This window comes from Pseudophryne corroboree, chromosome 8 (assembly GCF_028390025.1).
Source record: "Pseudophryne corroboree isolate aPseCor3 chromosome 8, aPseCor3.hap2, whole genome shotgun sequence".
NCBI classification, from domain to species: Eukaryota; Metazoa; Chordata; class Amphibia; order Anura; family Myobatrachidae; genus Pseudophryne; species Pseudophryne corroboree.
Window position 1 is genome coordinate 368,029,913 of NC_086451.1, and position 72,089 is coordinate 368,102,001.

Below are 72,089 nucleotides of genomic sequence, written 5' to 3' on the forward strand. Positions count from 1 at the left end.
TCCTTCAGACTGGGACACTCAGGAGAAAAATATCATGCCTGAAGAGCACATGGCATTTACTGAGGAACCTGAAACATACAGGAGCGAGTTAGATCCAGCTCCATCAGACTGGGACACTCAGGAGAAAAATATCATGCCTGAAGAGCACATGGCTTTTACTGAGGAACCTGAAACATACAGGAGCGAGATAGATCCAGCTCCATCAGACTGGGACACTCAGGAGAAAAATATCATGCGTGAAAGGCACATGGCATTTACTGAGGAGCCTGAAACATACAGGAGCGAGTTAGATCCAGCTCCATCAGACTGGGAACCTCAGGAGAAAGAGCCCATGTCTAAAGGCAGCCTGAGGGAAAAATTTGAGGATCTGAAAGAAGAAATGAAAGAACAGCGTTTCCAATGCACTGTCATCATCTGCATTGCTGTCATCATCTTCCTGTTCTTATTTACCGCAGTGGTCCTGGCCGCTACCTGTTTCAACAATTATTTGAAAATCAAATTATTGACCAGACTGGGAATTACAACTTCCAGGCAAGGTCTAAATGATGTTGATATAGAAGCTGGCAATGCTACCAACCCGGGTCACTGAACTGAAATGTATATCTGTTCAGCACAAACATCTGGATTTGACACCATGCTCTTAAGAAACATCTGAAAAGTCGGCTCTTTTCCTCCAATCTCCGTCTGAACCCTATTGCTACCCCTACACACTGCTTACGGTCAGTGCTTAACCATCAGCCTCAAAAATCTGGGGATTAGGTTTACTGGCGACACCCCATGTAAAAAAAAAACGACACTGGGCAGCCACCTCACGGGTGTGTTGGAAGAGCTGCTAAGCTGGTAAGTATTTTTAAAATGTTAACAGTTACATCCAACGCATTGATAATAACTTAATAACTTGAAAATTTAAACCTGAGCAACGCCAGGTACTTCAGCTAGTAAATGTATATAATGGGCGGTATTCAATTCTTTTCACCCCTTTCCACACCCGTTCTGTTTCTGCCCTCAGGGGCGTGTTATCATTATTTCAGCTTGATACCCCCGGAGTAGGGAGGCACCCAGCCCTTTACACAGCTAAACCTGATCACTATGGGTGCAATATGCGCAATAACGGAGATCATTTTAAAAAGGAAATTGGGCGTGATATGACATTTGAATCTCACCCAATGTGTCAGTATTAGGGACTGTAGGCAGTAACCATTATATGCTATGTTGTATTTGTGCAGATGGAGACATAGAAACATATACACCTACAGTTGAAAAGAGAGCATTATTTATGGGTGGTCAGGGGCAGGTGCAGATAACGGCAATAAAGAAACCTTGCAGCACCTTATAAATATATAATAATAATGATAATAATAATAATAATAATAACAGATGATAATGGTCGCTGGTAATAGTGTGCCGCTTGTGATTAGCTGTGTGTGAATACCCCACTGTCACTGATGGTGCTTTTGTGTTCTAAACAATTTAATTTATTTGTTTGGTGTATGGGATACAGGCAGTTATGTCTGCTGTACTCTAGAGGTTTTTGAAGTTTAATTAATGACAAATAGCGAATACGTTAGTTAGACACAGAGGTGTAGCTAGGCTCCATGGTGCCTGGAGCAAGGTTATGTCTTGGTGCCCCCCTACCCAGTACTATGTGACCTTATGACATCATAAAGCAGTGATGTCAAAATAGGCCTAACAGCAAGCAGGAATGTCATAAAAGGGCCCAACAGCAAGGATTCTTTCATTTCTCTGCATAGAGAGCGATAATGATGATCGGATTTATTTTCCTCCTGCTAGTTTTAGCAGGAACACTTATGAAAATCTCAGATGGACGGGAAACATCAGTTAGTCCACTAAGTGACGAGGCTGAAAGGCGTATAGAAGACATCTTGAACCTGACCGACAGGGGGAAAGCCACCAAGAAGACTAACATGGAGATGAGAGAATTATTTCCAGCGCAAACTCACAGAAACATACTGGAGAAAGAGGTAATGCCTGAAAGCCGCATGCCTGACACTGAGGAGCCCGACATAGACGTGGTAAAGTCAGATTCAGCTACTTCACAATTGGACAATTGGAAGTCAGATCTTTTGCCTAGGATGGGCATGGCTGGTACTTCGGAGTCCAACACAGATATGATTGAGTCAGATGCAGTTCCTTCAGACTGGGACACTCAGGAGAAAAATATCATGCCTGAAGAGCACATGGCATTTACTGAGGAACCTGAAACATACAGGAGCGAGTTAGATCCAGCTCCATCAGACTGGGACACTCAGGAGAAAAATATCATGCCTGAAGAGCACATGGCTTTTACTGAGGAACCTGAAACATACAGGAGCGAGATAGATCCAGCTCCATCAGACTGGGACACTCAGGAGAAAAATATCATGCGTGAAAGGCACATGGCATTTACTGAGGAGCCTGAAACATACAGGAGCGAGTTAGATCCAGCTCCATCAGACTGGGAACCTCAGGAGAAAGAGCCCATGTCTAAAGGCAGCCTGAGGGAAAAATTTGAGGATCTGAAAGAAGAAATGAAAGAACAGCGTTTCCAATGCACTGTCATCATCTGCATTGCTGTCATCATCTTCCTGTTCTTATTTACCGCAGTGGTCCTGGCCGCTACCTGTTTCAACAATTATTTGAAAATCAAATTATTGACCAGACTGGGAATTACAACTTCCAGGCAAGGTCTAAATGATGTTGATATAGAAGCTGGCAATGCTACCAACCCGGGTCACTGAACTGAAATGTATATCTGTTCAGCACAAACATCTGGATTTGACACCATGCTCTTAAGAAACATCTGAAAAGTCGTCTCTTTTCCTCCAATCTCCGTCTGAACCCTATTGCTACCCCTACACACTGCTTACGGTCAGTGCTTAACCATCAGCCTCAAAAATCTGGGGATTAGGTTTACTGGCGACACCCCATGTAAAAAAAAAACGACACTGGGCAGCCACCTCACGGGTGTGTTGGAAGAGCTGCTAAGCTGGTAAGTATTTTTTAAATGTTAACAGTTACATCCAACGCATTGATAACTTAATAACTTGAAAATTTAAACCTGAGCAACGCCAGGTACTTCAGCTAGTAAATGTATATAATGGGCGGTATTCAATTCTTTTCACCCCTTTCCACACCCGTTCTGTTTCTGCCCTCAGGGGCGTGTTATCATTATTTCAGCTTGCTACCCCCGGAGTAGGGAGGCACCCAGCCCTTTACACAGCTAAACCTGATCACTTTGGGTGCAATATGCGCAATAACGGAGATCATTTTAAAAAGGAAATTGGGCGTGATATGACATTTGAATCTCACCCAATGTGTCAGTATTAGGGACTGTAGGCAGTAACCATTATATGCTATGTTGTATTTGTGCAGATGGAGACATAGAAACATATACACCTACAGTTGAAAAGAGAGCATTATTTATGGGTGGTCAGGGGCAGGTGCAGATAACGGCAATAAAGAAACCTTGCAGCACCTTATAAATATATAATAATAATGATAATAATAATAATAATAATAACAGATGATAATGGTCGCTGGTAATAGCGTGCCGCTTGTGATTAGCTGTGTGTGAATACCCCACTGTCACTGATGGTGCTTTTGTGTTCTAAACAATTTCATTTATTTGTTTGGTGTATGGGATACAGGCAGTTATGTCTGCTGTACTCTAGAGGTTTTTGAAGTTTAATTAATGACAAATAGCGAATACGTTAGTTAGACACAGAGGTGTAGCTAGGCTCCATGGTGCCTGGAGCAAGGTTATGTCTTGGTGCCCCCCTACCCAGTACTATGTGACCTTATGACATCATAAAGCAGTGATGTCAAAATAGGCCTAACAGCAAGCAGGAATGTCATAAAAGGGCCCAACAGCAAGGATTCTTTCATTTCTCTGCATAGAGAGCGATAATGATGATCGGATTTATTTTCCTCCTGCTAGTTTTAGCAGGAACACTTATGAAAATCTCAGATGGACGGGAAACATCAGTTAGTCCACTGAGTGACGAGGCTGAAAGGCGTATAGAAGACATCTTGAACCTGACCGACAGGGGGAAAGCTACCAAGAAGACTAACATGGAGATGAGAGAATTATTTCCAGCGCAAACTCACAGAAACATACTGGAGAAAGAGGTAATGCCTGAAAGCCGCATGCCTGACACTGAGGAGCCCGACATAGACGTGGTAAAGTCAGATTCAGCTACTTCACAATTGGACAATTGGAAGTCAGATCTTTTGCCTAGGATGGGCATGGCTGGTACTTCGGAGTCCAACACAGATATGATTGAGTCAGATGCAGTTCTTTCAGACTGGGACACTCAGGAGAAAAATATCATGCCTGAAGAGCACATGGCATTTACTGAGGAACCTGAAACATACAGGAGCGAGTTAGATCCAGCTCCATCAGACTGGGACACTCAGGAGAAAAATATCATGCCTGAAGAGCACATGGCTTTTACTGAGGAACCTGAAACATACAGGAGCGAGATAGATCCAGCTCCATCAGACTGGGACACTCAGGAGAAAAATATCATGCGTGAAAGGCACATGGCATTTACTGAGGAGCCTGAAACATACAGGAGCGAGTTAGATCCAGCTCCATCAGACTGGGAACCTCAGGAGAAAGAGCCCATGTCTAAAGGCAGCCTGAGGGAAAAATTTGAGGATCTGAAAGAAGAAATGAAAGAACAGCGTTTCCAATGCACTGTCATCATCTGCATTGCTGTCATCATCTTCCTGTTCTTATTTACCGCAGTGGTCCTGGCCGCTACCTGTTTCAACAATTATTTGAAAATCAAATTATTGACCAGACTGGGAATTACAACTTCCAGGCAAGGTCTAAATGATGTTGATATAGAAGCTGGCAATGCTAGCAACCCGGGTCACTGAACTGAAATGTATATCTGTTCAGCACAAACATCTGGATTTGACACCATGCTCTTAAGAAACATCTGAAAAGTCGGCTCTTTTCCTCCAATCTCCGTCTGAACCCTATTGCTACCCCTACACACTGCTTAAGGTCAGTGCTTAACCATCAGCCTCAAAAATCTGGGGATTAGGTTTACTGGCGACACCCCATGTAAAAAAAAACGACACTGGGCAGCCACCTCACGGGTGTGTTGGAAGAGCTGCTAAGCTGGTAAGTATTTTTAAAATGTTAACAGTTACATCCAACGCATTGATAACTTAATAACTTGAAAATTTAACCCTGAGCAACGCCAGGTACTTCAGCTAGTAAATGTATATAATGGGCGGTATTCAATTCTTTTCACCCCTTTCCACACCCGTTCTGTTTCTGCCCTCAGGGGCGTGTTATCATTATTTCAGCTTGCTACCCCCTGAGTAGGGAGGCACCCAGCCCTTTACACAGCTAAACCTGATCACTATGGGTGCAATATGCGCAATAACGGAGATCATTTTAAAAAGGAAATTGGGCGTGATATGACATTTGAATCTCACCCAATGTGTCAGTATTAGGGACTGTAGGCAGTAACCATTATATGCTATGTTGTATTTGTGCAGATGGAGACATAGAAACATATACACCTACAGTTGAAAAGAGAGCATTATTTATGGGTGGTCAGGGGCAGGTGCAGATAACGGCAATAAAGAAACCTTGCAGCACCTTATAAATATATAATAATAATAATGATAATAATAATAATAATAATAACAGATGATAATGGTCGCTGGTAATAGCGTGCCGCTTGTGATTAGCTGTGTGTGAATACCCCACTGTCACTGATGGTGCTTTTGTGTTCTAAACAATTTAATTTATTTGTTTGGTGTATGGGATACAGGCAGTTATGTCTGCTGTACTCTAGAGGTTTTTGAAGTTTAATTAATGACAAATAGCGAATACGTTAGTTAGACACAGAGGTGTAGCTAGGCTCCATGGTGCCTGGAGCAAGGTTATGTCTTGGTGCCCCCCTACCCAGTACTATGTGACCTTATGACATCATAAAGCAGTGATGTCAAAATAGGCCTAACAGCAAGCAGGAATGTCATAAAAGGGCCCAACAGCAAGGATTCTTTCATTTCTCTGCATAGAGAGCGATAATGATGATCGGATTTATTTTCCTCCTGCTAGTTTTAGCAGGAACACTTATGAAAATCTCAGATGGACGGGAAACATCAGTTAGTCCACTGAGTGACGAGGCTGAAAGGCGTATAGAAGACATCTTGAACCTGACCGACAGGGGGAAAGCTACCAAGAAGACTAACATGGAGATGAGAGAATTATTTCCAGCGCAAACTCACAGAAACATACTGGAGAAAGAGGTAATGCCTGAAAGCCGCATGCCTGACACTGAGGAGCCCGACATAGACGTGGTAAAGTCAGATTCAGCTACTTCACAATTGGACAATTGGAAGTCAGATCTTTTGCCTAGGATGGGCATGGCTGGTACTTCGGAGTCCAACACAGATATGATTGAGTCAGATGCAGTTCCTTCAGACTGGGACACTCAGGAGAAAAATATCATGCCTGAAGAGCACATGGCATTTACTGAGGAACCTGAAACATACAGGAGCGAGTTAGATCCAGCTCCATCAGACTGGGACACTCAGGAGAAAAATATCATGCCTGAAGAGCACATGGCTTTTACTGAGGAACCTGAAACATACAGGAGCGAGATAGATCCAGCTCCATCAGACTGGGACACTCAGGAGAAAAATATCATGCGTGAAAGGCACATGGCATTTACTGAGGAGCCTGAAACATACAGGAGCGAGTTAGATCCAGCTCCATCAGACTGGGAACCTCAGGAGAAAGAGCCCATGTCTAAAGGCAGCCTGAGGGAAAAATTTGAGGATCTGAAAGAAGAAATGATAGAACAGCGTTTCCAATGCACTGTCATCATCTGCATTGCTGTCATCATCTTCCTGTTCTTATTTACCGCAGTGGTCCTGGCCGCTACCTGTTTCAACAATTATTTGAAAATCAAATTATTGACCAGACTGGGAATTACAACTTCCAGGCAAGGTCTAAATGATGTTGATATAGAAGCTGGCAATGCTACCAACCCGGGTCACTGAACTGAAATGTATATCTGTTCAGCACAAACATCTGGATTTGACACCATGCTCTTAAGAAACATCTGAAAAGTCGGCTCTTTTCCTCCAATCTCCGTCTGAACCCTATTGCTACCCCTACACACTGCTTACGGTCAGTGCTTAACCATCAGCCTCAAAAATCTGGGGATTAGGTTTACTGGCGACACCCCATGTAAAAAAAAAACGACACTGGGCAGCCACCTCACGGGTGTGTTGGAAGAGCTGCTAAGCTGGTAAGTATTTTTAAAATGTTAACAGTTACATCCAACGCATTGATAATAACTTAATAACTTGAAAATTTAAACCTGAGCAACGCCAGGTACTTCAGCTAGTAAATGTATATAATGGGCGGTATTCAATTCTTTTCACCCCTTTCCACACCCGTTCTGTTTCTGCCCTCAGGGGCGTGTTATCATTATTTCAGCTTGATACCCCCGGAGTAGGGAGGCACCCAGCCCTTTACACAGCTAAACCTGATCACTATGGGTGCAATATGCGCAATAACGGAGATCATTTTAAAAAGGAAATTGGGCGTGATATGACATTTGAATCTCACCCAATGTGTCAGTATTAGGGACTGTAGGCAGTAACCATTATATGCTATGTTGTATTTGTGCAGATGGAGACATAGAAACATATACACCTACAGTTGAAAAGAGAGCATTATTTATGGGTGGTCAGGGGCAGGTGCAGATAACGGCAATAAAGAAACCTTGCAGCACCTTATAAATATATAATAATAATGATAATAATAATAATAATAATAACAGATGATAATGGTCGCTGGTAATAGCGTGCCGCTTGTGATTAGCTGTGTGTGAATACCCCACTGTCACTGATGGTGCTTTTGTGTTCTAAACAATTTAATTTATTTGTTTGGTGTATGGGATACAGGCAGTTATGTCTGCTGTACTCTAGAGGTTTTTGAAGTTTAATTAATGACAAATAGCGAATACGTTAGTTAGACACAGAGGTGTAGCTAGGCTCCATGGTGCCTGGAGCAAGGTTATGTCTTGGTGCCCCCCTACCCAGTACTATGTGACCTTATGACATCATAAAGCAGTGATGTCAAAATAGGCCTAACAGCAAGCAGGAATGTCATAAAAGGGCCCAACAGCAAGGATTCTTTCATTTCTCTGCATAGAGAGCGATAATGATGATCGGATTTATTTTCCTCCTGCTAGTTTTAGCAGGAACACTTATGAAAATCTCAGATGGACGGGAAACATCAGTTAGTCCACTAAGTGACGAGGCTGAAAGGCGTATAGAAGACATCTTGAACCTGACCGACAGGGGGAAAGCCACCAAGAAGACTAACATGGAGATGAGAGAATTATTTCCAGCGCAAACTCACAGAAACATACTGGAGAAAGAGGTAATGCCTGAAAGCCGCATGCCTGACACTGAGGAGCCCGACATAGACGTGGTAAAGTCAGATTCAGCTACTTCACAATTGGACAATTGGAAGTCAGATCTTTTGCCTAGGATGGGCATGGCTGGTACTTCGGAGTCCAACACAGATATGATTGAGTCAGATGCAGTTCCTTCAGACTGGGACACTCAGGAGAAAAATATCATGCCTGAAGAGCACATGGCATTTACTGAGGAACCTGAAACATACAGGAGCGAGTTAGATCCAGCTCCATCAGACTGGGACACTCAGGAGAAAAATATCATGCCTGAAGAGCACATGGCTTTTACTGAGGAACCTGAAACATACAGGAGCGAGTTAGATCCAGCTCCATCAGACTGGGACACTCAGGAGAAAAATATCATGCGTGAAAGGCACATGGCATTTACTGAGGAGCCTGAAACATACAGGAGCGAGTTAGATCCAGCTCCATCAGACTGGGAACCTCAGGAGAAAGAGCCCATGTCTAAAGGCAGCCTGAGGGAAAAATTTGAGGATCTGAAAGAAGAAATGAAAGAACAGCGTTTCCAATGCACTGTCATCATCTGCATTGCTGTCATCATCTTCCTGTTCTTATTTACCGCAGTGGTCCTGGCCGCTAGCTGTTTCAACAATTATTTGAAAATCAAATTATTGACCAGACTGGGAATTACAACTTCCAGGCAAGGTCTAAATGATGTTGATATAGAAGCTGGCAATGCTACCAACCCGGGTCACTGAACTGAAATGTATATCTGTTCAGCACAAACATCTGGATTTGACACCATGCTCTTAAGAAACATCTGAAAAGTCGTCTCTTTTCCTCCAATCTCCGTCTGAACCCTATTGCTACCCCTACACACTGCTTACGGTCAGTGCTTAACCATCAGCCTCAAAAATCTGGGGATTAGGTTTACTGGCGACACCCCATGTAAAAAAAAAACGACACTGGGCAGCCACCTCACGGGTGTGTTGGAAGAGCTGCTAAGCTGGTAAGTATTTTTTAAATGTTAACAGTTACATCCAACGCATTGATAACTTAATAACTTGAAAATTTAAACCTGAGCAACGCCAGGTACTTCAGCTAGTAAATGTATATAATGGGCGGTATTCAATTCTTTTCACCCCTTTCCACACCCGTTCTGTTTCTGCCCTCAGGGGCGTGTTATCATTATTTCAGCTTGCTACCCCCGGAGTAGGGAGGCACCCAGCCCTTTACACAGCTAAACCTGATCACTTTGGGTGCAATATGCGCAATAACGGAGATCATTTTAAAAAGGAAATTGGGCGTGATATGACATTTGAATCTCACCCAATGTGTCAGTATTAGGGACTGTAGGCAGTAACCATTATATGCTATGTTGTATTTGTGCAGATGGAGACATAGAAACATATACACCTACAGTTGAAAAGAGAGCATTATTTATGGGTGGTCAGGGGCAGGTGCAGATAACGGCAATAAAGAAACCTTGCAGCACCTTATAAATATATAATAATAATAATGATAATAATAATAATAATAATAACAGATGATAATGGTCGCTGGTAATAGCGTGCCGCTTGTGATTAGCTGTGTGTGAATACCCCACTGTCACTGATGGTGCTTTTGTGTTCTAAACAATTTCATTTATTTGTTTGGTGTATGGGATACAGGCAGTTATGTCTGCTGTACTCTAGAGGTTTTTGAAGTTTAATTAATGACAAATAGCGAATACGTTAGTTAGACACAGAGGTGTAGCTAGGCTCCATGGTGCCTGGAGCAAGGTTATGTCTTGGTGCCCCCCTACCCAGTACTATGTGACCTTATGACATCATAAAGCAGTGATGTCAAAATAGGCCTAACAGCAAGCAGGAATGTCATAAAAGGGCCCAACAGCAAGGATTCTTTCATTTCTCTGCATAGAGAGCGATAATGATGATCGGATTTATTTTCCTCCTGCTAGTTTTAGCAGGAACACTTATGAAAATCTCAGATGGACGGGAAACATCAGTTAGTCCACTGAGTGACGAGGCTGAAAGGCGTATAGAAGACATCTTGAACCTGACCGACAGGGGAAAAGCTACCAAGAAGACTAACATGGAGATGAGAGAATTATTTCCAGCGCAAACTCACAGAAACATACTGGAGAAAGAGGTAATGCCTGAAAGCCGCATGCCTGACACTGAGGAGCCCGACATAGACGTGGTAAAGTCAGATTCAGCTACTTCACAATTGGACAATTGGAAGTCAGATCTTTTGCCTAGGATGGGCATGGCTGGTACTTCGGAGTCCAACACAGATATGATTGAGTCAGATGCAGTTCCTTCAGACTGGGACACTCAGGAGAAAAATATCATGCCTGAAGAGCACATGGCATTTACTGAGGAACCTGAAACATACAGGAGCGAGTTAGATCCAGCTCCATCAGACTGGGACACTCAGGAGAAAAATATCATGCCTGAAGAGCACATGGCTTTTACTGAGGAACCTGAAACATACAGGAGCGAGTTAGATCCAGCTCCATCAGACTGGGACACTCAGGAGAAAAATATCATGCGTGAAAGGCACATGGCATTTACTGAGGAGCCTGAAACATACAGGAGCGAGTTAGATCCAGCTCCATCAGACTGGGAACCTCAGGAGAAAGAGCCCATGTCTAAAGGCAGCCTGAGGGAAAAATTTGAGGATCTGAAAGAAGAAATGAAAGAACAGCATTTCCAATGCACTGTCATCATCTGCATTGCTGTCATCATCTTCCTGTTCTTATTTACCGCAGTGGTCCTGGCCGCTACCTGTTTCAACAATTATTTGAAAATCAAATTATTGACCAGACTGGGAATTACAACTTCCAGGCAAGGTCTAAATGATGTTGATATAGAAGCTGGCAATGCTACCAACCCGGGTCACTGAACTGAAATGTATATCTGTTCAGCACAAACATCTGGATTTGACACCATGCTCTTAAGAAACATCTGAAAAGTCGGCTCTTTTCCTCCAATCTCCGTCTGAACCCTATTGCTACCCCTACACACTGCTTACGGTCAGTGCTTAACCATCAGCCTCAAAAATCTGGGGATTAGGTTTACTGGCGATACCCCATGTAAAAAAAAAACGACACTGGGCAGCCACCTCACGGGTGTGTTGGAAGAGCTGCTAAGCTGGTAAGTATTTTTAAAATGTTAACAGTTACATCCAACGCATTGATAACTTAATAACTTGAAAATTTAAACCTGAGCAACGCCAGGTACTTCAGCTAGTAAATGTATATAATGGGCGGTATTCAATTCTTTTCACCCCTTTCCACACCCGTTCTGTTTCTGCCCTCAGGGGCGTGTTATCATTATTTCAGCTTGCTACCCCCGGAGTAGGGAGGCACCCAGCCCTTTACACAGCTAAACCTTATCACTATGGGTGCAATATGCGCAATAACGGAGATCATTTTAAAAAGGAAATTGGGCGTGATATGACATTTGAATCTCACCCAATGTGTCAGTATTAGGGACTGTAGGCAGTAACCATTATATGCTATGTTGTATTTGTGCAGATGGAGACATAGAAACATATACACCTACAGTTGAAAAGAGAGCATTATTTATGGGTGGTCAGGGGCAGGTGCAGATAACGGCAATAAAGAAACCTTGCAGCACCTTATAAATATACAATAATAATGATAATAATAATAATAACAGATGATAATGGTCGCTGGTAATAGCGTGCCGCTTGTGATTAGCTGTGTGTGAATACCCCACTGTCACTGATGGTGCTTTTGTGTTCTAAACAATTTAATTTATTTGTTTGGTGTATGGGATACAGGCAGTTATGTCTGCTGTACTCTAGAGGTTTTTGAAGTTTAATTAATGACAAATAGCGAATACGTTAGTTAGACACAGAGGTGTAGCTAGGCTCCATGGTGCCTGGAGCAAGGTTATGTCTTGGTGCCCCCCTACCCAGTACTATGTGACCTTATGACATCATAAAGCAGTGATGTCAAAATAGGCCTAACAGCAAGCAGGAATGTCATAAAAGGGCCCAACAGCAAGGATTCTTTCATTTCTCTGCATAGAGAGCGATAATGATGATCGGATTTATTTTCCTCCTGCTAGTTTTAGCAGGAACACTTATGAAAATCTCAGATGGACGGGAAACGTCAGTTAGTCCACTGAGTGACGAGGCTGAAAGGCGTATAGAAGACATCTTGAACCTGACCGACAGGGGGAAAGCTACCAAGAAGACTAACATGGAGATGAGAGAATTATTTCCAGCGCAAACTCACAGAAACATACTGGAGAAAGAGGTAATGCCTGAAAGCCGCATGCCTGACACTGAGGAGCCCGACATAGACGTGGTAAAGTCATATTCAGCTACTTCACAATTGGACAATTGGAAGTCAGATCTTTTGCCTAGGATGGGCATGGCTGGTACTTCGGAGTCCAACACAGATATGATTGAGTCAGATGCAGTTCCTTCAGACTGGGACACTCAGGAGAAAAATATCATGCCTGAAGAGCACATGGCATTTAATGAGGAACCTGAAACATACAGGAGCGAGTTAGATCCAGCTCCATCAGACTGGGACACTCAGGAGAAAAATATCATGCCTGAAGAGCACATGGCTTTTACTGAGGAACCTGAAACATACAGGAGCGAGTTAGATCCAGCTCCATCAGACTGGGACACTTAGGAGAAAAATATCATGCGTGAAAGGCACATGGCATTTACTGAGGAGCCTGTGTTAGCTTAATGTTTTATTACTATATTGTGTTATAATAATCAAATGGATAAATACACATATAGGAGATGTTTTTATGTTAAATAAAGAAGTGAGTTCCAAGTAAGGGCTGAATATGTTATAAGCCTCACTATATGAAGCAGATTTAATGAACTGTATTGAGCTTAGAGACAGTCAGCAAACTTGTCTGTACTATATTTATCTATATGAAGTAAGGGACAGGTGGATGCAGCTTATAAGTACAGAGTTAAGAATATACACTGTTGGTAGGGAGAAACATCTATAGAAAGTGTGTGATGTAACTTGTTGTAAAATGAACTGTACACTGCACATTTGCTGATTACCAAAGATGGAAAGAACATATGTTATACTGAGTGTTCCCCCACCTTCGGGGACAGTAATGTGAGCTGACCACCATGACTGATATGTACAATGTGCCTTATATATGCTCTGAAGAAACTACAGTAAACAGATTACCTATGAGACATACGGCTGTGTGTCTTTTTGGGTTCTCTCAGCAATACATTATGACCTGATATCCAGAAGTGACATGATACTTGAAGGAAACTGGACAACATGCTACCTAGACAGCATTAGCGATATCATTAAATGGGGGCTCGTCCGGGATGACTAACACAAGGAAAAGCATCTAATGAGAAGTTTCTGTGTTGGAAGAAAATTGTTCTCACGGACTCTGATTTCACATTGGGTGAGTAAAACGATTGTAAAACAGTCATATTTTACTCAAAATCAGAAACCATGAGTGTAATTTTTAGTACATTATAGAAAACAATGTGCATTTATGTTTTTCCTTGAACTGTCATTAGAAAGAAACCCAAGTATCTTGTCACAGCCTAGATTACTTAAATTATGTTGTTTTGCGCAGCTAAAAAAGTATTGCTTGTTGTAATCTAAGGCAGATACAGGTGTATTGCTTGTGCAGCTAAAGTTTATTGCTTATTGTAATCTAAGGCATATACAGGTATATTGCTTAAGCTAAGGTGCATTGCTTGTTGCAGCTACAGTATAAAGATAAGGCATAAGGCGTAGGGCATATTGCAGTTGTTGTCATATGTTTGTATGTCATATGTTTGTATGAAAGTTGGGTCAGCCATTTACGGGACCTGAATGCTAGCTAGAATTTGTGGTATGCTGACCAACAGTTGACGCCACAAATGAACAGCTTACTGTCCTGTCTGTGTCATGTAAACTGTCTGTTTTAAAATAACAAGAAACGGTGTAAAGTGTATAAAGGAGGTTGGTCCATAAGGTCATCAAAGACGGCCCTTGGCACGCGCAACCATAGGCTTGTCCTGTCACCTGTCAATGGAAGCACCTGGGTGGTCATATGAGACACAACTTACCTCGCCTGCACCATTGATAAAAACATTATTACATGTTGTACAAAGTCTAAAGTGACTGAATGACTGAATCTTTGTTTATGTCTTATTAGCGCAGGCGCCCACAGAACAATTGAAATTGTGTACAAAGGCGTACCAAGTTTGCAATTGTGTGCAGTACAAAGGTGTACCAAGGTTAATTATTTTGCAGTATTTACCCAGTGTTTTTTGCAACATAGATAGCAAATCAGAATAGGAAAGGCGTTTTAACAGAATTTGCTAGTATAATGGGATATCATTTGAATGCTCAATTGCTGTCAGTGCATAGAAATGAATAATTGACTCACTGATCATTGTAGCAGACTGACAGTGTGCACAGCAAGTTCTCAGACATTAGTAAATGGTAAATATGGTGTTTTAAATTACATGCATTGTAGATGTGGTAGGTTAAAACCAGACAAGTGAAGTTAATTTTCAGTAGAAACAAAAATAGGCTGAGAAAGGTTTGTGTCCAAACAAAACTTATAGCCAGTGATACACAGATACTTCTCGTTCAAGGACATATCCCTCTTCACCGCAGGTGGATTCGGCCACACCCAGAGGGCTTAATTACCCCAATGGGAGGGAAAGGGAGTAGAATGAAGCGCTCACCTATAAAAACACCTATAGGCATTGTAGTAGAACGTGAGGGAAGGAGAGGAATTAACCGAATAAACGCTATCCTTAAAAGAGCTAATTTTCCAAAGGAAGGAATATTAGATACTCAGGCTTGGAAAAGGTTCCAGGCCACAGATGGTCACTGGTTACAAAAGAAAGGTTATTTGGACACTGTAAATATATGGCTTATTGTTTCACAAGAACTGGAAGATGAGAGAAGAATTAGACAGGATGATTGTATGTCTAATGTAATACCACCACCCTATGTTCCAATAACATGTAATGCTATTTATAATGATGGGAATGTAGAAGGGGGGTCAGCCCCCTCAGCAGTATCAATGCACACAGAGCTAAAGTCACCAGCTGTTACAGGGAGCTTATATCCCTCACTGATATCAATGCATGCAGAATCAAAGACACATGATAAAGCAGGAGTTTTAACTCCTTCAGCAACATATGCAGAACAAATGACACCTGAAAAACGTTATGTAAATACTTTAAGTTATGAAAAGAATCCAGAAGGTACACTGGTTCTTAGGGATGTTATCCACTACCCTGAAAGAAAGTGTCTTTATTGTGGAAGATGTGTTCCTGAGGGAAGTGAAAAATGTTTCTTTTGTGGTAACTGGGTAGAGCCAAATTCAGGACCATGTGTTAATGATGGGGGAAATGTTAAACAAAAAACTCCAGGGATATTTAGGAGGTTGTGGAACTTTGCTAGTAGTCCTAACAGAGATCCAAGAGGAATATCTCGTAAAAGTTACAATGTAATGCCTGTTAGAGTTAGTAGTCATGCTAATCCCAGACATACAACTAATTTGTTACCTAATGATGACGGGTACATTGCAGAATATGTGGAACAGGAACAGTACATACCATGGTTCCCCTCAGACATTATGCAAATTGTAAATGAGTTACCAAATATCAGAAAAAGCCCAGCAGAATTTGAAAAAAAGATTAAACAAGTGTATCTTGTGTATAGACCATGTTGGGTTGATTTAGAACAGATTCTTAGAGCTTCTATAGGAATAGGTGAATATAATATGCTTCTTGCCATAGCTGCTCAGGAGGCAGATGGTGATAGAGGGAAAATTGAGAATGCTCCCCTTGAAGCCAACCGCTATACTATGGCTTCAGGCTCACAACTGTTGTATAGAGTACAAGTCAGATGTCAGCAAATCAGAGACACTGCACCAGCTGAGCCTGATCTGATACAGAAAAACCTCAGCATAAGGGAATATTATGACAGACTGTCTGTCAAGCAAGAAAATGAAGGTTTTCCCATTGCAGAGCCTAATAATGCCAGACTGTTCAAGACTAGATTCCTTAATGGACTTAGACCTGAATACAGGCAGCAGTTGTATGCTGTCAGACCAGAAGCAAATTTGATGAACATTACCTCATTAGTAGAAGTCCTAGAAGGAATTCAGGACAATGAGAGAGGAAAACAGGATAAAAAAACATCCAAAACACCAGCTGTTACTATACATGTGGTACAGGCTGCCCAGTCTAACACCAAGACACATAAGGTCCAAAACCAAGGTAGAGGTGTTAATAACTCCAGGCCCTACACTACAAGGGATGTACAAGGTGAAGACATGACTGGTAAATGTTTTTGGTGCAAGGTTACAGGTCATCAGAAGAAAGAATGCAGAAAATACCTTGCGTGGCTGAAGTCTAAGGATGGTGTTCCAGCTTTCACGGTAGAACGGGAATGACAGATTCCTGCTCCGGGGTCCACCTGCTCAAGCAACACCTACACTGACCCCATTAAAGGTACTGTTATGCTTACTCTACCTACAGGAAACACCCTGGAATGCCTTTTGGACACTGGAGCAGCAGTCACTGTACTCAAGAAAACTGATGTCCCAAAAGAACTTTTAACCAATCACTATGTTAATGGGACAGGACTGGGAGGACGGCCCCTCCCTCTTCAAAGAAGTAAGCCAACTTCTCTCCTTATAAATGATGAACTTACACCTGTACCCATTGAATTTCTGACTTCACCTACATGCCCAGTGAATTTGTTGGGAGCTGATATCCTTAGCATCATGCAAGCTACTATTCAGTATACTCCACAAGGAATCAAGTACACCAGCAATATTCCAGCTATCATGAAGCCTAACATTGAAGCAGCAATTGAAGTTTACCTACTGCAAGAAACTGCCAAGTCCAGCTCAGAACTAACCCTCCCAGAATGGGTTACTTCTCAAGTTCCAGACAGACTATGGTCAAAAGGAAAGATGGATACTGGACTACTACGAGTTCAACCTGTCCACCTACAGCTCAAGCCTGGAACCATACCTGTCTCAATCAGGCAGTATCCTCTCACCCCAGCACAAACTGAAGCTATTACAAAGCAAATCCAAGCCTTTCAAGAGAATGGGATCATTGTCCAGTGTAGATCCCCATGGAATACTCCATTGTTTCCTGTGAAAAAGAAAGGTGGTCAAGGTCAAGGTCAAAGTCAAGGTCAAAGTCAAGGTCAAGATGAAGCACAAGAAGTACAATATAGACTTGTTCATGATCTAAGAGAAGTCAACAAGAGACTGGTGATCAATTCTCCTATTGTGCCAAATCCTCATACCTTGCTGAACCAGATCCCACCTTCAGGGGCCTGGTTTACGGTAATTGATTTGACCAACGCATATTTTTCCGTACCGATCACTGAAGAATCACAGGCAATGCTAGCCTTCACCCATGATGGAAGACAGTACTGTTGGACCAGACTTCCACAAGGAGGAGCAACTAGTCCATCAGACTACACTGAAGCAATGTCACTCATCTTACAAGCTTGGAGACCAGTGTTTCCAGAAAACACCCAGCTCATACAGTATGTAGATGATCTACTGCTATCCACAAGCACAGAAGACCAATGTAAACAAGAGACTGTATCACTGTTGAAATTTTTGGAAGAACAAAACTGCAGAGCTTCCAAAGCAAAGCTTCAACTATGCCAGAAGAAGGTCATCTTCCTTGGTCACTGTATCTCACAAGGAGCCAGACACCTTACTGAAGAAAGGAAACGGCTTATTCTACAAACCAAAGTACCAAAGACTATTAAACAGACCAGATCATTCCTAGGTCTTGTCGGCTACTGCAGAGAGTGGATACCACATGCTTCTATCTACATGCAAGTTTTGTATGACAGTACAAAGAAAGATGCTCCAATCTACACCACAGAACAAGTTGAAGAAGCAGTTCAGAACCTTAAGGCTGCCATAGCATCTCCACCGGCTTTGGGTCTGCCAGACTACACCAAGCCATTTACTCTTTATTGCCATGAGGAAAGAGGTCATGCACTTGGAGTCATTACACAGACGCATGGAAGCAAGCAACGCCCAGTGGCTTATCTTTCAAGCAAACTAGACAACATTATCCAAGGAGCACCCACCTGCATCAGAGCAGTTGCAGCAACAGCAGTCCTCAAACAGAAATGCATAGACATTGTGCTTAATCATGAACTGATCATTCAGGTACCACATGCGGTGACTGAAATACTACAGCAAGCCAGAACTAAGCACTTATCAGCTGCAAGACTCACCAAGTATGAAGTAGCTCTACTAAGTGCCACAAATGTCACCATTAAAAGATGCACCACCCTCAACCCAGCAACTCTACTACCAGCCCTATTGCAGGAAGAAGGAGCAGAGTATGAATCTCTAGATTCAAAAGGAGGGAGAAGAGAGACATATAATATCTCTAGCAATGGTACCCAGAATAACCAGGATGATGAGGACCACATGAACTATGGGAATGCAGAAAGTGATGAAAATATTTTTCCCATGACTGCATGGCTCTAATGGAACAAGAGACTCAACTGTTACCTCATGTCACAGACACAGCCCTTCCTGATGCCCAGCACAACCTCTATGTGGATGGATCAAGATACTATGATAATGGAACCCCATATACAGGGTACGCTGTTACAACAGAGACTGATATCATTGACTCAGGAAGCTTACCAGCACAGCTATCAGCACAAGCTGCAGAGCTAATAGCTCTCACTAAAGCTCTGGAGTATGCAGAAAACACAACAGCTAATATATACACAGACTCCAGATATGCTTGGGGAATTACGCAAGATTATGGCCAGATTTGGAAAAGCAGAGACTTCAAGACAGTTACAGGAAAACAGATACAGCATGCAGATCTGATAAAGAAACTATTTGAAGCTCTGGACAAACCAACCAAAGTAGCCATCATAAAAATCCAAGCACACACCAAGAACCAAACTAAAGAAACAAGAGGAAATAACTTGGCGGATGCCGAAGCAAAGAGAGCAGCCAAAAGCTCTGACAAATCAGCAGTACAAATAATGCTAGCTGAAGATGAAACTCAGAACCCAGCACACATGGCTGATCTACAGCAACTCATCATTTTCCAGAATCAAGCAGGTCCCTTAGAAAAAGCCACATGGCTAAAGAAGGGAGCCATACAAGACCAAGATACAGGACTCTGGAAAACAGAAGATAAGACATGTTTGCCAAGAGTGCTATATTCAGCTATGTGCCAAGTAAGCCATGGAATTACCCATGCAGGAAAAGATCAAATGATGAGACAAGTCAACCAAAAATGGATAGCCCCAGGATTCCAAGGTGCAGCAGAGTAGCACACACAAGCATGTTGGATATGTGGAATTTCAAATCCAGGAAGTAGAACCAAGACTCCAGCAGGAGCCATTCCAAAAGCCAATATGCCATTTCAGAGACTACAGATAGACTATATTCAGATGCCAACTCAAGGCCCGTTCCAGTTTGTACTGGTTTGTGTCGATACCTTCTCCAAATGGGTAGAGGCCTTCCCAGTAGCCAAAGCCACAGCAAAGAATACAGCAAAGAAAATATTGACTGAAATAGTATGCAGGTATGGAGTACCGGAAGTGATTGAATCAGATAGAGGAAGTCACTTCACAGGAGCAGTCATGACTCATATCATGGAGGACATGGGCATACAACAGGCCTTCCACACGGCCTACCGTCCACAGGCAAGTGGACCAGAAAAGAATATGAACTATAGCATCAAGGCAAAGCTCATGAAGGCTATGCAAGACACAGGGAAGGGATGGGTTGACTGTTTGCCTTTGGCACTATTTAGTCTTAGAACTGCACCTAACAAAAAGTCAGGTTATTCACCATATGAAATCTTGTTTGGTAGTATACCTAAGATAGGATGTTATTATCCACAGGAATTGCAGCATAAACATGGTGATTTAACTGCTTATGTGAAAAGTCTAACTGAGAGACTAACCCATCTTCATGTTGTAGCACATGATTCCCTTCCAGATTCTACAGCAGATCAGAATCCACATCATCTCCAGCCAGGAGATTGGGTGTACCTGAAGAGACACGTGAGGAAATCTCTAGAGCCCAGATATGATGGTCCATTCCAGGTGTTACTAACTACACCAACATCTGTGAAATTGAAGGACAGAGCGGCTTGGGTACATGCATCACACTGCAAACTTTTGAAAGTTAAGTTTGGATAAAAAAGAAAAGAAAAAAAAATGTACATTCTTTTGCATTAAATTTAGAAAAAGGTCAATTGAAAAAGAAATAGTGGAAAAACATATACAAGAGATAGAAGATGCAAAGCTGACTTATGCCAACAAACATAATATCCCTGATACACTAGAGGGTGAATGGGGTTGGCTGTCATGGCTGAATCCAGTTTCATGGTTCAGTGGAATTAAAGGATGGATTGTAGGAATCCTAATGTTTTTGTTAAAAGCAGTTGGAATTGCAATTATATTATATTTGTGTTTTAAGATGCTGCTTTATTGTTTTTCAGTTTGCCAGAAACGAGTAAAAGATGCTTTGGACACCTCCAAATATAGGTCAATACAGAAGCGTCTAGCGAAGCAGGTCCAACAACAGTCTGCCCTAATGGATATGAATCAAAGGTCTACCAACCAAAGCCAAGACAAAGACACCAATTTTGTGACAAATAGGGTGTAGCTTCCTACCTGTAGGGAGATAGGTAGCCATCAGTATCATTAGAGTAGACTGTTATTGCATAGACTTGTTAGGAATGTGCTAGATAAACCTGTAATCTTTGATTTATTATAAAAAGGAGGGAAAATGTTAGCTTAATGTTTTATTACTATATTGTGTTATAATAATCAAATGGATAAATACACATATAGGAGATGTTTTTACGTTAAATAAAGAAGTGAGTTCCAAGTAAGGGCTGAATATGTTATAAGCCTCACTATATGAAGCAGATTTAATGAACTGTATTGAGCTTAGAGACAGTCAGCAAACTTGTCTGTACTATATTTATCTATATGAAGTAAGGGACAGGTGGATGCAGCTTATAAGTACAGAGTTAAGAATATACACTGTTGGTAGGGAGAAACATCTATAGAAAGTGTGTGATGTAACTTGTTGTAAAATGAACTGTACACTGCACATTTGCTGATTACCAAAGATGGAAAGAACATATGTTATACTGAGTGTGCCCCCACCTTCGGGGACAGTAATGTGAGCTGACCACCATGACTGATATGTACAATGTGCCTTATATATGCTCTGAAGAAACTACAGTAAACAGATTACCTATGAGACATACGGCTGTGTGTCTTTTTGGGTTCTCTCAGCAATACATTATGACCTGATATCCAGAAGTGACATGATACTTGAAGGAAACTGGACAACATGCTACCTAGACAGCATTAGCGATATCACCTGAAACATACAGGAGCGAGTTAGATCCAGCTCCATCAGACTGGGAACCTCAGGAGAAAGAGCCTATGTCTAAAGGCAGCCTGAGGGAAAAATTTGAGGATCTGAAAGAAGAAATGAAAGAACAGCATTTCCAATGCACTGTCATCATCTGCATTGCTGTCATCATCTTCCTGTTCTTATTTACCGCAGTGGTCCTGGCCGCTACCTGTTTCAACAATTATTTGAAAATCAAATTATTGACCAGACTGGGTATTACAACTTCCAGGCAAGGTCTAAATGATGTTGATATAGAAGCTGGCAATGCTACCAACCCGGGTCACTGAACTGAAATGTATATCTGTTCAGCACAAACATCTGGATTTGACACCATGCTCTTAAGAAACATCTGAAAAGTCGGCTCTTTTCCTCCAATCTCCGTCTGAACCCTATTGCTACCCCTACACACTGCTTACGGTCAGTGCTTAACCATCAGCCTCAAAAATCTGGGGATTAGGTTTACTGGCGACACCCCATGTAAAAAAAAAAACGACACTGGGCAGCCACCTCACGGGTGTGTTGGAAGAGCTGCTAAGCTGGTAAGTATTTTTAAAATGTTAATAGTTACATCCAACGCATTGATAATAACTTAATAACTTGAAAATTTAAACCTGAGCAACGCCAGGTACTTCAGCTAGTAAATGTATATAATGGGCGGTATTCAATTCTTTTCACCCCTTTCCACACCCGTTCTGTTTCTGCCCTCAGGGGCGTGTTATCATTATTTCAGCTTGCTACCCCCGGAGTAGGGAGGCACCCAGCCCTTTACACAGCTAAACCTGATCACTATGGGTGCAATATGCGCAATAACGGAGATCATTTTAAAAAGGAAATTGGGCGTGATATGACATTTGAATCTCACCCAATGTGTCAGTATTAGGGACTGTAGGCAGTAACCATTATATGCTATGTTGTATTTGTGCAGATGGAGACATAGAAACATATACACCTACAGTTGAAAAGAGAGCATTATTTATGGGTGATCAGGGGCAGGTGCAGATAACGGCAATAAAGAAACCTTGCAGCACCTTATAAATATATAATAATAATGATAATAATAATAATAATAACAGATGATAATGGTCGCTGGTAATAGCGTGCCGCTTGTGATTAGCTGTGTGTGAATACCCCACTGTCACTGATGGTGCTTTTGTGTTCTAAACAATTTAATTTATTTGTTTGGTGTATGGGATACAGGCAGTTATGTCTGCTGTACTCTAGAGGTTTTTGAAGTTTAATTAATGACAAATAGCGAATACGTTAGTTAGACACAGAGGTGTAGCTAGGCTCCATGGTGCCTGGAGCAAGGTTATGTCTTGGTGCCCCCCTACCCAGTACTATGTGACCTTATGACATCATAAAGCAGTGATGTCAAAATAGGCCTAACAGCAAGCAGGAATGTCATAAAAGGGCCCAACAGCAAGGATTCTTTCATTTCTCTGCATAGAGAGCGATAATGATTATCGGATTTATTTTCCTCCTGCTAGTTTTAGCAGGAACACTTATGAAAATCTCAGATGGACGGGAAACATCAGTTAGTCCACTGAGTGACGAGGCTGAAAGGCGTATAGAAGACATCTTGAACCTGACCGACAGGGGGAAAGCTACCAAGAAGACTAACATGGAGATGAGAGAATTATTTCCAGCGCAAACTCACAGAAACATACTGGAGAAAGAGGTAATGCCTGAAAGCCGCATGCCTGACACTGAGGAGCCCGACATAGACGTGGTAAAGTCAGATTCAGCTACTTCACAATTGGACAATTGGAAGTCAGATCTTTTGCCTAGGATGGGCATGGCTGGTACTTCGGAGTCCAACACAGATATGATTGAGTCAGATGCAGTTCCTTCAGACTGGGACACTCAGGAGAAAAATATCATGCCTGAAGAGCACATGGCATTTACTGAGGAACCTGAAACATACAGGAGCGAGTTAGATCCAGCTCCATCAGACTGGGACACTCAGGAGAAAAATATCATGCCTGAAGAGCACATGGCTTTTACTGAGGAACCTGAAACATACAGGAGCGAGTTAGATCCAGCTCCATCAGACTGGGACACTCAGGAGAAAAATATCATGCGTGAAAGGCACATGGCATTTACTGAGGAGCCTGAAACATACAGTAGCGAGTTAGATCCAGCTCCATCAGACTGGGAACCTCAGGAGAAAGAGCCCATGTCTAAAGGCAGCCTGAGGGAAAAATTTGAGGATCTGAAAGAAGAAATGAAAGAACAGCGTTTCCAATGCACTGTCATCATCTGCATTGCTGTCATCATCTTCCTGTTCTTATTTACCGCAGTGGTCCTGGCCGCTACCTGTTTCAACAATTATTTGAAAATCAAATTATTGACCAGACTGGGTATTACAACTTCCAGGCAAGCTCTAAATGATGTTGATATAGAAGCTGGCAATGCTACCAACCCGGGTCACTGAACTGAAATGTATATCTGTTCAGCACAAACATCTGGATTTGACACCATGCTCTTAAGAAACATCTGAAAAGTCGTCTCTTTTCCTCCAATCTCCGTCTGAACCCTATTGCTACCCCTACACACTGCTTACGGTCAGTGCTTAACCATCAGCCTCAAAAATCTGGGGATTAGGTTTACTGGCGACACCCCATGTAAAAAAAAAACGACACTGGGCAGCCACCTCACGGGTGTGTTGGAAGAGCTGCTAAGCTGGTAAGTATTTTTAAAATGTTAACAGTTACATCCAACGCATTGATAACTTAATAACTTGAAAATTTAAACCTGAGCAACGCCAGGTACTTCAGCTAGTAAATGTATATAATGGGCGGTATTCAATTCTTTTCACCCCTTTCCACACCCGTTCTGTTTCTGCCCTCAGGGGCGTGTTATCATTATTTCAGCTTGCTACCCCCGGAGTAGGGAGGCACCCAGCCCTTTACACAGCTAAACTTGATCACTATGGGTGCAATATGCGCAATAACGGAGATCATTTTAAAAAGGAAATTGGGCGTGATATGACATTTGAATCTCACCCAATGTGTCAGTATTAGGGACTGTAGGCAGTAACCATTATATGCTATGTTGTATTTGTGCAGATGGAGACATAGAAATATGTACACCTACAGTTGAAAAGAGAGCATTATTTATGGGTGGTCAGGGGCAGGTGCAGATAACGGCAATAAAGAAACCTTGCAGCACCTTATAAATATATAATAATAATGATAATAATAATAATAACAGATGATAATGGTCGCTGGTAATAGCGTGCCGCTTGTGATTAGCTGTGTGTGAATACCCCACTGTCACTGATGGTGCTTTTGTGTTCTAAACAATTTAATTTATTTGTTTGGTGTATGGGATACAGGCAGTTATGTCTGCTGTACTCTAGAGGTTTTTGAAGTTTAATTAATGACAAATAGCGAATACGTTAGTTAGACACAGAGGTGTAGCTAGGCTCCATGGTGCCTGGAGCAAGGTTATGTCTTGGTGCCCCCCTACCCAGTACTATGTGACCTTATGACATCATAAAGCAGTGATGTCAAAATAGGCCTAACAGCAAGCAGGAATGTCATAAAAGGGCCCAACAGCAAGGATTCTTTCATTTCTCTGCATAGAGAGCGATAATGATGATCGGATTTATTTTCCTCCTGCTAGTTTTAGCAGGAACACTTATGAAAATCTCAGATGGACGGGAAACGTCAGTTAGTCCACTGAGTGACGAGGCTGAAAGGCGTATAGAAGACATCTTGAACCTGGCCGACAGGGGGAAAGCTACCAAGAAGACTAACATGGAGATGAGAGAATTATTTCCAGCGCAAACTCACAGAAACATACTGGAGAAAGAGGTAATGCCTGAAAGCCGCATGCCTGACACTGAGGAGCCCGACATAGACGTGGTAAAGTCAGATTCAGCTACTTCACATTTGGACAATTGGAAGTCAGATCTTTTGCCTAGGATGGGCATGGCTGGTACTTCGGAGTCCAACACAGATATGATTGAGTCAGATGCAGTTCCTTCAGACTGGGACACTCAGGAGAAAAATATCATGCCTGAAGAGCACATGGCATTTACTGAGGAACCTGAAACATACAGGAGCGAGTTAGATCCAGCTCCATCAGACTGGGACACTCAGGAGAAAAATATCATGCCTGAAGAGCACATGGCTTTTACTGAGGAACCTGAAACATACAGGAGCGAGTTAGATCCAGCTCCATCAGACTGGGACACTCAGGAGAAAAATATCATGCGTGAAAGGCACATGGCATTTACTGAGGAGCCTGAAACATACAGTAGCGAGTTAGATCCAGCTCCATCAGACTGGGAACCTCAGGAGAAAGAGCCCATGTCTAAAGGCAGCCTGAGGGAAAAATTTGAGGATCTGAAAGAAGAAATGAAAGAACAGCGTTTCCAATGCACTGTCATCATCTGCATTGCTGTCATCATCTTCCTGTTCTTATTTACCGCAGTGGTCCTGGCCGCTACTGTTAGGCGCCGAGGGTCCGCTCGTCAGTGCGGCCCGGCGCCTAGCAACCAGGGACGCCGTACGCGGACAGCCGCCGGCTCCCTGGCAACGCTGGACGCCGGGCGCACGGAGCCGCACAGACCCTAGCAACGGGGACGCCACTGTCGGACCGCGTTCCCCGTTGCTGGGTCCAAAGTTAATTACCACACTTGTTTCCTGGCCGTGCAGTATGGCAGCTGCACGGCATGTTTGTAATTAGCCCTGTCTGGCACCTGATTGGAGGGCTTCCATTTAAAGGCACTCTCAGGACTTCTCACAGACGCCGGTAATAGCTTCCTGTTTGCTGTATCTGTTGCAGAGAGTGTTTCCAGTCCTGCTCTATCCGGTCGTTCCTATCCTCAGTGGTCCAGTACTCGGAAGTTGTCATCTGTTCCTGGAGTCCTGTCCGAGCACCTTTAACATCCTGTGGTGTTCGTGAGTCGCGGCGTAGCCGTGTGTTGCGGCTTGACCGCTTACTATTTATTATTTGTTATATTGAGTCTCGGAGCTTTTGCGGAGGATTCCGCTCCCACAAATCCACTCTGGTATCCAGCGGTGCTGGGTAGGAGTAACGGATTAGTGGATTTTGGTTGTCCTTTTCCCTGGCGGTTTGTCCGCACATACTTCTGGTTTAAGTTTAGTTAGCTTGTAGCCCCTGGCCTGGTTGTTTAGTCAGAGGGCCCCTTGTTATCACCCTGTCTCGGATTTCCCTTTGTCTCCCATTAAGACCTGAGGGGGCATCGGAGTTGGGCAGACATAATCCGCCCTTCAAACGCGGCTGCCATGGGCTCAAGCAACCATAGTCTCGCAGGGGATTTCTGATAACACGGGCGAGACAACGGAGTTAGGGCGCCAGGGGTTACTAGGCTTTCCTGCTCCCGTAACCAGCATTCCCTTCCAGTACTTTGGCCTTTGTCATAAGATCTCCTCTGGTCAGAAGTACTGGAATCATAACATTATTACCGGCCAAACCAAAACTTAAAATTAAAACAAGGTTTGATTTTTTCCCTTATTTCAGTTTGGAAGATTTGTCGGCCTCATGAATCCCACTGGTTTAGGGCCAAATCCTAGCCAGCTTCTAGTTAGCCAGATTCAAGAACTTACTCAGATGGTTCAGGATCTTTCCCTTTGGGTGAAGTCGCAGGAAGATCTTTTACGGACTTCCCCGAGGGTCGTCCCTGAACCGAAAATGCATTTGCCTGACCGTTTTTCTGGTGATAGGAAGCAGTTTTTTAATTTTAAAGAGTCTTGTAAACTTTATTTTCGCTTAAGACCAATCTCCTCAGGTACGGAATCTCAGCGGGTCGGAATTATTATTTCTTTACTTCAGGGGTATCCCCAGACCTGGGCTTTTGGTTTAAGAACAGAGGATCCGGCATTGTTGTCTGTAGACGCCTTTCTGGGGTCTTTAGGGCTTTTGTATGATGACCCTGATAGAGAGGCATCCGCCGAGAGTCAGTTGCGTGCTCTCAGACAGGGTAGGAATCCCGCAGAGATTTATTGTACGGAGTTTCGCCGTTGGTCGAACGACTGTGGCTGGAATGACCCAGCCCTGCGCAGTCAGTTTCGCCTCGGCTTATCTGAGTCTATAAAAGACAGTCTCCTTCAGTATCCCGCTCCTGAGACTCTCGATAAACTCATGGAGCTTTCTATTAAGATTGATCGTCGTCTCAGAGAGCGGAGAGCTGAAAAAGGAGCACCTGTCGGGTCTTCTCCTTGTGTTTTTTCCATTCCTGTGGACTTAGAGGAGCCCATGCAGATGGGTCTCTCCAAGCTGTCTCCTGAAGAAAGAACCAGAAGGCAAGATTCTGGTCTTTGTTTGTACTGTGGGGGTAAGGGACATTTTGCCCGTAATTGTCCGAACAAGTCGGGAAACGCCTCGACCAAGTGAATTGTGAGGGGGTTCACTTTGGTCTGCAGCTTATCTCCTCAAATAATTCCCTGTTAGTCCCAGCTAAAGTTTCCTTTGGCAGCCTCAGTTATTCGGTGTCAGCTTTTGTTGACAGTGGAGCTGCAGGGAACTTTATGGACTTAACGTGGGCCAAGGCCTTAGGTATTCCTCAGTTAACCTTGGGTAGGCGTATCACCATGCATGGTTTAGATGGGAGTCCCTTGTCCAATGGGGTTATTTCCCTCTGTACACCCCCTGTTCTACTTTCGGTAGGAGCTCTTCATTCCGAAAAGATTGAATTTTTCCTTACCCATTGCCCTGCAGTTCCAGTGGTTCTGGGTCACCCTTGGCTGGCCTTTCATAATCCCATCATTGATTGGCAGTCGGGGGAGATCTCACAATGGGGTACCATCTGTAATAAGGAATGCATTACGTTTCCCATCAGAATTGCTGCTGCCATTCCCGAACCCATTCCTGTGGAATACCAGGATTTTGTTGATGTATTTTCCAAGGGCAATGCAGACATTCTGCCTCCCCATCGGCCTTATGATTGTGCTATTGAGCTAATTCCTGGTGCCACATTGCCAAAGGGAAGGTTATATGCATTGTCCGGACCAGAGACTGTGGCCATGAATGAGTATGTTAAAGAGAGTCTAGGGAAAGGATTTATCAGGCCATCTAAATCCCCGTTAAGTGCAGGCTTCTTCTTTGTGGAGAAGAAAGATGGATCACTCAGACCTTGCATTGACTTTAGAGCCTTGAATAAGATCTCAGTAAAAAATACTTACCCTTTGCCGCTGATTTCTGTCCTCTTTGATCAGCTACGTTCGGCTGTGATTTTTTCAAAGATTGACCTGAGAGGAGCATATAACCTCATCCGAATCAAGTCAGGAGATGAGTGGAAAACGGCATTCAGTACTCAGTCGGGTCACTACGAGTATCTGGTTATGCCATTCGGCCTGTCTAACGCTCCTGCAGTTTTCCAGGATCTCATTAACGACGTGCTCCGTGATTTTCTTGGAAGATTCGTGGTCGTTTACTTAGACGATATCTTGATCTATTCTGACTCTATTGAACAACATGTTACCCAGGTGCGTCAGGTTCTTCAAAAATTACGTGAAAATCACCTATATGCCAAGCTGGAGAAGTGTGAATTTCATGTCACGGAGGTATCCTTTTTGGGGTACATAATTTCCCCTCGGGGATTCTGTATGGAACCAAAGAAGCTCCAAGCCATCCTTAGTTGGGCGCAACCCACCAACTTAAAAGCAATTCAGCGCTTTTTAGGGTTTGCGAATTATTATAGAAGATTTATTCATTCTTTTTCCGACCTGGTTGCTCCCATTGTGGCACTTACTAAGAAGGGAGCGGATCCAACCAGCTAGTCTCGTGAAGCTGAGTTATCTTTTCAGGCCTTGAAACAAGCCTTCGTCTCAGCCCCAGTCCTCAGACATCCCAACCCAGAATTGCCTTTCATTGTTGAGGTTGATGCCTCGGAGGTTGGAGTAGGGGCTATCCTGTCTCAGAAGGATCCGGACTCTCTAGAATTACATCCTTGTGCCTTTATGTCCAGGAAATTCTCATCTGCTGAATCCAACTACGATGTTGGTAACCGGGAATTACTGGCTATTAAATGGGCTTTCGAGGAGTGGAGGCATTGGCTTGAGGGAGCAACACATACCATTTCAGTTTTGACTGATCACAAAAATCTTCAGTACATCGAATCAGCTAAACGGCTGAATGCCCGGCAGGCTCGTTGGGCTTTATTTTTTACTCGTTTCAAGTTCATTATCACCTTCAAGCCAGGTTCCAAGAATACCAAGGCGGATGCCCTATCACGCAGTTTTCTTCCAGTTCATGATAACATTCCTGTTACTCCCATACTTCCGTCTTCAGTCATTCGGGCAGGCCTCACACAAGATTTATTTACCCAGTTAAAGCAGCTTCAACATCAAGCTCCTGGAAATACTCCTGCTGGTCGTCTTTATGTCCCTGAGTTTTTGAGAGCAACTGTTTTGACTGAGTTTCATGATAGCAAAGTTGCCGGGCATCCGGGGATCTCTAAGACTTTGGAATTAGTCTCCCGCTCAGTATGGTGGCCTGGTCTTTCTAAAGACATTAAGGAGTTTGTTTTTTCTTGTCAGGTCTGTGCACAGCATAAAGTTCCCCGTTCCTTGCCTATCGGGCAACTTATGCCCTTGAATGTTCCTCTCAGGCCATGGTCTCATATTTCCATGGATTTTGTGGTAGACCTCCCTCTGTCAGCCGGATGCCGAGTCATATGGGTAGTAGTGGACCGTTTTAGCAAGATGGCCCATTTCATTGCTCTTCCCCGACTGCCATCTGCCCAGGGATTGGCAGTTTTGTTCCTCCGCCATGTTTTCAGACTCCATGGGTTACCTACTGATATCGTTTCTGATCGGGGCCCACAATTCATTGCACAATTTTGGAAGTCTTTTTGTGCCTCATTAAAGATGAAATTATCTTTAACGTCTGGCTACCATCCCCAATCCAACGGGCAGACTGAGCGAGTTAATCAATCAATCATTAAAACAGTATTTGCGTTTGTACTCAGCCAAACTCCAAAATGATTGGTCCGAGTTTCTTCCTTTGGCGGAGTTTGCTTACAACAATTCCTGTCATTCCTCCACCAATGTGTCTCCATTTTTTACAGTTTTTGGTTTTCACCCCAGAGCTAATTCCTTTTTTCAACATTCCTCTGTCTCCTCGATAACCTTAACCTCTCATCTCAGACTCATTTGGAGAAAAGTGCACCTTGCTCTCAGAAAAGCGGCATTTCGGGAGAAAAAATTTTCTGACAGGCTCCGGCGGCCTTGCACTTTTAAAGTAGGAGATAGGGTATGGTTGTCGACTCGCAACATTAAAATTCGACAAACCTCAGCCAGATTGGGTCCCAAATTTATTGGACCATTTCATATTATTAAAAAAGTCAATCCAGTTGCTTTCCGGTTACGTTTACCAAGAGCTCTCCGGATCGGAAATACGTTCCATTGCTCCTTGTTGAAACCATACGTTTCTTCCAGTAGATTTCCTCGAAAGATCTCTCAGGGGAAATCACCAGTAGATGTACAGGGTCATCAGGAGTTCTTGGTGGAGAAGGTTCTTGATTCCAAATTGTCCCGGGGTCGGCTTTATTTTCTGGTACACTGGAGAGGTTATGGTCAAGAAGAAAGGTCTTGGGTCCTGGATAAGGATCTCCATGCCCCGAGGCTCAAGAGGGCATTTTTTCGAGAATTTCCTCGGAAACCTGGCTTTAGGGGTTCCTTGACCCCTCCTCAAGGGGGGGGTACTGTTAGGCGCCGAGGGTCCGCTCGTCAGTGCGGCCCGGCGCCTAGCAACCAGGGACGCCGTACGCGGACAGCCGCCGGCTCCCTGGCAACGCTGGACGCCGGGCGCACAGAGCCGCACAGACCCTAGCAACGGGGACGCCACTGTCGGACCGCGTTCCCCGTTGCTGGGTCCAAAGTTAATTACCACACTTGTTTCCTGGCCGTGCAGTATGGCAGCTGCACGGCATGTTTGTAATTAGCCCTGTCTGGCACCTGATTGGAGGGCTTCCATTTAAAGGCACTCTCAGGACTTCTCACAGACGCCGGTAATAGCTTCCTGTTTGCTGTATCTGTTGCAGAGAGTGTTTCCAGTCCTGCTCTGTCCGGTCGTTCCTATCCTCAGTGGTCCAGTACTCGGAAGTTGTCATCTGTTCCTGGAGTCCTGTCCGAGCACCTTTAACATCCTGTGGTGTTCGTGAGTCGCGGCGTAGCCGTGTGTTGCGGCTTGACCGCTTACTATTTATTATTTGTTATATTGAGTCTCGGAGCTTTTGCGGAGGATTCCGCTCCCACAAATCCACTCTGGTATCCAGCGGTGCTGGGTAGGAGTAACGGATTAGTGGATTTTGGTTGTCCTTTTCCCTGGCGGTTTGTCCGCACATACTTCTGGTTTAAGTTTAGTTAGCTTGTAGCCCCTGGCCTGGTTGTTTAGTCAGAGGGCCCCTTGTTATCACCCTGTCTCGGATTTCCCTTTGTCTCCCATTAAGACCTGAGGGGGCATCGGAGTTGGGCAGACATAATCCGCCCTTCAAACGCGGCTGCCATGGGCTCAAGCAACCATAGTCTCGCAGGGGATTTCTGATAACACGGGCGAGACAACGGAGTTAGGGCGCCAGGGGTTACTAGGCTTTCCTGCTCCCGTAACCAGCATTCCCTTCCAGTACTTTGGCCTTTGTCATAAGATCTCCTCTCGTCAGAAGTACTGGAATCATAAAAGCTACCTGTTTCAACAATTATTTGAAAATCAAATTATTGACCAGACTGGGTATTACAACTTCCAGGCAAGGTCTAAATGATGTTGATATAGAAGCTGGCAATGCTACCAACCCGTGTCACTGAACTGAAATGTATATCTGTTCAGCACAAACATCTGGATTTGACACCATGCTCTTAAGAAACATCTGAAAAGTCGTCTCTTTTCCTCCAATCTCCGTCTGAACCCTATTGCTACCCCTACACACTGCTTACGGTCAGTGCTTAACCATCAGCCTCAAAAATCTGGGGATTAGGTTTACTGGCGACACCCCATGTAAAAGAAAAAACGACACTGGGCAGCCACCTCACGGGTGTGTTGGAAGAGCTGCTAAGCTGGTAAGTATTTTTAAAATGTTAACAGTTACATCCAACGCATTGATAACTTAATAACTTGAAAATTTAAACCTGAGCAACGCCAGGTACTTCAGCTAGTAAATGTATATAATGGGCGGTATTCAATTCTTTTCACCCCTTTCCACACCCGTTCTGTTTCTGCCCTCAGGGGCGTGTTATCATTATTTCAGCTTGCTACCCCCGGAGTAGGGAGGCACCCAGCCCTTTACACAGCTAAACCTGATCACTATGGGTGCAATATGCGCAATAACGGAGATCATTTTAAAAAGGAAATTGGGCGTGATATGACATTTGAATCTCACCCAATGTGTCAGTATTAGGGACTGTAGGCAGTAACCATTATATGCTATGTTGTATTTGTGCAGATGGAGACATAGAAACATATACACCTACAGTTGAAAAGAGAGCATTATTTATGGGTGGTCAGTGGCAGGTGCAGATAACGGCAATAAAGAAACCTTGCAGCACCTTATAAATATATAATAATAATGATAATAATAATAATAATAACAGATGATAATGGTCGCTGGTAATAGCGTGCCGCTTGTGATTAGCTGTGTGTGAATACCCCACTGTCACTGATGGTGCTTTTGTGTTCTAAACAATTTAATTTATTTGTTTGGTGTATGGGATACAGGCAGTTATGTCTGCTGTACTCTAGAGGTTTTTGAAGTTTAATTAATGACAAATAGCGAATACGTTAGTTAGACACAGAGGTGTAGCTAGGCTCCATGGTGCCTGGAGCAAGGTTATGTCTTGGTGCCCCCCTACCCAGTACTATGTGACCTTATGACATCATAAAGCAGTGATGTCAAAATAGGCCTAACAGCAAGCAGGAATGTCATAAAAGGGCCCAACAGCAAGGATTCTTTCATTTCTCTGCATAGAGAGCGATAATGATGATCGGATTTATTTTCCTCCTGCTAGTTTTAGCAGGAACACTTATGAAAATCTCAGATGGACGGGAAACGTCAGTTAGTCCACTGAGTGACGAGGCTGAAAGGCGTATAGAAGACATCTTGAACCTGACCGACAGGGGGAAAGCTACCAAGAAGACTAACATGGAGATGAGAGAATTATTTCCAGCGCAAACTCACAGAAACATACTGGAGAAAGAGGTAATGCCTGAAAGCCGCATGCCTGACACTGAGGAGCCCGACATAGACGTGGTAAAGTCAGATTCAGCTACTTCACAATTGGACAATTGGAAGTCAGATCTTTTGCCTAGGATGGGCATGGCTGGTACTTCGGAGTCCAACACAGATATGATTGAGTCAGATGCAGTTCTTTCAGACTGGGACACTCAGGAGAAAAATATCATGCCTGAAGAGCACATGGCATTTACTGAGGAACCTGAAACATACAGGAGCGAGTTAGATCCAGCTCCATCAGACTGGGACACTCAGGAGAAAAATATCATGCCTGAAGAGCACATGGCTTTTACTGAGGAACCTGAAACATACAGGAGCGAGATAGATCCAGCTCCATCAGACTGGGACACTCAGGAGAAAAATATCATGCGTGAAAGGCACATGGCATTTACTGAGGAGCCTGAAACATACAGGAGCGAGTTAGATCCAGCTCCATCAGACTGGGAACCTCAGGAGAAAGAGCCCATGTCTAAAGGCAGCCTGAGGGAAAAATTTGAGGATCTGAAAGAAGAAATGAAAGAACAGCGTTTCCAATGCACTGTCATCATCTGCATTGCTGTCATCATCTTCCTGTTCTTATTTACCGCAGTGGTCCTGGCCGCTACCTGTTTCAACAATTATTTGAAAATCAAATTATTGACCAGACTGGGAATTACAACTTCCAGGCAAGGTCTAAATGATGTTGATATAGAAGCTGGCAATGCTACCAACCCGGGTCACTGAGCTGAAATGTATATCTGTTCAGCACAAACATCTGGATTTGACACCATGCTCTTAAGAAACATCTGAAAATAATAATAATAATAATAATAATTTTATTTATATAGCGCTCTTTCTCCCATAGGACTCAAGGCGCTTAACAGATACATAGCATAATATAGTACAGAAAATAATGAAGTACATTTTCATAAAATACAGAAGCATGAAGATACTAAAAGGGACAATTATGGGAATGCTTGAGTAAACAGAAAAGTCTTGAGTCTACTTTTGAAGGATTCTATAGTTGGGGCCTCTCGCACTGTGCGGGGAAGTGAGTTCCATAGAGTCGGAGCCGCATGACTAAAAGCTCGACCCCCAGATGAATTACGGTAGATTCTAGGTACTGCTAAAAGTCCTTCATCTACAGATCGCAGTAATCGAGTGGGGCAGTATGGGGTCAGAAGCTGTTTCAGGTACCTTGGGCCTTGGTCATGTAATGCTTTGAAACTCAGTAAGCCAATCTTGAAGATGATTCGCCATCGTACAGGCAGCCAGTGAAGGGAGTAGAGGATGGGTGTTATGTGGCTAGAACGGGGCTGGTTGGTTAATAGCCTGGCAGCTGTGTTTTGCACCAGCTGTAAGCGCTGCAATTCTTTTGCTGGGAGACCAAGGTAGAGGGCATTACAGTAGTCTAAACGAGATGATACAAATGCATGTATGACTTTTGGCATATCATCTGAGGGAATTAAGTGCTTGATTCTGGCTATGTTCCTCAGGTGAAAGAATGAGGATTTGATTGTGGCTGATATCTGATGTTTAAGTGTCAAGCCACCATCCAGGACAACGCCAAGATTCCGCACACGATCACTGGTCTGTAATTCTGAATCCCCGAGTGTAAGTCCAGTTGGTTGGCTATGCTGCAGTCTTGTCCTTTGATGTTGCGGTCGTATCATAAGGACCTCTGTTTTATCCGGGTTCAGTCGCAGCCAGCTGGCGCTCATCCACTCCTGTAGTTCAGCTAGACAGCCATTAAGGGTTGCTATTGGGTTATCAGTGCCCGGAGCAAAGGACAAGTACAGTTGTGTATCATCTGCATAGCAGTGGTAGACCAGGCCATGGCGCCTGATTATTTCGCCCAATGGGAGCATGTATACTGCAAAAAGCATGGGGGATAGTATAGAACCTTGTGGGACACCACATGGCAATGACACTGGTGGTGATGAGTATAATCCAGATGATACTCTCTGTGATCTGCCTGTGAGAAATGATTTGAACCATCTTAGGACTGTGCCATCCAGACCACAGAAATGTATCAGTCGCTCAATCAGAAGCCCATGGTCCACGGTATCAAATGCTGCCGAGAGATCCAGAAGGATTAATATTGAACAGTCACCTCTGTCTTTTGCCATCAGAAGATCATTTAACACACACACCAGGGCTGTTTCAGTGCTATGTCTTCTCCTGAATCCTGATTGAAATGGATCATAAATATCATGGGTTGTCAGGCGGGTTTCCAGTTGATTTGCAACGACTTTCTCAATAACCTTTCCTAGGAAAGGAAGGTTTGATACCGGTCTGTAGTTGGTCATGCAGTCGGGATCTAAATTAGGTTTTTTAAGAAGCGGTCTAACAATTGCTTCCTTTAGGGGTCCAGGAAAAATGCCTATCTGCAAAGAGCATTGAACAATTTTTGTAAAGACAGGACCAATTATATCCATACAACCTATTAGAAGCTTGGTTGAGGCTGGGTCCAGATCACAGGTGGTGGGACGCAAAATCCGAGCAATTTCAGCAGTCGGCTCTTTTCCTCCAATCTCCGTCTGAACCCTATTGCTACCCCTACACACTGCTTACGGTCAGTGCTTAACCATCAGCCTCAAAAATCTGGGGATTAGGTTTACTGGCGACACCCCATGTAAAAAAAAAACGACACTGGGCAGCCACCTCACGGGTGTGTTGGAAGAGCTGCTAAGCTGGTAAGTATTTTTAAAATGTTAACAGTTACATCCAACGCATTGATAACTTAATAACTTGAAAATTTAAACCTGAGCAACGCCAGGTACTTCAGCTAGTAAATGTATATAATGGGCGGTATTCAATTCTTTTCACCCCTTTCCACACCCGTTCTGTTTCTGCCCTCAGGGGCGTGTTATCATTATTTCAGCTTGCTACCCCCGGAGTAGGGAGGCACCCAGCCCTTTACACAGCTAAACCTGATCACTATGGGTGCAATATGCGCAATAACGGAGATCATTTTAAAAAGGAAATTGGGCGTGATATGACATTTGAATCTCACCCAATGTGTCAGTATTAGGGACTGTAGGCAGTAACCATTATATGCTATGTTGTATTTGTGCAGATGGAGACATAGAAATATATACACCTACAGTTGAAAAGAGAGCATTATTTATGGGTGGTCAGGGGCAGGTGCAGATAACGGCAATAAAGAAACCTTGCAGCACCTTATAAATATATAATAATAATGATAATAATAATAATGACAGATGATAATGGTCGCTGGTAATAGCGTGCCGCTTGTGATTAGCTGTGTGTGAATACCCCACTGTCACTGATGGTGCTTTTGTGTTCTAAACAATTTAATTTATTTGTTTGGTGTATGGGATACAGGCAGTTATGTCTGCTGTACTCTAGAGGTTTTTGAAGTTTAATTAATGACAAATAGCGAATACGTTAGTTAGACACAGAGGTGTAGCTAGGCTCCATGGTGCCTGGAGCAAGGTTATGTCTTGGTGCCCCCCTACCCAGTACTATGTGACCTTATGACATCATAAAGCAGTGATGTCAAAATAGGCCTAACAGCAAGCAGGAATGTCATAAAAGGGCCCAACAGCAAGGATTCTTTCATTTCTCTGCATAGAGAGCGATAATGATGATCGGATTTATTTTCCTCCTGCTAGTTTTAGCAGGAACACTTATGAAAATCTCAGATGGACGGGAAACATCAGTTAGTCCACTGAGTGACGAGGCTGAAAGGCGTATAGAAGACATCTTGAACCTGACCGACAGGGGGAAAGCTACCAAGAAGACTAACATGGAGATGAGAGAATTATTTCCAGCGCAAACTCACAGAAACATACTGGAGAAAGAGGTAATGCCTGAAAGCCGCATGCCTGACACTGAGGAGCCCGACATAGACGTGGTAAAGTCAGATTCAGCTACTTCACAATTGGACAATTGGAAGTCAGATCTTTTGCCTAGGATGGGCATGGCTGGTACTTCGGAGTCCAACACAGATATGATTGAGTCAGATGCAGTTCTTTCAGACTGGGACACTCAGGAGAAAAATATCATGCCTGAAGAGCACATGGCATTTACTGAGGAACCTGAAACATACAGGAGCGAGTTAGATCCAGCTCCATCAGACTGGGACACTCAGGAGAAAAATATCATGCCTGAAGAGCACATGGCTTTTACTGAGGAACCTGAAACATACAGGAGCGAGATAGATCCAGCTCCATCAGACTGGGACACTCAGGAGAAAAATATCATGCGTGAAAGGCACATGGCATTTACTGAGGAGCCTGAAACATACAGGAGCGAGTTAGATCCAGCTCCATCAGACTGGGAACCTCAGGAGAAAGAGCCCATGTCTAAAGGCAGCCTGAGGGAAAAATTTGAGGATCTGAAAGAAGAAATGAAAGAACAGCGTTTCCAATGCACTGTCATCATCTGCATTGCTGTCATCATCTTCCTGTTCTTATTTACCGCAGTGGTCCTGGCCGCTACCTGTTTCAACAATTATTTGAAAATCAAATTATTGACCAGACTGGGAATTACAACTTCCAGGCAAGGTCTAAATGATGTTGATATAGAAGCTGGCAATGCTACCAACCCGGGTCACTGAACTGAAACGTATATCTGTTCAGCACAAACATCTGGATTTGACACCATGCTCTTAAGAAACATCTGAAAAGTCGGCTCTTTTCCTCCAATCTCCGTCTGAACCCTATTGCTACCCCTACACACTGCTTACGGTCAGTGCTTAACCATCAGCCTCAAAAATCTGGGGATTAGGTTTACTGGAGACACCCCATGTAAAAAAAAAAACGACACTGGGCAGCCACCTCACGGGTGTGTTGGAAGAGCTGCTAAGCTGGTAAGTATTTTTAAAATGTTAACAGTTACATCCAACGAATTGATAACTTAATAACTTGAAAATTTAAACCTGAGCAACGCCAGGTACTTCAGCTAGTAAATGTATATAATGGGCGGTATTCAATTCTTTTCACCCCTTTCCACACCCGTTCTGTTTCTGCCCTCAGGGGCGTGTTATCATTATTTCAGCTTGCTACCCCCGGAGTAGGGAGGCACCCAGCCCTTTACACAGCTAAACCTGATCACTATGGGTGCAATATGCGCAATAACGGAGATCATTTTAAAAAGGAAATTGGGCGTGATATGACATTTGAATCTCACCCAATGTGTCAGTATTAGGGACTGTAGGCAGTAACCATTATATGCTATGTTGTATTTGTGCAGATGGAGACATAGAAACATATACACCTACAGTTGAAAAGAGAGCATTATTTATGGGTGGTCAGGGGCAGGTGCAGATAACGGCAATAAAGAAACCTTGCAGCACCTTATAAATATACAATAATAATGATAATAATAATAATAACAGATGATAATGGTCGCTGGTAATAGCGTGCCGCTTGTGATTAGCTGTGTGTGAATACCCCACTGTCACTGATGGTGCTTTTGTGTTCTAAACAATTTAATTTATTTGTTTGGTGTATGGGATACAGGCAGTTATGTCTGCTGTACTCTAGAGGTTTTTGAAGTTTAATTAATGACAAATAGCGAATACGTTAGTTAGACACAGAGGTGTAGCTAGGCTCCATGGTGCCTGGAGCAAGGTTATGTCTTGGTGCCCCCCTACCCAGTACTATGTGACCTTATGACATCATAAAGCAGTGATGTCAAAATAGGCCTAACAGCAAGCAGGAATGTCATAAAAGGGCCCAACAGCAAGGATTCTTTCATTTCTCTGCATAGAGAGCGATAATGATGATCGGATTTATTTTCCTCCTGCTAGTTTTAGCAGGAACACTTATGAAAATCTCAGATGGACGGGAAACATCAGTTAGTCCACTGAGTGACGAGGCTGAAAGGCGTATAGAAGACATCTTGAACCTGACCGACAGGGGGAAAGCTACCAAGAAGACTAACATGGAGATGAGAGAATTATTTCCAGCGCAAACTCACAGAAACATACTGGAGAAAGAGGTAATGCCTGAAAGCCGCATGCCTGACACTGAGGAGCCCGACATAGACGTGGTAAAGTCAGATTCAGCTACTTCACAATTGGACAATTGGAAGTCAGATCTTTTGCCTAGGATGGGCATGGCTGGTACTTCGGAGTCCAACACAGATATGATTGAGTCAGATGCAGTTCCTTCAGACTGGGACACTCAGGAGAAAAATATCATGCCTGAAGAGCACATGGTATTTACTGAGGAACCTGAAACATACAGGAGCGAGTTAGATCCAGCTCCATCAGACTGGGACACTCAGGAGAAAAATATCATGCCTGAAGAGCACATGGCTTTTACTGAGGAACCTGAAACATACAGGAGCGAGATAGATCCAGCTCCATCAGACTGGGACACTCAGGAGAGAAATATCATGCGTGAAAGGCACATGGCATTTACTGAGGAGCCTGAAACATACAGGAGCGAGTTAGATCCAGCTCCATCAGACTGGGAACCTCAGGAGAAAGAGCCCATGTCTAAAGGCAGCCTGAGGGAAAAATTTGAGGATCTGAAAGAAGAAATGAAAGAACAGCGTTTCCAATGCACTGTCATCATCTGCATTGCTGTCATCATCTTCCTGTTCTTATTTACCGCAGTGGTCCTGGCCGCTACCTGTTTCAACAATTATTTGAAAATCAAATTATTGACCAGACTGGGAATTACAACTTCCAGGCAAGGTCTAAATGATGTTGATATAGAAGCTGGCAATGCTACCAACCCGGGTCACTGAACTGAAATGTATATCTGTTCAGCACAAACATCTGGATTTGACACCATGCTCTTAAGAAACATCTGAAAAGTCGTCTCTTTTCCTCCAATCTCCGTCTGAACCCTATTGCTACCCCTACACACTGCTTACGGTCAGTGCTTAACCATCAGCCTCAAAAATCTGGGGATTAGGTTTACTGGCGACACCCCATGTAAAAAAAAAACGACACTGGGCAGCCACCTCACGGGTGTGTTGGAAGAGCTGCTAAGCTGGTAAGTATTTTTAAAATGTTAACAGTTACATCCAACGCATTGATAACTTAATAACTTGAACATTTAAACCTGAGCAACGCCAGGTACTTCAGCTAGTAAATGTATATAATGGGCGGTATTCAATTCTTTTCACCCCTTTCCACACCCGTTCTGTTTCTGCCCTCAGGGGCGTGTTATCATTATTTCAGCTTGCTACCCCCGGAGTAGGGAGGCACCCAGCCCTTTACACAGCTAAACCTGATCACTTTGGGTGCAATATGCGCAATAACGGAGATCATTTTAAAAAGGAAATTGGGCGTGATATGACATTTGAATCTCACCCAATGTGTCAGTATTAGGGACTGTAGGCAGTAACCATTATATGCTATGTTGTATTTGTGCAGATGGAGACATAGAAACATATACACCTACAGTTGAAAAGAGAGCATTATTTATGGGTGGTCAGGGGCAGGTGCAGATAACGGCAATAAAGAAACCTTGCAGCACCTTATAAATATATAATAATAATGATAATAATAATAATAACAGATGATAATGGTCGCTGGTAATAGCGTGCCGCTTGTGATTAGCTGTGTGTGAATACCCCACTGTCACTGATGGTGCTTTTGTGTTCTAAACAATTTAATTGATTTGTTTGGTGTATGGGATACAGGCAGTTATGTCTGCTGTACTCTAGAGGTTTTTGAAGTTTAATTAATGACAAATAGCGAATACGTTAGTTAGACACAGAGGTGTAGCTAGGCTCCATGGTGCCTGGAGCAAGGTTATGTCTTGGTGCCCCCCTACCCAGTACTATGTGACCTTATGACATCATAAAGCAGTGATGTCAAAATAGGCCTAACAGCAAGCAGGAATGTCATAAAAGGGCCCAACAGCAAGGATTCTTTCATTTCTCTGCATAGAGAGCGATAATGATGATCGGATTTATTTTCCTCCTGCTAGTTTTAGCAGGAACACTTATGAAAATCTCAGATGGACGGGAAACATCAGTTAGTCCACTGAGTGACGAGGCTGAAAGGCGTATAGAAGACATCTTGAACCTGACCGACAAGGGGAAAGCTACCAAGAAGACTAACATGGAGATGAGAGAATTATTTCCAGCGCAAACTCACAGAAACATACTGGAGAAAGAGGTAATGCCTGAAAGCCGCATGCCTGACACTGAGGAGCCCGACATAGACGTGGTAAAGTCAGATTCAGCTACTTCACAATTGGACAATTGGAAGTCAGATCTTTTGCCTAGGATGGGCATGGCTGGTACTTCGGAGTCCAACACAGATATGATTGAGTCAGATGCAGTTCTTTCAGACTGGGACACTCAGGAGAAAAATATCATGCCTGAAGAGCACATGGCATTTACTGAGGAACCTGAAACATACAGGAGCGAGTTAGATCCAGCTCCATCAGACTGGGACACTCAGGAGAAAAATATCATGCCTGAAGAGCACATGGCTTTTACTGAGGAACCTGAAACATACAGGAGCGAGATAGATCCAGCTCCATCAGACTGGGACACTCAGGAGAAAAATATCATGCGTGAAAGGCACATGGCATTTACTGAGGAGCCTGAAACATACAGGAGCGAGTTAGATCCAGCTCCATCAGACTGGGAACCTCAGGAGAAAGAGCCCATGTCTAAAGGCAGCCTGAGGGAAAAATTTGAGGATCTGAAAGAAGAAATGAAAGAACAGCGTTTCCAATGCACTGTCATCATCTGCATTGCTGTCATCATCTTCCTGTTCTTATTTACCGCAGTGGTCCTGGCCGCTACCTGTTTCAACAATTATTTGAAAATCAAATTATTGACCAGACTGGGAATTACAACTTCCAGGCAAGGTCTAAATGATGTTGATATAGAAGCTGGCAATGCTACCAACCCGGGTCACTGAACTGAAATGTATATCTGTTCAGCACAAACATCTGGATTTGACACCATGCTCTTAAGAAACATCTGAAAAGTCGGCTCTTTTCCTCCAATCTCCGTCTGAACCCTATTGCTACCCCTACACACTGCTTACGGTCAGTGCTTAACCATCAGCCTCAAAAATCTGGGGATTAGGTTTACTGGCGACACCCCATGTAAATAAAAAACGACACTGGGCAGCCACCTCACGGGTGTGTTGGAAGAGCTGCTAAGCTGGTAAGTATTTTTAAAATGTTAACAGTTACATCCAACGCATTGATAACTTAATAACTTGAAAATTTAAACCTGAGCAACGCCAGGTACTTCAGCTAGTAAATGTATATAATGGGCGGTATTCAATTCTTTTCACCCCTTTCCACACCCGTTCTGTTTCTGCCCTCAGGGGCGTGTTATCATTATTTCAGCTTGCTACCCCCTGAGTAGGGAGGCACCCAGCCCTTTACACAGCTAAACCTGATCACTATGGGTGCAATATGCGCAATAACGGAGATCATTTTAAAAAGGAAATTGGGCGTGATATGACATTTGAATCTCACCCAATGTGTCAGTATTAGGGACTGTAGGCAGTAACCATTATATGCTATGTTGTATTTGTGCAGATGGAGACATAGAAACATATACACCTACAGTTGAAAAGAGAGCATTATTTATGGGTGGTCAGGGGCAGGTGCAGATAACGGCAATAAAGAAACCTTGCAGCACCTTATAAATATATAATAATAATGATAATAATAATAATAATAACAGATGATAATGATCGCTGGTAATAGCGTGCCGCTTGTGATTAGCTGTGTGTGAATACCCCACTGTCACTGATGGTGCTTTTGTGTTCTAAACAATTTAATTTATTTGTTTGGTGTATGGGATACAGGCAGTTATGTCTGCTGTACTCTAGAGGTTTTTGAAGTTTAATTAATGACAAATAGCGAATACGTTAGTTAGACACAGAGGTGTAGCTAGGCTCCATGGTGCCTGGAGCAAGGTTATGTCTTGGTGCCCCCCTACCCAGTACTATGTGACCTTATGACATCATAAAGCAGTGATGTCAAAATAGGCCTAACAGCAAGCAGGAATGTCATAAAAGGGCCCAACAGCAAGGATTCTTTCATTTCTCTGCATAGAGAGCGATAATGATGATCGGATTTATTTTCCTCCTGCTAGTTTTAGCAGGAACACTTATGAAAATCTCAGATGGACGGGAAACATCAGTTAGTCCACTGAGTGACGAGGCTGAAAGGCGTATAGAAGACATCTTGAACCTGACCGACAGGGGGAAAGCTACCAAGAAGACTAACATGGAGATGAGAGAATTATTTCCAGCGCAAACTCACAAAAACATACTGGAGAAAGAGGTAATGCCTGAAAGCCGCATGCCTGACACTGAGGAGCCCGACATAGACGTGGTAAAGTCAGATTCAGCTACTTCACAATTGGACAATTGGAAGTCAGATCTTTTGCCTAGGATGGGCATGGCTGGTACTTCGGAGTCCAACACAGATATGATTGAGTCAGATGCAGTTCCTTCAGACTGGGACACTCAGGAGAAAAATATCATGCCTGAAGAGCACATGGCATTTACTGAGGAACCTGAAACATACAGGAGCGAGTTAGATCCAGCTCCATCAGACTGGGACACTCAGGAGAAAAATATCATGCCTGAAGAGCACATGGCTTTTACTGAGGAACCTGAAACATACAGGAGTGAGTTAGATCCAGCTCCATCAGACTGGGACACTCAGGAGAAAAATATCATGCGTGAAAGGCACATGGCATTTACTGAGGAGCCTGAAACATACAGGAGCGAGTTAGATCCAGCTCCATCAGACTGGGAACCTCAGGAGAAAGAGCCCATGTCTAAAGGCAGCCTGAGGGAAAAATTTGAGGATCTGAAAGAAGAAATGAAAGAACAGCGTTTCCAATGCACTGTCATCATCTGCATTGCTGTCATCATCTTCCTGTTCTTATTTACCGCAGTGGTCCTGGCCGCTACCTGTTTCAACAATTATTTGAAAATCAAATTATTGACCAGACTGGGATTTACAACTTCCAGGCAAGGTCTAAATGATGTTGATATAGAAGCTGGCAATGCTACCAACCCGGGTCACTGAACTGAAATGTATATCTGTTCAGCACAAACATCTGGATTTGACACCATGCTCTTAAGAAACATCTGAAAAGTCGGCTCTTTTCCTCCAATCTCCGTCTGAACCCTAATGCTACCCCTACACACTGCTTACGGTCAGTGCTTAACCATCAGCCTCAAAAATCTGGGGATTAGGTTTACTAGCGATACCCCATGTAAAAAAAAAACGACACTGGGCAGCCACCTCACGGGTGTGTTGGAAGAGCTGCTAAGCTGGTAAGTATTTTTAAAATGTTAACAGTTACATCCAACGCATTGATAACTTAATAACTTGAAAATTTAAACCTGAGCAACGCCAGGTACTTCAGCTAGTAAATGTATATAATGGGCGGTATTCAATTCTTTTCACCCCTTTCCACACCCGTTCTGTTTCTGCCCTCAGGGGCGTGTTATCATTATTTCAGCTTGCTACCCCCGGAGTAGGGAGGCACCCAGCCCTTTACACAGCTAAACCTGATCACTATGGGTGCAATATGCGCAATAACGGAGATCATTTTAAAAAGGAAATTGGGCGTGATATGACATTTGAATCTCACCCAATGTGTCAGTATTAGGGACTGTAGGCAGTAACCATTATATGCTATGTTGTATTTGTGCAGATGGAGACATAGAAACATATACACCTACAGTTGAAAAGAGAGCATTATTTATGGGTGGTCAGGGGCAGGTGCAGATAACGGCAATAAAGAAACCTTGCAGCACCTTATAAATATACAATAATAATGATAATAATAATAATAATAACAGATGATAATGGTCGCTGGTAATAGCGTGCCGCTTGTGATTAGCTGTGTGTGAATACCCCACTGTCACTGATGGTGCTTTTGTGTTCTAAACAATTTAATTTATTTGTTTGGTGTATGGGATACAGGCAGTTATGTCTGCTGTACTCTAGAGGTTTTTGAAGTTTAATTAATGACAAATAGCGAATACGTTAGTTAGACACAGAGGTGTAGCTAGGCTCCATGGTGCCTGGAGCAAGGTTATGTCTTGGTGCCCCCCTACCCAGTACTATGTGACCTTATGACATCATAAAGCAGTGATGTCAAAATAGGCCTAACAGCAAGCAGGAATGTCATAAAAGGGCCCAACAGCAAGGATTCTTTCATTTCTCTGCATAGAGAGCGATAATGATGATCGGATTTATTTTCCTCCTGCTAGTTTTAGCAGGAACACTTATGAAAATCTCAGATGGACGGGAAACATCAGTTAGTCCACTGAGTGACGAGGCTGAAAGGCGTATAGAAGACATCTTGAACCTGACCGACAGGGGGAAAGCTACCAAGAAGACTAACATGGAGATGAGAGAATTATTTCCAGCGCAAACTCACAAAAACATACTGGAGAAAGAGGTAATGCCTGAAAGCCGCATGCCTGACACTGAGGAGCCCGACATAGACGTGGTAAAGTCAGATTCAGCTACTTCACAATTGGACAATTGGAAGTCAGATCTTTTGCCTAGGATGGGCATGGCTGGTACTTCGGAGTCCAACACAGATATGATTGAGTCAGATGCAGTTCCTTCAGACTGGGACACTCAGGAGAAAAATATCATGCCTGAAGAGCACATGGCATTTACTGAGGAACCTGAAACATACAGGAGCGAGTTAGATCCAGCTCCATCAGACTGGGACACTCAGGAGAAAAATATCATGCCTGAAGAGCACATGGCTTTTACTGAGGAACCTGAAACATACAGGAGCGAGTTAGATCCAGCTCCATCAGACTGGGACACTCAGGAGAAAAATATCATGCGTGAAAGGCACATGGCATTTACTGAGGAGCCTGAAACATACAGGAGCGAGTTAGATCCAGCTCCATCAGACTGGGAACCTCAGGAGAAAGAGCCCATGTCTAAAGGCAGCCTGAGGGAAAAATTTGAGGATCTGAAAGAAGAAATGAAAGAACAGCGTTTCCAATGCACTGTCATCATCTGCATTGCTGTCATCATCTTCCTGTTCTTATTTACCGCAGTGGTCCTGGCCGCTACCTGTTTCAACAATTATTTGAAAATCAAATTATTGACCAGACTGGGATTTACAACTTCCAGGCAAGGTCTAAATGATGTTGATATAGAAGCTGGCAATGCTACCAACCCGGGTCACTGAACTGAAATGTATATCTGTTCAGCACAAACATCTGGATTTGACACCATGCTCTTAAGAAACATCTGAAAAGTCGGCTCTTTTCCTCCAATCTCCGTCTGAACCCTAATGCTACCCCTACACACTGCTTACGGTCAGTGCTTAACCATCAGCCTCAAAAATCTGGGGATTAGGTTTACTAGCGATACCCCATGTAAAAAAAAAACGACACTGGGCAGCCACCTCACGGGTGTGTTGGAAGAGCTGCTAAGCTGGTAAGTATTTTTAAAATGTTAACAGTTACATCCAACGCATTGATAACTTAATAACTTGAAAATTTAAACCTGAGCAACACCAGGTACTTCAGCTAGTAAATGTATATAATGGGCGGTATTCAATTCTTTTCACCCCTTTCCACACCCGTTCTGTTTCTGCCCTCAGGGGCGTGTTATCATTATTTCAGCTTGCTACCCCCGGAGTAGGGAGGCACCCAGCCCTTTACACAGCTAAACCTGATCACTATGGGTGCAATATGCGCAATAACGGAGATCATTTTAAAAAGGAAATTGGGCGTGATATGACATTTGAATCTCACCCAATGTGTCAGTATTAGGGACTGTAGGCAGTAACCATTATATGCTATGTTGTATTTGTGCAGATGGAGACATAGAAACATATACACCTACAGTTGAAAAGAGAGCATTATTTATGGGTGGTCAGGGGCAGGTGCAGATAACGGCAATAAAGAAACCTTGCAGCACCTTATAAATATACAATAATAATGATAATAATAATAATAATAACAGATGATAATGGTCGCTGGTAATAGCGTGCCGCTTGTGATTAGCTGTGTGTGAATACCCCACTGTCACTGATGGTGCTTTTGTGTTCTAAACAATTTAATTTATTTGTTTGGTGTATGGGATACAGGCAGTTATGTCTGCTGTACTCTAGAGGTTTTTGAAGTTTAATTAATGACAAATAGCGAATACGTTAGTTAGACACAGAGGTGTAGCTAGGCTCCATGGTGCCTGGAGCAAGGTTATGTCTTGGTGCCCCCCTACCCAGTACTATGTGACCTTATGACATCATAAAGCAGTGATGTCAAAATAGGCCTAACAGCAAGCAGGAATGTCATAAAAGGGCCCAACAGCAAGGATTCTTTCATTTCTCTGCATAGAGAGCGATAATGATGATCGGATTTATTTTCCTCCTGCTAGTTTTAGCAGGAACACTTATGAAAATCTCAGATGGACGGGAAACGTCAGTTAGTCCACTGAGTGACGAGGCTGAAAGGCGTATAGAAGACATCTTGAACCTGACCGACAGGGGGAAAGCTACCAAGAAGACTAACATGGAGATGAGAGAATTATTTCCAGCGCAAACTCACAGAAACATACTGGAGAAAGAGGTAATGCCTGAAAGCCGCATGCCTGACACTGAGGAGCCCGACATAGACGTGGTAAAGTCAGATTCAGCTACTTCACAATTGGACAATTGGAAGTCAGATCTTTTGCCTAGGATGGGCATGGCTGGTACTTCGGAGTCCAACACAGATATGATTGAGTCAGATGCAGTTCCTTCAGACTGGGACACTCAGGAGAAAAATATCATGCCTGAAGAGCACATGGCATTTACTGAGGAACCTGAAACATACAGGAGCGAGTTAGATCCAGCTCCATCAGACTGGGACACTCAGGAGAAAAATATCATGCCTGAAGAGCACATGGCTTTTACTGAGGAACCTGAAACATACAGGAGCGAGTTAGATCCAGCTCCATCAGACTGGGACACTCAGGAGAAAAATATCATGCGTGAAAGGCACATGGCATTTACTGAGGAGCCTGAAACATACAGGAGCGAGTTAGATCCAGCTCCATCAGACTGGGAACCTCAGGAGAAAGAGCCCATGTCTAAAGGCAGCCTGAGGGAAAAATTTGAGGATCTGAAAGAAGAAATGAAAGAACAGCGTTTCCAATGCACTGTCATCATCTGCATTGCTGTCATCATCTTCCTGTTCTTATTTACCGCAGTGGTCCTGGCCGCTACCTGTTTCAACAATTATTTGAAAATCAAATTATTGACCAGACTGGGATTTACAACTTCCAGGCAAGGTCTAAATGATGTTGATATAGAAGCTGGCAATGCTACCAACCCGGGTCACTGAACTGAAATGTATATCTGTTCAGCACAAACATCTGGATTTGACACCATGCTCTTAAGAAACATCTGAAAAGTCGGCTCTTTTCCTCCAATCTCCGTCTGAACCCTAATGCTACCCCTACACACTGCTTACGGTCAGTGCTTAACCATCAGCCTCAAAAATCTGGGGATTAGGTTTACTAGCGATACCCCATGTAAAAAAAAAACGACACTGGGCAGCCACCTCACGGGTGTGTTGGAAGAGCTGCTAAGCTGGTAAGTATTTTTAAAATGTTAACAGTTACATCCAACGCATTGATAACTTAATAACTTGAAAATTTAAACCTGAGCAACGCCAGGTACTTCAGCTAGTAAATGTATATAATGGGCGGTATTCAATTCTTTTCACCCCTTTCCACACCCGTTCTGTTTCTGCCCTCAGGGGCGTGTTATCATTATTTCAGCTTGCTACCCCCGGAGTAGGGAGGCACCCAGCCCTTTACACAGCTAAACCTGATCACTATGGGTGCAATATGCACAATAACGGAGATCATTTTAAAAAGGAAATTGGGCGTGATATGACATTTGAATCTCACCCAATGTGTCAGTATTAGGGACTGTAGGCAGTAACCATTATATGCTATGTTGTATTTGTGCAGATGGAGACATAGAAACATATACACCTACAGTTGAAAAGAGAGCATTATTTATGGGTGGTCAGGGGCAGGTGCAGATAACGGCAATAAAGAAACCTTGCAGCACCTTATAAATATACAATAATAATGATAATAATAATAATAATAACAGATGATAATGGTCGCTGGTAATAGCGTGCCGCTTGTGATTAGCTGTGTGTGAATACCCCACTGTCACTGATGGTGCTTTTGTGTTCTAAACAATTTAATTTATTTGTTTGGTGTATGGGATACAGGCAGTTATGTCTGCTGTACTCTAGAGGTTTTTGAAGTTTAATTAATGACAAATAGCGAATACGTTAGTTAGACACAGAGGTGTAGCTAGGCTCCATGGTGCCTGGAGCAAGGTTATGTCTTGGTGCCCCCCTACCCAGTACTATGTGACCTTATGACATCATAAAGCAGTGATGTCAAAATAGGCCTAACAGCAAGCAGGAATGTCATAAAAGGGCCCAACAGCAAGGATTCTTTCATTTCTCTGCATAGAGAGCGATAATGATGATCGGATTTATTTTCCTCCTGCTAGTTTTAGCAGGAACACTTATGAAAATCTCAGATGGACGGGAAACATCAGTTAGTCCACTGAGTGACGAGGCTGAAAGGCGTATAGAAGACATCTTGAACCTGACCGACAGGGGGAAAGCTACCAAGAAGACTAACATGGAGATGAGAGAATTATTTCCAGCGCAAACTCACAAAAACATACTGGAGAAAGAGGTAATGCCTGAAAGCCGCATGCCTGACACTGAGGAGCCCGACATAGACGTGGTAAAGTCAGATTCAGCTACTTCACAATTGGACAATTGGAAGTCAGATCTTTTGCCTAGGATGGGCATGGCTGGTACTTCGGAGTCCAACACAGATATGATTGAGTCAGATGCAGTTCCTTCAGACTGGGACACTCAGGAGAAAAATATCATGCCTGAAGAGCACATGGCATTTACTGAGGAACCTGAAACATACAGGAGCGAGTTAGATCCAGCTCCATCAGACTGGGACACTCAGGAGAAAAATATCATGCCTGAAGAGCACATGGCTTTTACTGAGGAACCTGAAACATACAGGAGCGAGTTAGATCCAGCTCCATCAGACTGGGAACCTCAGGAGAAAGAGCCCATGTCTAAAGGCAGCCTGAGGGAAAAATTTGAGGATCTGAAAGAAGAAATGAAAGAACAGCGTTTCCAATGCACTGTCATCATCTGCATTGCTGTCATCATCTTCCTGTTCTTATTTACCGCAGTGGTCCTGGCCGCTACCTGTTTCAACAATTATTTGAAAATCAAATTATTGACCAGACTGGGATTTACAACTTCCAGGCAAGGTCTAAATGATGTTGATATAGAAGCTGGCAATGCTACCAACCCGGGTCACTGAACTGAAATGTATATCTGTTCAGCACAAACATCTGGATTTGACACCATGCTCTTAAGAAACATCTGAAAAGTCGGCTCTTTTCCTCCAATCTCCGTCTGAACCCTAATGCTACCCCTACACACTGCTTACGGTCAGTGCTTAACCATCAGCCTCAAAAATCTGGGGATTAGGTTTACTAGCGATACCCCATGTAAAAAAAAAACGACACTGGGCAGCCACCTCACGGGTGTGTTGGAAGAGCTGCTAAGCTGGTAAGTATTTTTAAAATGTTAACAGTTACATCCAACGCATTGATAACTTAATAACTTGAAAATTTAAACCTGAGCAACGCCAGGTACTTCAGCTAGTAAATGTATATAATGGGCGGTATTCAATTCTTTTCACCCCTTTCCACACCCGTTCTGTTTCTGCCCTCAGGGGCGTGTTATCATTATTTCAGCTTGCTACCCCCGGAGTAGGGAGGCACCCAGCCCTTTACACAGCTAAACCTGATCACTATGGGTGCAATATGCGCAATAACGGAGATCATTTTAAAAAGGAAATTGGGCGTGATATGACATTTGAATCTCACCCAATGTGTCAGTATTAGGGACTGTAGGCAGTAACCATTATATGCTATGTTGTATTTGTGCAGATGGAGACATAGAAACATATACACCTACAGTTGAAAAGAGAGCATTATTTATGGGTGGTCAGGGGCAGGTGCAGATAACGGCAATAAAGAAACCTTGCAGCACCTTATAAATATACAATAATAATGATAATAATAATAATAACAGATGATAATGGTCGCTGGTAATAGCGTGCCGCTTGTGATTAGCTGTGTGTGAATACCCCACTGTCACTGATGGTGCTTTTGTGTTCTAAACAATTTAATTTATTTGTTTGGTGTATGGGATACAGGCAGTTATGTCTGCTGTACTCTAGAGGTTTTTGAAGTTTAATTAATGACAAATAGCGAATACGTTAGTTAGACACAGAGGTGTAGCTAGGCTCCATGGTGCCTGGAGCAAGGTTATGTCTTGGTGCCCCCCTACCCAGTACTATGTGACCTTATGACATCATAAAGCAGTGATGTCAAAATAGGCCTAACAGCAAGCAGGAATGTCATAAAAGGGCCCAACAGCAAGGATTCTTTCATTTCTCTGCATAGAGAGCGATAATGATGATCGGATTTATTTTCCTCCTGCTAGTTTTAGCAGGAACACTTATGAAAATCTCAGATGGACGGGAAACATCAGTTAGTCCACTGAGTGACGAGGCTGAAAGGCGTATAGAAGACATCTTGAACCTGACCGACAGGGGGAAAGCTACCAAGAAGACTAACATGGAGATGAGAGAATTATTTCCAGCGCAAACTCACAGAAACATACTGGAGAAAGAGGTAATGCCTGAAAGCCGCATGCCTGACACTGAGGAGCCCGACATAGACGTGGTAAAGTCAGATTCAGCTACTTCACAATTGGACAATTGGAAGTCAGATCTTTTGCCTAGGATGGGCATGGCTGGTACTTCGGAGTCCAACACAGATATGATTGAGTCAGATGCAGTTCCTTCAGACTGGGACACTCAGGAGAAAAATATCATGCCTGAAGAGCACATGGCATTTACTGAGGAACCTGAAACATACAGGAGCGAGTTAGATCCAGCTCCATCAGACTGGGACACTCAGGAGAAAAATATCATGCCTGAAGAGCACATGGCTTTTACTGAGGAACCTGAAACATACAGGAGCGAGTTAGATCCAGCTCCATCAGACTGGGACACTCAGGAGAAAAATATCATGCGTGAAAGGCACATGGCATTTACTGAGGAGCCTGAAACATACAGGAGCGAGTTAGATCCAGCTCCATCAGACTGGGAACCTCAGGAGAAAGAGCCCATGTCTAAAGGCAGCCTGAGGGAAAAATTTGAGGATCTGAAAGAAGAAATGAAAGAACAGCGTTTCCAATGCACTGTCATCATCTGCATTGCTGTCATCATCTTCCTGTTCTTATTTACCGCAGTGGTCCTGGCCGCTACCTGTTTCAACAATTATTTGAAAATCAAATTATTGACCAGACTGGGATTTACAACTTCCAGGCAAGGTCTAAATGATGTTGATATAGAAGCTGGCAATGCTACCAACCCGGGTCACTGAACTGAAATGTATATCTGTTCAGCACAAACATCTGGATTTGACACCATGCTCTTAAGAAACATCTGAAAAGTCGGCTCTTTTCCTCCAATCTCCGTCTGAACCCTAATGCTACCCCTACACACTGCTTACGGTCAGTGCTTAACCATCAGCCTCAAAAATCTGGGGATTAGGTTTACTGGCGATACCCCATGTAAAAAAAAAACGACACTGGGCAGCCACCTCACGGGTGTGTTGGAAGAGCTGCTAAGCTGGTAAGTATTTTTAAAATGTTAACAGTTACATCCAACGCATTGATAACTTAATAACTTGAAAATTTAAACCTGAGCAACGCCAGGTACTTCAGCTAGTAAATGTATATAATGGGCGGTATTCAATTCTTTTCACCCCTTTCCACACCCGTTCTGTTTCTGCCCTCAGGGGCGTGTTATCATTATTTCAGCTTGCTACCCCCGGAGTAGGGAGGCACCCAGCCCTTTACACAGCTAAACCTGATCACTATGGGTGCAATATGCGCAATAATGGAGATCATTTTAAAAAGGAAATTGGGCGTGATATGACATTTGAATTTCACCCAATGTGTCAGTATTAGGGACTGTAGGCAGTAACCATTATATGCTATGTTGTATTTGTGCAGATGGAGACATAGAAACATATACACCTACAGTTGAAAAGAGAGCATTATTTATGGGTGGTCAGGGGCAGGTGCAGATAACGGCAATAAAGAAACCTTGCAGCACCTTATAAATATACAATAATAATGATAATAATAATAATAACAGATGATAATGGTCGCTGGTAATAGCGTGCCGCTTGTGATTAGCTGTGTGTGAATACCCCACTGTCACTGATGGTGCTTTTGTGTTCTAAACAATTTAATTTATTTGTTTGGTGTATGGGATACAGGCAGTTATGTCTGCTGTACTCTAGAGGTTTTTGAAGTTTAATTAATGACAAATAGCGAATACGTTAGTTAGACACAGAGGTGTAGCTAGGCTCCATGGTGCCTGGAGCAAGGTTATGTCTTGGTGCCCCCCTACCCAGTACTATGTGACCTTATGACATCATAAAGCAGTGATGTCAAAATAGGCCTAACAGCAAGCAGGAATGTCATAAAAGGGCCCAACAGCAAGGATTCTTTCATTTCTCTGCATAGAGAGCGATAATGATGATCGGATTTATTTTCCTCCTGCTAGTTTTAGCAGGAACACTTATGAAAATCTCAGATGGACGGGAAACGTCAGTTAGTCCACTGAGTGACGAGGCTGAAAGGCGTATAGAAGACATCTTGAACCTGACCGACAGGGGGAAAGCTACCAAGAAGACTAACATGGAGATGAGAGAATTATTTCCAGCGCAAACTCACAGAAACATACTGGAGAAAGAGGTAATGCCTGAAAGCCGCATGCCTGACACTGAGGAGCCCGACATAGACGTGGTAAAGTCAGATTCAGCTACTTCACAATTGGACAATTGGAAGTCAGATCTTTTGCCTAGGAAGGGCATGGCTGGTACTTCGGAGTCCAACACAGATATGATTGAGTCAGATGCAGTTCCTTCAGACTGGGACACTCAGGAGAAAAATATCATGCCTGAAGAGCACATGGCATTTACTGAGGAACCTGAAACATACAGGAGCGAGTTAGATCCAGCTCCATCAGACTGGGACACTCAGGAGAAAAATATCATGCCTGAAGAGCACATGGCTTTTACTGAGGAACCTGAAACATACAGGAGTGAGTTAGATCCAGCTCCATCAGACTGGGAACCTCAGGAGAAAGTGCCCATGTCTAAAGGCAGCCTGAGGGAAAAATTTGAGGATCTGAAAGAAGAAATGAAAGAACAGCGTTTCCAATGCACTGTCATCATCTGCATTGCTGTCATCATCTTCCTGTTCTTATTTACCGCAGTGGTCCTGGCCGCTACCTGTTTCAACAATTATTTGAAAATCAAATTATTGACCAGACTGGGATTTACAACTTTCAGGCAAGGTCTAAATGATGTTGATATAGAAGCTGGCAATGCTACCAACCCGGGTCACTGAACTGAAATGTATATCTGTTCAGCACAAACATCTGGATTTGACACCATGCTCTTAAGAAACATCTGAAAAGTCGGCTCTTTTCCTCCAATCTCCGTCTGAACCCTAATGCTACCCCTACACACTGCTTACGGTCAGTGCTTAACCATCAGCCTCAAAAATCTGGGGATTAGGTTTACTGGCGATACCCCATGTAAAAAAAAAACGACACTGGGCAGCCACCTCACGGGTGTGTTGGAAGAGCTGCTAAGCTGGTAAGTATTTTTAAAATGCTAACAGTTACATCCAACGCATTGATAACGTAATAACTTGAAAATGTAAACCTGAGCAACGCCAGGTACTTCAGCTAGTAAATGTATATAATGGGCGGTATTCAATTCTTTTCACCCCTTTCCACACCCGTTCTGTTTCTGCCCTCAGGGGCGTGTTATCATTATTTCAGCTTGCTACCCCCGGAGTAGGGAGGCACCCAGCCCTTTACACAGCTAAACCTGATCACTATGGGTGCAATATGCGCAATAACGGAGATCATTTTAAAAAGGAAATTGGGCGTGATATGACATTTGAATCTCACCCAATGTGTCAGTATTAGGGACTGTAGGCAGTAACCATTATATGCTATGTTGTATTTGTGCAGATGGAATCATAGAAACATATACACCTACAGTTGAAAAGAGAGCATTATTTATGGGTGGTCAGGGGCAGGTGCAGATAACGGCAATAAAGAAACCTTGCAGCACCTTATAAATATACAATAATAATGATAATAATAATAATAACAGATGATAATGGTCGCTGGTAATAGCGTGCCGCTTGTGATTAGCTGTGTGTGAATACCCCACTGTCACTGATGGTGCTTTTGTGTTCTAAACAATTTAATTTATTTGTTTGGTGTATGGGATACAGGCAGTTATGTCTGCTGTACTCTAGAGGTTTTTGAAGTTTAATTAATGACAAATAGCGAATACGTTAGTTAGACACAGAGGTGTAGCTAGGCTCCATGGTGCCTGGAGCAAGGTTATGTCTTGGTGCCCCCCTACCCAGTACTATGTGACCTTATGACATCATAAAGCAGTGATGTCAAAATAGGCCTAACAGCAAGCAGGAATGTCATAAAAGGGCCCAACAGCAAGGATTCTTTCATTTCTCTGCATAGAGAGCGATAATGATGATCGGATTTATTTTCCTCCTGCTAGTTTTAGCAGGAACACTTATGAAAATCTCAGATGGACGGGAAACGTCAGTTAGTCCACTGAGTGACGAGGCTGAAAGGCGTATAGAAGACATCTTGAACCTGACCGACAGGGGGAAAGCTACCAAGAAGACTAACATGGAGATGAGAGAATTATTTCCAGCGCAAACTCACAAAAACATACTGGAGAAAGAGGTAATGCCTGAAAGCCGCATGCCTGACACTGAGGAGCCCGACATAGACGTGGTAAAGTCAGATTCAGCTACTTCACAATTGGACAATTGGAAGTCAGATCTTTTGCCTAGGATGGGCATGGCTGGTACTTCGGAGTCCAACACAGATATGATTGAGTCAGATGCAGTTCCTTCAGACTGGGACACTCAGGAGAAAAATATCATGCCTGAAGAGCACATGGCATTTACTGAGGAACCTGAAACATACAGGAGCGAGTTAGATCCAGCTCCATCAGACTGGGACACTCAGGAGAAAAATATCATGCCTGAAGAGCACATGGCTTTTACTGAGGAACCTGAAACATACAGGAGCGAGTTAGATCCAGCTCCATCAGACTGGGACACTCAGGAGAAAAATATCATGCGTGAAAGGCACATGGCATTTACTGAGGAGCCTGAAACATACAGGAGCGAGTTAGATCCAGCTCCATCAGACTGGGAACCTCAGGAGAAAGAGCCCATGTCTAAAGGCAGCCTGAGGGAAAAATTTGAGGATCTGAAAGAAGAAATGAAAGAACAGCGTTTCCAATGCACTGTCATCATCTGCATTGCTGTCATCATCTTCCTGTTCTTATTTACCGCAGTGGTCCTGGCCGCTACCTGTTTCAACAATTATTTGAAAATCAAATTATTGACCAGACTGGGATTTACAACTTCCAGGCAAGGTCTAAATGATGTTGATATAGAAGCTGGCAATGCTACCAACCCGGGTCACTGAACTGAAATGTATATCTGTTCAGCACAAACATCTGGATTTGACACCATGCTCTTAAGAAACATCTGAAAAGTCGGCTCTTTTCCTCCAATCTCCGTCTGAACCCTAATGCTACCCCTACACACTGCTTACGGTCAGTGCTTAACCATCAGCCTCAAAAATCTGGGGATTAGGTTTACTAGCGATACCCCATGTAAAAAAAAAACGACACTGGGCAGCCACCTCACGGGTGTGTTGGAAGAGCTGCTAAGCTGGTAAGTATTTTTAAAATGTTAACAGTTACATCCAACGCATTGATAACTTAATAACTTGAAAATTTAAACCTGAGCAACGCCAGGTACTTCAGCTAGTAAATGTATATAATGGGCGGTATTCAATTCTTTTCACCCCTTTCCACACCCGTTCTGTTTCTGCCCTCAGGGGCGTGTTATCATTATTTCAGCTTGCTACCCCCGGAGTAGGGAGGCACCCAGCCCTTTACACAGCTAAACCTGATCACTATGGGTGCAATATGCGCAATAACGGAGATCATTTTAAAAAGGAAATTGGGCGTGATATGACATTTGAATCTCACCCAATGTGTCAGTATTAGGGACTGTAGGCAGTAACCATTATATGCTATGTTGTATTTGTGCAGATGGAGACATAGAAACATATACACCTACAGTTGAAAAGAGAGCATTATTTATGGGTGGTCAGGGGCAGGTGCAGATAACGGCAATAAAGAAACCTTGCAGCACCTTATAAATATACAATAATAATGATAATAATAATAATAACAGATGATAATGGTCGCTGGTAATAGCGTGCCGCTTGTGATTAGCTGTGTGTGAATACCCCACTGTCACTGATGGTGCTTTTGTGTTCTAAACAATTTAATTTATTTGTTTGGTGTATGGGATACAGGCAGTTATGTCTGCTGTACTCTAGAGGTTTTTGAAGTTTAATTAATGACAAATAGCGAATACGTTAGTTAGACACAGAGGTGTAGCTAGGCTCCATGGTGCCTGGAGCAAGGTTATGTCTTGGTGCCCCCCTACCCAGTACTATGTGACCTTATGACATCATAAAGCAGTGATGTCAAAATAGGCCTAACAGCAAGCAGGAATGTCATAAAAGGGCCCAACAGCAAGGATTCTTTCATTTCTCTGCATAGAGAGCGATAATGATGATCGGATTTATTTTCCTCCTGCTAGTTTTAGCAGGAACACTTATGAAAATCTCAGATGGACGGGAAACATCAGTTAGTCCACTGAGTGACGAGGCTGAAAGGCGTATAGAAGACATCTTGAACCTGACCGACAGGGGGAAAGCTACCAAGAAGACTAACATGGAGATGAGAGAATTATTTCCAGCGCAAACTCACAGAAACATACTGGAGAAAGAGGTAATGCCTGAAAGCCGCATGCCTGACACTGAGGAGCCCGACATAGACGTGGTAAAGTCAGATTCAGCTACTTCACAATTGGACAATTGGAAGTCAGATCTTTTGCCTAGGATGGGCATGGCTGGTACTTCGGAGTCCAACACAGATATGATTGAGTCAGATGCAGTTCCTTCAGACTGGGACACTCAGGAGAAAAATATCATGCCTGAAGAGCACATGGCATTTACTGAGGAACCTGAAACATACAGGAGCGAGTTAGATCCAGCTCCATCAGACTGGGACACTCAGGAGAAAAATATCATGCCTGAAGAGCACATGGCTTTTACTGAGGAACCTGAAACATACAGGAGCGAGTTAGATCCAGCTCCATCAGACTGGGACACTCAGGAGAAAAATATCATGCGTGAAAGGCACATGGCATTTACTGAGGAGCCTGAAACATACAGGAGCGAGTTAGATCCAGCTCCATCAGACTGGGAACCTCAGGAGAAAGAGCCCATGTCTAAAGGCAGCCTGAGGGAAAAATTTGAGGATCTGAAAGAAGAAATGAAAGAACAGCGTTTCCAATGCACTGTCATCATCTGCATTGCTGTCATCATCTTCCTGTTCTTATTTACCGCAGTGGTCCTGGCCGCTACCTGTTTCAACAATTATTTGAAAATCAAATTATTGACCAGACTGGGATTTACAACTTCCAGGCAAGGTCTAAATGATGTTGATATAGAAGCTGGCAATGCTACCAACCCGGGTCACTGAACTGAAATGTATATCTGTTCAGCACAAACATCTGGATTTGACACCATGCTCTTAAGAAACATCTGAAAAGTCGGCTCTTTTCCTCCAATCTCCGTCTGAACCCTAATGCTACCCCTACACACTGCTTACGGTCAGTGCTTAACCATCAGCCTCAAAAATCTGGGGATTAGGTTTACTGGCGATACCCCATGTAAAAAAAAAACGACACTGGGCAGCCACCTCACGGGTGTGTTGGAAGAGTTGCTAAGCTGGTAAGTATTTTTAAAATGTTAACAGTTACATCCAACGCATTGATAACTTAATAACTTGAAAATTTAAACCTGAGCAACGCCAGGTACTTCAGCTAGTAAATGTATATAATGGGCGGTATTCAATTCTTTTCACCCCTTTCCACACCCGTTCTGTTTCTGCCCTCAGGGGCGTGTTATCATTATTTCAGCTTGCTACCCCCGGAGTAGGGAGGCACCCAGCCCTTTACACAGCTAAACCTGATCACTATGGGTGCAATATGCGCAATAATGGAGATCATTTTAAAAAGGAAATTGGGCGTGATATGACATTTGAATTTCACCCAATGTGTCAGTATTAGGGACTGTAGGCAGTAACCATTATATGCTATGTTGTATTTGTGCAGATGGAGACATAGAAACATATACACCTACAGTTGAAAAGAGAGCATTATTTATGGGTGGTCAGGGGCAGGTGCAGATAACGGCAATAAAGAAACCTTGCAGCACCTTATAAATATACAATAATAATGATAATAATAATAATAACAGATGATAATGGTCGCTGGTAATAGCGTGCCGCTTGTGATTAGCTGTGTGTGAATACCCCACTGTCACTGATGGTGCTTTTGTGTTCTAAACAATTTAATTTATTTGTTTGGTGTATGGGATACAGGCAGTTATGTCTGCTGTACTCTAGAGGTTTTTGAAGTTTAATTAATGACAAATAGCGAATACGTTAGTTAGACACAGAGGTGTAGCTAGGCTCCATGGTGCCTGGAGCAAGGTTATGTCTTGGTGCCCCCCTACCCAGTACTATGTGACCTTATGACATCATAAAGCAGTGATGTCAAAATAGGCCTAACAGCAAGCAGGAATGTCATAAAAGGGCCCAACAGCAAGGATTCTTTCATTTCTCTGCATAGAGAGCGATAATGATGATCGGATTTATTTTCCTCCTGCTAGTTTTAGCAGGAACACTTATGAAAATCTCAGATGGACGGGAAACGTCAGTTAGTCCACTGAGTGACGAGGCTGAAAGGCGTATAGAAGACATCTTGAACCTGACCGACAGGGGGAAAGCTACCAAGAAGACTAACATGGAGATGAGAGAATTATTTCCAGCGCAAACTCACAGAAACATACTGGAGAAAGAGGTAATGCCTGAAAGCCGCATGCCTGACACTGAGGAGCCCGACATAGACGTGGTAAAGTCAGATTCAGCTACTTCACAATTGGACAATTGGAAGTCAGATCTTTTGCCTAGGAAGGGCATGGCTGGTACTTCGGAGTCCAACACAGATATGATTGAGTCAGATGCAGTTCCTTCAGACTGGGACACTCAGGAGAAAAATATCATGCCTGAAGAGCACATGGCATTTACTGAGGAACCTGAAACATACAGGAGCGAGTTAGATCCAGCTCCATCAGACTGGGACACTCAGGAGAAAAATATCATGCCTGAAGAGCACATGGCTTTTACTGAGGAACCTGAAACATACAGGAGTGAGTTAGATCCAGCTCCATCAGACTGGGAACCTCAGGAGAAAGTGCCCATGTCTAAAGGCAGCCTGAGGGAAAAATTTGAGGATCTGAAAGAAGAAATGAAAGAACAGCGTTTCCAATGCACTGTCATCATCTGCATTGCTGTCATCATCTTCCTGTTCTTATTTACCGCAGTGGTCCTGGCCGCTACCTGTTTCAACAATTATTTGAAAATCAAATTATTGACCAGACTGGGATTTACAACTTTCAGGCAAGGTCTAAATGATGTTGATATAGAAGCTGGCAATGCTACCAACCCGGGTCACTGAACTGAAATGTATATCTGTTCAGCACAAACATCTGGATTTGACACCATGCTCTTAAGAAACATCTGAAAAGTCGGCTCTTTTCCTCCAATCTCCGTCTGAACCCTAATGCTACCCCTACACACTGCTTACGGTCAGTGCTTAACCATCAGCCTCAAAAATCTGGGGATTAGGTTTACTGGCGATACCCCATGTAAAAAAAAAACGACACTGGGCAGCCACCTCACGGGTGTGTTGGAAGAGCTGCTAAGCTGGTAAGTATTTTTAAAATGCTAACAGTTACATCCAACGCATTGATAACGTAATAACTTGAAAATGTAAACCTGAGCAACGCCAGGTACTTCAGCTAGTAAATGTATATAATGGGCGGTATTCAATTCTTTTCACCCCTTTCCACACCCGTTCTGTTTCTGCCCTCAGGGGCGTGTTATCATTATTTCAGCTTGCTACCCCCGGAGTAGGGAGGCACCCAGCCCTTTACACAGCTAAACCTGATCACTATGGGTGCAATATGCGCAATAACGGAGATCATTTTAAAAAGGAAATTGGGCGTGATATGACATTTGAATCTCACCCAATGTGTCAGTATTAGGGACTGTAGGCAGTAACCATTATATGCTATGTTGTATTTGTGCAGATGGAATCATAGAAACATATACACCTACAGTTGAAAAGAGAGCATTATTTATGGGTGGTCAGGGGCAGGTGCAGATAACGGCAATAAAGAAACCTTGCAGCACCTTATAAATATACAATAATAATGATAATAATAATAATAACAGATGATAATGGTCGCTGGTAATAGCGTGCCGCTTGTGATTAGCTGTGTGTGAATACCCCACTGTCACTGATGGTGCTTTTGTGTTCTAAACAATTTAATTTATTTGTTTGGTGTATGGGATACAGGCAGTTATGTCTGCTGTACTCTAGAGGTTTTTGAAGTTTAATTAATGACAAATAGCGAATACGTTAGTTAGACACAGAGGTGTAGCTAGGCTCCATGGTGCCTGGAGCAAGGTTATGTCTTGGTGCCCCCCTACCCAGTACTATGTGACCTTATGACATCATAAAGCAGTGATGTCAAAATAGGCCTAACAGCAAGCAGGAATGTCATAAAAGGGCCCAACAGCAAGGATTCTTTCATTTCTCTGCATAGAGAGCGATAATGATGATCGGATTTATTTTCCTCCTGCTAGTTTTAGCAGGAACACTTATGAAAATCTCAGATGGACGGGAAACGTCAGTTAGTCCACTGAGTGACGAGGCTGAAAGGCGTATAGAAGACATCTTGAACCTGACCGACAGGGGGAAAGCTACCAAGAAGACTAACATGGAGATGAGAGAATTATTTCCAGCGCAAACTCACAGAAACATACTGGAGAAAGAGGTAATGCCTGAAAGCCGCATGCCTGACACTGAGGAGCCCGACATAGACGTGGTAAAGTCAGATTCAGCTACTTCACAATTGGACAATTGGAAGTCAGATCTTTTGCCTAGGATGGGCATGGCTGGTACCTCGGAGTCCAACACAGATATGATTGAGTCAGATGCAGTTCCTTCAGACTGGGACACTCAGGAGAAAAATATCATGCCTGAAGAGCACATGGCATTTACTGAGGAACCTGAAACATACAGGAGCGAGTTAGATCCAGCTCCATCAGACTGGGACACTCAGGAGAAAAATATCATGCCTGAAGAGCACATGGCTTTTACTGAGGAACCTGAAACATACAGGAGCGAGTTAGATCCAGCTCCATCAGACTGGGACACTTAGGAGAAAAATATCATGCGTGAAAGGCACATGGCATTTACTGAGGAGCCTGAAACATACAGGAGCGAGTTAGATCCAGCTCCATCAGACTGGGAACCTCAGGAGAAAGAGCCTATGTCTAAAGGCAGCCTGAGGGAAAAATTTGAGGATCTGAAAGAAGAAATGAAAGAACAGCATTTCCAATGCACTGTCATCATCTGCATTGCTGTCATCATCTTCCTGTTCTTATTTACCGCAGTGGTCCTGGCCGCTACCTGTTTCAACAATTATTTGAAAATCAAATTATTGACCAGACTGGGAATTACAACTTCCAGGCAAGGTCTAAATGATGTTGATATAGAAGCTGGCAATGCTACCAACCCGGGTCACTGAACTGAAATGTATATCTGTTCAGCACAAACATCTGGATTTGACACCATGCTCTTAAGAAACATCTGAAAAGTCGTCTCTTTTCCTCCAATCTCCGTCTGAACCCTATTGCTACCCCTACACACTGCTTACGGTCAGTGCTTAACCATCAGCCTCAAAAATCTGGGGATTAGGTTTACTCGCGACACCCCATGTAAAAAAAAAACGACACTGGGCAGCCACCTCACGGGTGTGTTGGAAGAGCTGCTAAGCTGGTAAGTATTTTTAAAATGTTAACAGTTACATCCAACGCATTGATAACTTAATAACTTGAAAATTTAAACCTGAGCAACGCCAGGTACTTCAGCTAGTAAATGTATATAATGGGCGGTATTCAATTCTTTTCACCCCTTTCCACACCCGTTCTGTTTCTGCCCTCAGGGGCGTGTTATCATTATTTCAGCTTGCTACCCCCGGAGTAGGGAGGCACCCAGCCCTTTACACAGCTAAACCTAATCACTATGGGTGCAATATGCGCAATAACGGAGATCATTTTAAAAAGGAAATTGGGCGTGATATGACATTTGAATCTCACCCAATGTGTCAGTATTAGGGACTGTAGGCAGTAACCATTATATGCTATGTTGTATTTGTGCAGATGGAGACATAGAAACATATACACCTACAGTTGAAAAGAGAGCATTATTTATGGGTGGTCAGGGGCAGGTGCAGATAACGGCAATAAAGAAACCTTGCAGCACCTTATAAATATATAATAATAATGATAATAATAATAATAACAGATGATAATGGTCGCTGGTAATAGCGTGCCGCTTGTGATTAGCTGTGTGTGAATACCCCACTGTCACTGATGGTGCTTTTGTGTTCTAAACAATTTAATTTATTTGTTTGGTGTATGGGATACAGGCAGTTATGTCTGCTGTACTCTAGAGGTTTTTGAAGTTTAATTAATGACAAATAGCGAATACGTTAGTTAGACACAGAGGTGTAGCTAGGCTCCATGGTGCCTGGAGCAAGGTTATGTCTTGGTGCCCCCCTACCCAGTACTATGTGACCTTATGACATCATAAAGCAGTGATGTCAAAATAGGCCTAACAGCAAGCAGGAATGTCATAAAAGGGCCCAACAGCAAGGATTCTTTCATTTCTCTGCATAGAGAGCGATAATGATGATCGGATTTATTTTCCTCCTGCTAGTTTTAGCAGGAACACTTATGAAAATCTCAGATGGACGGGAAACATCAGTTAGTCCACTGAGTGACGAGGCTGAAAGGCGTATAGAAGACATCTTGATCCTGACCGCCAGGGGGAAAGCTACCAAGAAGACTAACATGGAGATGAGAGAATTATTTCCAGCGCAAACTCACAGAAACATACTGGAGAAAGAGGTAATGCCTGAAAGCCGCATGCCTGACACTGAGGAGCCCGACATAGACGTGGTAAAGTCAGATTCAGCTACTTCACAATTGGACAATTGGAAGTCAGATCTTTTGCCTAGGATGGGCATGGCTGGTACTTCGGAGTCCAACACAGATATGATTGAGTCAGATGCAGTTCCTTCAGACTGGGACACTCAGGAGAAAAATATCATGCCTGAAGAGCACATGGCATTTACTGAGGAACCTGAAACATACAGGAACGAGTTAGATCCAGCTCCATCAGACTGGGACACTCAGGAGAAAAATATCATGCCTGAAGAGCACATGGCTTTTACTGAGGAACCTGAAACATACAGGAGCGAGTTAGATCCAGCTCCATCAGACTGGGACACTCAGGAGAAAAATATCATGCGTGAAAGGCACATGGCATTTACTGAGGAGCCTGAAACATACAGGAGCGAGTTAGATCCAGCTCCATCAGACTGGGAACCTCAGGAGAAAGAGCCCATGTCTAAAGGCAGCCTGAGGGAAAAATTTGAGGATCTGAAAGAAGAAATGAAAGAACAGCGTTTCCAATGCACTGTCATCATCTGCATTGCTGTCATCATCTTCCTGTTCTTATTTACCGCAGTGGTCCTGGCCGCTACCTGTTTCAACAATTATTTGAAAATCAAATTATTGACCAGACTGGGAATTACAACTTTCAGGCAAGGTCTAAATGATGTTGATATAGAAGCTGGCAATGCTACCAACCCGGGTCACTGAACTGAAATGTATATCTGTTCAGCACAAACATCTGGATTTGACACCATGCTCTTAAGAAACATCTGAAAAGTCGGCTCTTTTCCTCCAATCTCCGTCTGAACCCTAATGCTACCCCTACACACTGCTTACGGTCAGTGCTTAACCATCAGCCTCAAAAATCTGGGGATTAGGTTTACTGGCGATACCCCATGTAAAAAAAAAAACGACACTGGGCAGCCACCTCACGGGTGTGTTGGAAGAGCTGCTAAGCTGGTAAGTATTTTTAAAATGTTAACAGTTACATCCAACGCATTGAAAACTTAATAACTTGAAAATTTAAACCTGAGCAACGCCAGGTACTTCAGCTAGTAAATGTATATAATGGGCGGTATTCAATTCTTTTCACCCCTTTCCACACCCGTTCTGTTTCTGCCCTCAGGGGCGTGTTATCATTATTTCAGCTTGCTACCCCCGGAGTAGGGAGGCACCCAGCCCTTTACACAGCTAAACCTGATCACTATGGGTGCAATATGCGCAATAACGGAGATCATTTTAAAAAGGAAATTGGGCGTGATATGACATTTGAATCTCACCCAATGTGTCAGTATTAGGGACTGTAGGCAGTAACCATTATATGCTATGTTGTATTTGTGCAGATGGAATCATAGAAACATATACACCTACAGTTGAAAAGAGAGCATTATTTATGGGTGGTCAGGGGCAGGTGCAGATAACGGCAATAAAGAAACCTTGCAGCACCTTATAAATATACAATAATAATGATAATAATAATAATAACAGATGATAATGGTCGCTGGTAATAGCGTGCCGCTTGTGATTAGCTGTGTGTGAATACCCCACTGTCACTGATGGTGCTTTTGTGTTCTAAACAATTTAATTTATTTGTTTGGTGTATGGGATACAGGCAGTTATGTCTGCTGTACTCTAGAGGTTTTTGAAGTTTAATTAATGACAAATAGCGAATACGTTAGTTAGACACAGAGGTGTAGCTAGGCTCCATGGTGCCTGGAGCAAGGTTATGTCTTGGTGCCCCCCTACCCAGTACTATGTGACCTTATGACATCATAAAGCAGTGATGTCAAAATAGGCCTAACAGCAAGCAGGAATGTCATAAAAGGGCCCAACAGCAAGGATTCTTTCATTTCTCTGCATAGAGAGCGATAATGATGATCGGATTTATTTTCCTCCTGCTAGTTTTAGCAGGAACACTTATGAAAATCTCAGATGGACGGGAAACGTCAGTTAGTCCACTGAGTGACGAGGCTGAAAGGCGTATAGAAGACATCTTGAACCTGACCGACAGGGGGAAAGCTACCAAGAAGACTAACATGGAGATGAGAGAATTATTTCCAGCGCAAACTCACAGAAACATACTGGAGAAAGAGGTAATGCCTGAAAGCCGCATGCCAGACACTGAGGAGCCCGACATAGACGTGGTAAAGTCAGATTCAGCTACTTCACAATTGGACAATTGGAAGTCAGATCTTTTGCCTAGGATGGGCATGGCTGGTACTTCGGAGTCCAACACAGATATGATTGAGTCAGATGCAGTTCCTTCAGACTGGGACACTCAGGAGAAAAATATCATGCCTGAAGAGCACATGGCATTTACTGAGGAACCTGAAACATACAGGAGCGAGTTAGATCCAGCTCCATCAGACTGGGACACTCAGGAGAAAAATATCATGCCTGAAGAGCACATGGCTTTTACTGAGGAACCTGAAACATACAGGAGCGAGTTAGATCCAGCTCCATCAGACTGGGACACTTAGGAGAAAAATATCATGCGTGAAAGGCACATGGCATTTACTGAGGAGCCTGAAACATACAGGAGCGAGTTAGATCCAGCTCCATCAGACTGGGAACCTCAGGAGAAAGAGCCTATGTCTAAAGGCAGCCTGAGGGAAAAATTTGAGGATCTGAAAGAAGAAATGAAAGAACAGCGTTTCCAATGCACTGTCATCATCTGCATTGCTGTCATCATCTTCCTGTTCTTATTTACCGCAGTGGTCCTGGCCGCTACCTGTTTCAACAATTATTTGAAAATCAAATTATTGACCAGACTGGGAATTACAACTTCCAGGCAAGGTCTAAATGATGTTGATATAGAAGCTGGCAATGCTACCAACCCGGGTCACTGAACTGAAATGTATATCTGTTCAGCACAAACATCTGGATTTGACACCATGCTCTTAAGAAACATCTGAAAAGTCGTCTCTTTTCCTCCAATCTCCGTCTGAACCCTATTGCTACCCCTACACACTGCTTACGGTCAGTGCTTAACCATCAGCCTCAAAAATCTGGGGATTAGGTTTACTCGCGACACCCCATGTAAAAAAAAAACGACACTGGGCAGCCACCTCACGGGTGTGTTGGAAGAGCTGCTAAGCTGGTAAGTATTTTTAAAATGTTAACAGTTACATCCAACGCATTGATAACTTAATAACTTGAAAATTTAAACCTGAGCAACGCCAGGTACTTCAGCTAGTAAATGTATATAATGGGCGGTATTCAATTCTTTTCACCCCTTTCCACACCCGTTCTGTTTCTGCCCTCAGGGGCGTGTTATCATTATTTCAGCTTGCTACCCCCGGAGTAGGGAGGCACCCAGCCCTTTACACAGCTAAACCTGATCACTATGGGTGCAATATGCGCAATAACGGAGATCATTTTAAAAAGGAAATTGGGCGTGATATGACATTTGAATCTCACCCAATGTGTCAGTATTAGGGACTGTAGGCAGTAACCATTATATGCTATGTTGTATTTGTGCAGATGGAGACATAGAAACATATACACCTACAGTTGAAAAGAGAGCATTATTTATGGGTGGTCAGGGGCAGGTGCAGATAACGGCAATAAAGAAACCTTGCAGCACCTTATAAATATATAATAATAATGATAATAATAATAATAACAGATGATAATGGTCGCTGGTGATAGCGTGCCGCTTGTGATTAGCTGTGTGTGAATACCCCACTGTCACTGATGGTGCTTTTGTGTTCTAAACAATTTAATTTATTTGTTTGGTGTATGGGATACAGGCAGTTATGTCTGCTGTACTCTAGAGGTTTTTGAAGTTTAATTAATGACAAATAGCGAATACGTTAGTTAGGCACAGAGGTGTAGCTAGGCTCCATGGTGCCTGGAGCAAGGTTATGTCTTGGTGCCCCCCTACCCAGTACTATGTGACCTTATGACATCATAAAGCAGTGATGTCAAAATAGGCCTAACAGCAAGCAGGAATGTCATAAAAGGGCCCAACAGCAAGGATTCTTTCATTTCTCTGCATAGAGAGCGATAATGGTGATCGGATTTATTTTCCTCCTGCTAGTTTTAGCAGGAACACTTATGAAAATCTCAGATGGACGGGAAACATCAGTTAGTCCACTGAGTGACGAGGCTGAAAGGCATATAGAAGACATCTTGAACCTGACCGACAAGGGGAAAGCTACCAAGAAGACTATCATGGAGATGAGAGAATTATTTCCAGCGCAAACTCACAGAAACATACTGGAGAAAGAGGTAATGCCTGAAAGCCGCATGCCTGACACTGAGGAGCCCGACATAGACGTGGTAAAGTCAGATTCAGCTACTTCACAATTGGACAATTGGAAGTCAGATCTTTTGCCTAGGATGGGCATGGCTGGTACTTCGGAGTCCAACACAGATATGATTGAGTCAGATGCAGTTCCTTCAGACTGGGACACTCAGGAGAAAAATATCATGCCTGAAGAGCACATGGCATTTACTGAGGAACCTGAAACATACAGGAGCGAGTTAGATCCAGCTCCATCAGACTGGGACACTCAGGAGAAAAATATCATGCCTGAAGAGCACATGGCTTTTACTGAGGAACCTGAAACATACAGGAGCGAGATAGATCCAGCTCCATCAGACTGGGACACTCAGGAGAAAAATATCATGCGTGAAAGGCACATGGCATTTACTGAGGAGCCTGAAACATACAGGAGCGAGTTAGATCCAGCTCCATCAGACTGGGAACCTCAGGAGAAAGAGCCCATGTCTAAAGGCAGCCTGAGGGAAAAATTTGAGGATCTGAAAGAAGAAATGAAAGAACAGCGTTTCCAATGCACTGTCATCATCTGCATTGCTGTCATCATCTTCCTGTTCTTATTTACCGCAGTGGTCCTGGCCGCTACCTGTTTCAACAATTATTTGAAAATCAAATTATTGACCAGACTGGGAATTACAACTTCCAGGCAAGGTCTAAATGATGTTGATATAGAAGCTGGCAATGCTACCAACCCGGGTCACTGAACTGAAATGTATATCTGTTCAGCACAAACATCTGGATTTGACACCATGCTCTTAAGAAACATCTGAAAAGTCGGCTCTTTTCCTCCAATCTCCGTCTGAACCCTATTGCTACCCCTACACACTGCTTACGGTCAGTGCTTAACCATCAGCCTAAAAAATCTGGGGATTAGGTTTACTGGCGACACCCCATGTAAAAAAAAACGACACTGGGCAGCCACCTCACGGGTGTGTTGGAAGAGCTGCTAAGCTGGTAAGTATTTTTAAAATGTTAACAGTTACATCCAACGCATTGATAACTTAATAACTTGAAAATTTAAACCTGAGCAACGCCAGGTACTTCAGCTAGTAAATGTATATAATGGGCGGTATTCAATTCTTTTCACCCCTTTCCACACCCGTTCTGTTTCTGCCCTCAGGGGCGTGTTATCATTATTTCAGCTTGCTACCCCCGGAGTAGGGAGGCACCCAGCCCTTTACACAGCTAAACCTGATCACTATGGGTGCAATATGCGCAATAACGGAGATCATTTTAAAAAGGAAATTGGGCGTGATATGACATTTGAATCTCACCCAATGTGTCAGTACAGGTTGAGTATCCCATATCCAAATATTCCGAAATACGGAATATTCCGAAATACGGACTTTTTTGCGTGAGAGTGAGATAGTGAAACCTTTGTTTTCTGATGGCTCAATGTACACAAACTTTGTTTAATACACACAGTTATTCAAAATATTGTATTAATGGACCTTCAGGCTGTGTGTATAAGGTGTATATGAAACATAAATTAATTGTGCAAATGTACACACACTTTGTTCAATGCACAAACTTACAAAAAATATTTGCTAAAATTACCTTCCGGCTGTGTGTATAAGGTGTATATGTAACATAAATGCATTCTGTGCTTAGATTTAGGTCCCATCACCATGATATCTCATTATGGTATGCAATTATTCCAAAATACGGAAAAATCCGATATCCAAAATACCTCTGGTCCCAAGCATTTTGAATAAGGGATACTCAACCTGTATTAGGGACTGTAGGCAGTAACCATTATATGCTATGTTGTATTTGTGCAGATGGAGACATAGAAACATATACACCTACAGTTGAAAAGAGAGCATTATTTATGGGTGGTCATGGGGCAGGTGCAGATAACGGCAATAAAGAAACCTTGCAGCACCTTATAAATATATAATAATAATGATAATAATAATAATAACAGATGATAATGGTCGCTGGTAATAGCGTGCCGCTTGTGATTAGCTGTGTGTGAATACCCCACTGTCACTGATGGTGCTTTTGTGTTCTAAACAATTTAATTTATTTGTTTGGTGTATGGGATACAGGCAGTTATGTCTGCTGTACTCTAGAGGTTTTTGAAGTTTAATTAATGACAAATAGCGAATACGTTAGTTAGACACAGAGGTGTAGCTAGGCTCCATGGTGCCTGGAGCAAGGTTATGTCTTGGTGCCCCCCTACCCAGTACTATGTGACCTTATGACATCATAAAGCAGTGATGTCAAAATAGGCCTAACAGCAAGCAGGAATGTCATAAAAGGGCCCAACAGCAAGGATTCTTTCATTTCTCTGCATAGAGAGCGATAATGATGATCGGATTTATTTTCCTCCTGCTAGTTTTAGC